Raw genomic sequence first — 72,089 nt, 5'->3', positions numbered from 1 at the left:
TGGGCTGACAAGCATCCTTCAATTAGATGGGGTTTTCTCACTGCTGTCAAAACCTGGCCAATGTCAACCTGTCGCTGAGGTGCTTCAGTTAGTGTAGCTGCTATTTCAGGTTCCCCCTTCTCTTTCATATATCTTTGCACATGCGTGAAAACATACACATTAATAAAAAATCTGGCATCCCTCCATTTAGATTGGTTTGTTCTGACTGGTGCATATGAACGTCCCCCGCTTTGGTTCAGTGATATTTTTCATTCCAACAAGGCCTGGCATGCAGCCGAAGAACTTGACAGTTTTGATCAATACTCTGGGAAATACGGCGTAAGGAACCCATCCCGTATTTTGGCTTGAGGCAACTGCTGTATGACAACGTGATGAATAATTTTGCAAGTTATCTGAGGGGGGTCATTTAGGTCTGGGCGAAGAGGGCGCATGTTTAAAATTCATGTTGGAGAATGCTCTGGGACAAGGTCAGATGTTAATAGTAACAGTGCTTTCATGTCTCTGTGTGTAGATGTGTGTGTGCACACAGTGGTATGGGGAGAAAATTCCATCTACAGCCCCTGTTCGCTGTACTTATCTTCTGCAGAGAAATGAGTAGGAGGTTTGAATAAATAAAACGGAGCTGAGGATTTCCTGGTATGCCTGTGTGTGTATGTATATGTGTATATGTGCGCTATCTTCAGCCGTGGTGGTCCACAGGGACCGGCATCATTTCCACTAAGGTTCACAGGTCACATGGGATGAGTGTGTGGATGGGGTGGGGTGGGGTGGGGGGTGAACAGAGATATAGGAAGACAGAAAAAGGTTTCCAGGTGCAACACTGTAGGAGTGTTTTATCAGGATATAGTTATATGTGCACACCGACTATTTCAAATTCTCTCTAATAATTTACGGCATTAACATTTTGATCTATCTGGATGTTTCACTTATGATTACTCATTCCTCTTAATTAGCACTTAGTCCTCGACTCAGTGACATGAAAAAGGCTTTCATGCTGATTTAATCTTAGAAAGGTCAAGTGCCTGATTGCTTATTTGAATTTTATATCTAAAATATCTCAAACCTGCAATGACACATCATCACCTTTTGAAGCTGATATTGTGAACTTGTGAGAAAGCAGTTGCCTAGTTATAGATCCAGCAGATACGACCTCTTGGGGTCCACACAGAAACATACAAAGACAAAATAACAAGACATTAACACATGAAAAGACAGTAGCGAATGAATGTCTGTGACCACCTGATAAACAAAGTCAAATATTCACGGTTTCATTTCTGTTTTTGGCCTCCGCCAACTTCTGAGGAAACGCTCCACTTTGTTCACCGGCTATAGTCGATGCTGTTTGGTCTTGAGCAGGTAGCGTACTCCCAGCCCGTTCTAAGTCCCAGCTAGAGACTGCAGTGATGTCAGCATCACCAATGAACAGAGGTACCTTTTGCATATTTTCTAAACTTAACCATGTGCATTTGTTGCCTAACCCTAAAAAGAAAGTGTTTTACCTCTGTTGTAAGTTAATTTTGAAAAAGATGGCATGCATGTTAATGAGCAGAAACTGTACATGTCCAATGAAAATTGAAACGTATTTTTGAAAAGACACAATGCATTTAACAAGTGTTAACTGACACGCTGTCCCTGAATGTCCAAAACTGACGAACAAGGGTACCTAGCACGTGTAACAACTGGTGAACCAGGTGAGAGTGGACTCAATCGTACAACTCTGGAGACAGTTCGGGTAAAATATCACAGTCTTTACTGGTCAAAAGGTAGAATCCAAAACAAATCCAATAGTGATGAGGCAGAGGCAGTCAACAGGCTAAATAAAAAAAATACAAAAACAAGAAAAGGAGACAGGGAAACAAAAGACTAGAATGCTGGACAGACAAGGAGCTAAGACGAACTGCCACTGAGAGAAAACAAGACACACGCTAAACACTCTGGTGAGGGGAAGGATAACGAGACACAGGTGAGGCTAATCAGGGCGGGAGTCGGGACAGACAACAAGACACAGGTGAAGTCATCAAAAGGGAGGGAAAACACATGGGCAAGAAGTGAAGGGATCTGAGACGAGAGGAGATGTGAGTTTTAAAGTAAAACAGGAAACATACAAACCTAAGAAACTTGAGCTGTGACAGCACATCATATTTACACGTGTAGGTCCACGGACAAAGGAGCAAGATTTGACTAAGAGGAATGAGAATGTGTTGGTACTCTTTGATGAGAGCAGCAAAATAGAACAAAGTATTAAGTAGTCAGTAAAACCAAAACAATGAGCTGAAAGATGCTCAATCTCTGTAGAGATGGAGAGAACAAGTCTAGTGATTAACTCTGTAGCTTTCTTACTACGAACTTCCTCTTTCACATACAAGTGGTCATGTGATCCATTGTTCATATAAAAATCTTATTATAATATAACTATAATGTATTTACTATAATATTTCTCGATGAACTTGTGCCAACTACACAACATTGTGTACAACGCATGTTTTTGATCAGGGAACAGCAGGAACATCACACTAAAAATCGAGTGCTAAAGTTCACTCTTCACCTCAACAAAATTTTCCAAAAAACCCTCTGTCGAGCCGAAGCCGTCGAAATCTGGTGCTTGGGCAGTGACTTGCAGCGTCAGAAACCAACGAAAAAGCCTTCCTTTAACGTCGGCATGATACGCGGCCAGTTGTCGTTATAGTTTAACAGCACCCGACGGCATCGGGGGAAACGCAGTGGGGCAAGGATGAAAGTTAAGGTGGCGTACGTCCGAGTGGGGCTGGTGCAAGGAAAAAAAAACGTCAATTTGCGGTGTTGTACTGACATAGTGCATTTATTTTGAAAGAGACTGTATGCAAACATTAAATTTCCTGTGAAAACGGAAGTGTATCTTGAAAGACAACAATGCATGTAACAGGCAGAACTTGACACGGCGTCCCAGAAAGTCCTGGTACCTTTTACGTCGTATCACGTCGTTACCAAAACGTTAATATGTGATGAGGTCAGAGTGAAAATGTGTTGAATGTATCCACTTACAAGTTTTATCCGCAACTTTCAGCTTTCCTCTGAAGATGACATTCTTTCAGTTGTCATGGAAACAGCGCAATCATCATCATGACCTTGACAATGCCAAACTCTATCCACTGAGGAAGACCATAAGATGTGACTAAAAGTCCCGTAAAAGCAAAAGTGGTGGACCATCAGTTAGGAATTATTATCTTTTTATCAAACACACTGATATTCCCTGTCACTTATTTTTAACACCCAAAGTTGGGTTTATACTGTCTATTTAAAATCAAATTAAAATATTGTAGAAACACTGCATTCTAACTACGTCTCTGAGCAGCGTAGTGAGGATTCACTGGGTTGGTTTATTTATAAGTGCCAGTGGCAACAGTTCAGATGATCGCACCTACACACACCATGCTACGGCAGCATATTCAAAACTCAGCTGTGAACAGTTTCACTACAATGGGGAGTTCTCAGTAAAGTATGTGGGCTGTGTGCTGCGGATTGCACTGATTTTATTCCTCTATATGCTGCAGAATGCAGCAGGTAACCTAATTCAAAAGACACTTGTACAGTTTAAAGATTGAAATATCACTCAGAGCTCATAATATGTTTGATAGGAGAATAAACTTTCCTAAATCACTGTGAAAGTGCACTTCTGAAGGCGGCCCCAGGTTTTTACGATTAATCTTTAACCGCAGCCAATTCTCCATGAGCTCTGGCTCTTATTACATCTCACCACCTCCACTAACTTTATGAATCACTTTCTGAAGTACCTTTTGAAGCATACACTGTATGTATATCTGCTCATATGTTGGGAATATTACTGCTTTGCTGTGAGTAATGTGCAGATCCGGAGAAAGAGAATAAAGAGAAAGCAAAGTTTGTCCTGGAGAGTTTTCAGACACCCTGCTTTTTGCTTGAATTATTGGAGTTTTTTCTTGACATCTCTCTTCGATGCTTTGTATTTCAGCTGCATCCTCCAGCGCAGCAGGGACCCCAGCCAAGGCAGGAGGAGATAAAACTGATTTTTTTTTTCAGCACCAAGCGGCAGTCAGCCGGCAGACGGAGCCAACTTGTAATGGTGTTTTAATCAGTTGTAGAAAGTTAAAGTCAGGTTGAGGTTTAAAGGAGGGGGGGTGAGTCCTCGGAGGGTTTGGGCTCGCCTGTTTGGGGATTCAGAAGTGAAGCCGTACTGTCGGACCTCATCTGTGGGTCAGCTCAATGACAAACCATGGGAGTCATAAAAACTTAAACAGCACCATTACCAAGGACAAGATTTGTTCAACACCTCTGTCCCGTTGTTCAACACTGCATGTTGAATATTTACATTATAATTCTAACACCAGCTGTTTCCTTCTGTTGAATTCTGACTAAATCCTGGAAGCTAAAACACAAATTACCCAGACGTCAGACAGCTACTGTGCCTGAAGGGAGAGAATTGCCAAATGCTTGACAATCCAAACGCTCCCTTCTGTTTGCCTGCAGTCTGCCATCATTTTAGCTGTCGTCTCCAGCTGTTAGCAGCCATTAGGAAACAATGAAGTCTCCAAGTGTTAAAAGTAAGTATCATCTTTTCCATATTCATAATTAAATGAGAATGGGTTTTGTCTTTGGCTTTGCCGGAGGGAGTACAGTGTGTTCAGAGAAAGTCAATATTTTGTCTCATTCAGTCTGGCTTTGCCCTCTTTCATTGATTTGTTCCTTCTATGATGAACAATGTGGTTTTGATAAAGTAATTGTGATATGAAGGTGCCAAAGAAGTTCCCTGTGGGCGGATCGTAAGATAATGGGCCCCTGGGCACAGAAATGCAAAGGCCCCCACCACCTCTCCTACACACAGGCTTTGTGCTTTTCCCTTTTTGTTGTTTGCAAATCTTTTGGTTATTAAACTAGTTTTTGTGGTTGTTTGCCCATTTATGTAGCTGTTTTGTGTCTCTTTGCAGTTCTTTTGCATCTCTTTGTGGTTGTTATGTGTCTCTTTGTAGTCATTTTATGTCTTTTTTGCTCGTGTTGTGTCTCTTTGTGGTTGTTTGGCCCATTTTTGTAGCTATCTTGTGTCTTTTTGCAATTCCTTTGCATCTCTTTTATGTCTCTTGGTAGTTGTTTTGAGTCTTTTTGAGGTCATTTTGTGTCTTTTTTGCTCATTTTGTCTCTTTGTTGTTTTGTCCGTTTTTGTGGTCATTTTGTGTCTTTTTTCTCATGTTGTGTCTGTTTGTGGTTGCTTTGCCCATTTTTGTAGTTTGCATTCCTGCAGCTCCTTTGCATCTCTTTTTGGTCATTTTTGTGTCTTTTTGGCTCATTTTGCATCTCTTTGTAGTTGTTTTTGTATTTTTTTTGTCATTTTTCTATGTTTTTGCTAATTATGTCTGCCTTTGTAGTTGTTTTGCTCATTTTTGTGGTTATTATATTTTTTTTGTCTCTTTGCAATTCCTTTGCATCTTTTTGTGTTCATTTGGTGTTTATTTGCAGGTCCTTTGCATCTCTTTGTAGTTGTTTTGTGTCTTTTTTAGATCATTTCGTCTCTTTTTTGCTCATGTTGTGTCTCTTTGAAGTTGTTATGCATCTCTGTGGTCATTTTGTTAATGTAAGTGACATTTTGCAGGTGAAGGCCAGGGGGCCTCCTTACACTTTGGGCTCCTGAGCCTGTGCTTGGCAGGCCCCTTAAATAATCCAACCATGTGTGAGAGGCATTAAATTTAAGGCAGCAAAACAATTAAAGCCGCCAAACTGAGCTACAGCAAGAGCAATTATGATTTAGAGTGAGACTTCAGTCCCGATCTGACTTCAAGAAACATTTGGATAACTTCCCAGTAAGGAGTTTTTACTAAAGACTATCCGGAAATGGCACGGCAGCATGTGAGCGATGTCTTGGATAAATCTTCAGCAGGCAATCTCGATTAAGCTCGTCTGGTCCATCTTTTCCTCTCCCTCACAAATCTTCTGACTACGTGTTCTAATCTAAGCACAAGGGCCAGAGAAGACACGCTGATGTGATTACAAGACTACTGGCACAGAAGTCAAGCAGTGGATGAAAACAGATTTTCCAAGGAAGGCTTCATGGTTTGGGAAATGAGTGTAATGTGATTTCATAGCGAGTAAAATGAGGGGGGATTCCAGATCCTTGAATCAACCCGAACTCTGGGCCAAACTCAGGCAGAGCTGACAGGAGCGTGTCGTCACTCTCAGAGGGAGCTGTTTTCGAGTCTCATAAAATCAGGCTCTGTAGTAGAAAATCATTCTGATCAGCTTGGGCCTGTGACAGAGACATCATTAGTTAAATCCTCTAGTAAATCCTCTGAGAAAAAAACTTCTGTGATTTATTTTGTATGAAGTCTTATATAATAGTTTGCAGAGAGAATAAATATTGAAAATCCTAAATGGATGCTCAAGCAGAATCTGGGCATTGATGTACCCGCCGGTCAAAACAATGCATCAATAGTTAAAAGTCCTGCAATAATCTGTGAAACTTCCTCTCACTGAAGATCTCTGTTTAATATTCTCTTCACCTCTCCTCTCCCCAAACACTGCAGCTTTACCAGATGTGTTGTTTCACTCATCTGATGCATTCAAAGGTCAGCTGTGCTAATAACACAGAAGAGGACAGAGCGCCGTTAATTACAGTCTGTCTCAAAGTCAAAGACCACAGTGCTGGAAGAGAGCTCGTCCTCCCTCGCACACACACGCTCATTAGAGGACATTATCTCGCAACGGCTGCTGAGTGAGCTAATGGCAGTGTAATGAACTCAGTCGCCGCTGTTAGATTTGGAAAAGAGATGCAACAGTCTGTCTTCCTCTCACCTCTCATGCACAGATTCTGCAAAGCACAGTTTCTCAATCAGGAATTAAGAGAGCTAAGCCTGTGTTTGCTGTAGAAATCCTGATGTGGCGGATAGTAAACACTCCAAGGTGAGCCGACATCCATATATTTGACTCATTTGGAAAGTTAGAGATGGAGGCAGCATGCAGGGAGGAAACATCAGCTTTTTAATGAGCCTTGCATTCCTTCAAGGATAGCCAATAACAGTATAAAAAAAAGACTTTTTACCTCGTGGAATATTTCTGCGTGCCTTTGAAGAAGGTGTCAACTTTCCAGAGATGACAGAGACAGCGTGCAGGCCTGTGATGTGTGTTTGTGGTGTAATTTGGTTCCATAATGTATGAAGATACATGTTTTAAAATGTTGAAAAGCAATAGTGGCAAACAGAGAGCAGTGTCATGATTCCTAATTTGAAAGGTGAGTTTTTTGTTGTCTTTCAGGGGCAGCGTGAACACTGACATATCATCATCTTTTACTTTGATATGGTGAACTTGTTTGTAAACGGTTGCAAAAAAAAGCTTTCATAAGTCCAGTATACTTTTTTAGCTCTGTGTTTGGTCTCTACCAAGTCCTATGGGAAATATGTGGCTCTTTTCAAGCTAGCTGCTCACTGTGTCTGCTCTTTGGTGCTGAGCAGATAGTAAAAAGTGGGTTTCTTTGAGCTTATTTGCTGAAACCACTGCCTGCTGTGGCCAAAAACTACACTGTGAGAGCAGTGAGAGTGAACCAAAACAATAAATTTGTGGGTCAGACATCTAAACAAAAAGCTGAAACCTACTATAAAGCTGTGTAAGGCCAGATTGAGCTGCAAACTCAGGTGATTTATTCTCTGTAGGCAGTGTTGGGGAGGCACTGATTACATGTAAATTACAAAATACTGAAAAAAAACCCATGTAATTAGCCCTTTGATTACAAAGGGCTCACATCTGAATATATTATTTTCCGTAAAAAGTGTATATATAGAATATAACATTCAGTCTGTTGCTCTGCATCTTGCTGTCGTGCAGGATTGCCTTCTTTTGGCAGAGCCTGTTTGCAGACATTTTTCAGCTTCATTGCCAAGTTTAAAACATTTGTTAGAAAAGTAATAAAAGGCACTCAAATGTAATAACTTTTAGAACTCTGATGAAGTGATTAAAATAGTTATTTTACTTATTACAATTTTCACAGGGTAAGTAGTAATCTGTAACCTACTACATTTCAGAAGGAAACTGTCCTACGCTGTTGTGCTGTAGATTGTTGCTATAGAAATATAGATTATAGCCACTTTAAGAAATATTTTCTTGTCTGCACTAACGCATGTGTCTGCACTAACGTGTGTGTGAGTGTGTGTGTGTGTTAAACAAGACTACCATGCAAGCAGCTCTGTGGGGCTGCACTTACACTGTGCTTTGAGCAAAATGCGTCAGCATGCTAAAATGCTCATGATACCAATGCTAATATAATGACATGTAGCAGGTTAGATTTCATTAGGTTACATCAGTGGTTCTCAAATGGTGTGCCGTGGGATTTTATGATAACCACACATTATTATTGCACTATTCAACTGGGCCTGTACAGAAAGTTATGGATGAGTTGTTAATTGACTGTATCAGTATGTTATGTGCACCCATTTCTTGATGAAGAGGCAAACTCTAGCTAAAAAATGTAATTAAATTTAATTTAATTTCAAAAAACCTTCATGAGGAACCTATTTTATGCCATTCATGCGAGGGAATTTTAAGTGTGCAACACATCAAAAACCCTGATTGGCAGCCAGTGTGAGGGCTGATGACATGTAAAAGGAGAGAGCTGTGAGTGGGAACATGGGTCGCTTTATAGTACAGAGCAAATTACAACAAAGAACCAGCAAAGACGACCTACCACCGACATCCATCCATCCATTTTTGTAGCTGCTTATCCTCTTGAGGGTCACGGGGGGGGGCTGGAGCCTATCCTAGCTGACACTGGGCGAGAGGTGGGGTACACCTTGGACAGGTCACCAGACTATCACAGGGCTGACACATAGAGACAGACAACCATTCACACTCACATTCACACCTACGGACAATTTAGAGTCACCAGTTAACCTGCATGTCTTTGGACTGTGGGAGGAAGCTGGAGTACCTGGAGAAAACCCGCACTGACACAGGGAGAACATGCTAACTCCGCAGAGAAGATCTCCCTCCTGGGGTTGAAACAAGAGCCCTCTTACCGTCAGGCGACAGTGCTAACCACTACACCACCATGCCGCCCCCCTACCACCGACAGAAAGGAGAAAAATAGGCCCTAACACAAAAACTACCTGTCTTTTTTTATTTTGATTGTCTTATGTCGTGATAAGACTGGTAACACACCTTAAAGAAGCCGTTGTGCACAGATACAAATACAGGTGTGCCTTGAGATTTTGGCCTTCGATGTGTCTTGGTCACAAAAGGTTTGAAAACCACTGGGTTAGATAACGTATCGTCGTACAATGCTTCATATGATACTCTACAAATTAGCACGCCATGGATAATGTTACGTACTTAATGTAAAGTTACGCACTTAACGTGAAGTGATAAAGGTTAGGTTTGGGCAGGTTAGGTCGTGGTTGGGTTTAGGAACACCAGTCTCCTGGGAAAAGTCCTGTGTTTTCTGACTCATCCACCACCTCAACCTGCCACCTCATGTGACCACTTCCTTCTTCATTCTTTACCCCCATCAGTGTATTGATCCTGTGATTGCAGCCTTCTGAAATACCTGGGTAACACAGGTATAACTGGCTCATGATTACATAAGATATGTATGAATTTTGGTGTGTTACTTTTCATAGGAAAACCTATGAACAGTGCATAAGAACAATCCAATGATATTTACCATATTTGTGAAGAGTTCCCTCTGTCTCCTGAAGAGGGCGCAATAAATACTGTCGTGTATGAGGAGGAAGTCTAAGGGCCACAATTCATGTTATTCTATCTCATCTAATCCTCTAAACATATTGACTGACCAGATGAGTGATTGCCAATAAACCATATGTCAGTCAAATCAGTCATTAATCATCATTATCTGTTACGTCATTGTGATCTGTGGTAACGAAATCAATAATTTGCCTGTGTTGTAACCCCCTGCTTGTATTCATTTTCAATATAAATTCTGATCTTAAAAATCTGGACTCTGTGTGTGTTTGCTTATAAATTAAGCCAGTGAGTGGGATTGAAGTTACCCAGCCAAAAGCAAATTGTTTTCAGTGTTCACAATCTTAATTTAGCCTGTTAGCATTTGCTAGTCAGCACTAAATACAAAGTAGGTAATGGCTGAGGCTGATGGGAATCTCTTTAGTTTTGCAGGTCATGGAGTAGGCTACCAATTTTTTATGTAAATTCATACAAAATATTCTCAGACATTTCACAAAAAACACAAATAACTTCATGAGAATCACCAAAGTCAGAGGGATTCACCCTGTGGACACCATGAATGTCTGTGTAAAATTTCATGGCAACCCATTTATTCGCTGTCCTGATGACTAAGACTGAACCAGAGTGGTGAACCGACCAGCAGACCATTTAATGGCGTGTCTGAATATGAGTACAGCCATTAGCATAAACCACATCTGATACATTCAGACTGATCAAAACTGATTCAGGTGACTCTGTGGGGAAATCTGCCTGTTAGACTTCATTCACACACAGCTTGTGCGTCTCTGTGAGATGCAAATAAATCACAATCAATTTAACAAGAATTAACAGCAATTAGACTCAGAGTCTCATGCATATGGATATGCTCTGGAGGGGGAGGCAGTTTATTCAAATGAGACTTTATCTTCATAGAGCAGTGTCAGTTTCCCAGGGCGGACTCTTTCACTTGTCAGAAATGAACCATCTCACCTCTTTAAAGTTGCAACCGGTGGGAGCTCCAGAGATGAACATCGTGGCAGCCCTCAACATTTCATTTTCGTCGCTCTCCTTTTTTTTTTTTGTCTGTTTATTCCCTTCAAGAAACAGATGTCATGACGAATGGCGAGGGAGTCGGCTCTTGACAACAGAATTAATTTCCTTCCTGTAAAGAGGAGGAAACGTGTCAATGGCAGGGTTTATAGAGAATACTCTATCGTGCGTGATGTAGAGTGAGCTGAAAGGATTTCACTGCTTTATGATAGGTTCTTTTCACAAACCCATCCATGTGGATAAAAACTCTCACTGGCAATGCACTTTGCATTTTTTGGCACACTTTGTTGTTTGGTGGCATCTTTTTTTGACTTAATGACAATGTGATGAAATTCACAGTGCTGTTGCTATGCAGTTAAAGAATATTTCAGCTATCTAGAACAGCCTTAAAAAAAATCCAGGAAATATTAGAGATATTAATTGTAAAAGAGACAACTTAACATCAATGTCAACGATATTAATTCCTCTACTAGCAGTAGCCTAATCAGATAAGAAAACAAAAGCTATGTTGTGTTTTCAGTAGAGGACACAGGGCTGCTGATAAGGCGGTAAAGAGGGAAAAGCTTTCTGGGGACAAGCCACTGTGGGGGCTCATGGAGGTCAGCATTAATCAATCTAATCTTAAGCAATGATAAACAATTAAATAGAATAAAATAAAATAAAATAAAATAAAACACAATAAAATAAAAAAAATTGAATTAAATTAATTTAAATTAATAAAATACATAAAATAAATAAAATACATAAAATAATTAAATTAAAATAAATTCACCATTCCTTATTAAAACAACATAATAATAAACATTGTGTTTATTCTTGCTTTAGTAATATGAAGCCTGTTTCATAATGAAAACCCCTTTCCTGAAAACGTCTTTCTGTTACTGTTGGAAAGAAACCAAAATGTGGGTGGCCAGCCCCTGTGACCTGAAAAAAAAATTTACTGACCGAAACTAACAATTAGCCAATGTTAGATTGAATTCCTTTTCTGTGCCAGAACATGCACATTAATTAGGATGCCAGAAAAGAAAGAGGAAAAAGAGGGAACTGGAAATGGCTTTAAAAACACAAATAATTTTTTTCTCAGTCAGCTCAGAAAGCTGTTTCCAGCCAGGCTGAGGAGATGAACGATAAGTAGGAGCAGGGGCGGAAATATAGACAGTGCAGGCAGTGTGGTTGCACTGGGCCACATGGGATGGGGGGTCTGTAGAGAAAGTAGGCCCATGCTTTGCATCTACAATAACATTATATGTTTACTTTACACAAACTATAAAACCACAAATAAGCTATAAAAAATATTGACTTGAATGAATACTTTCTTATTTTATTTGGTATTGTTGTCATATACAGATTTGCGCTGATGATTGTTGGGTAATATGTGTGTTGATGTTGTCCAGTGTCAAGTTGTAACTAGTTTAGATGCAAAATCTTGCACTAGGGCTCATCATAATAATGTGCACTGGTGCCCGTCCTAACTACCACTGGCTAAGAGGCTAACGGCTAAAGGCTAAGAGGTAGCTGGCGTCATGTATGTGTAAAGCACATAGATGGGTGACATGACTGCTGCCAACGCATTCTCACTCTGACCTTGTCACAAAGCAATATTTAGTCATGGACTTTCCATGTCCACATATGACGTGAAAGGTCCCCTGGGTGTGTTGGTTGTTGACGTTCTGGGACACACTGTCAAGTTCTGCCTGTTACATGCATTGTCTTCTTTCAAAATACACTTCCATTTTCACAGGAAATTTAACATTTACACACAGTCTCTTTCAAAACGAATGAATGTGGGAACAACACCACGAATTGAGTTTTTGTTTTTTCCTCCAACAACTAACACACATGGTTAGGTTTAGGAAAAAAGAACAGGGTTTGGTTTTAGAATCTTACGGGACGCAAACACCGCTCTTTCTTGGACCCATCCACCACCCCTCCCGTGCGGAGTACTAGGACTTTCGCCACCATAACTTTCATTCTTGTCCCGCCACGTTTCCCCCTGACACTGCTTAGCACCATTTAAGTATAACGGCGACCGGCCGCATATTATGTGGATGTTAAAGGATGTCTTTTTCGTCAGTGTCTGACCCCACAAGTCACTGCCCAAGCGTCGGAGTCCAACAAGTTCAGAGTGAGACTGGGTCATTTATGCTATTCGAGGGGGTTTGACAATCATGATTTACTGCTGTGTGAACTGATCGGTGTGCTCACGATCAATGGCACTGCTTGCAGTTGGTGGGACTGGTGTATGGGCAGAACTTGATACCGTGGAGATTGCTACTGAACAGACTCCAAATGACATCACCAGCACAAGATTGCAGGGGCCGTATCTGGGATTCTGGCTTCATTTTTGTACAGTAGGAGGAAGTGGAGATGTGTCGTCTGTCTTTATATACAGTTTATGGTGTAGCAGAAGAAAGAGAGCACATGCAGTGATATGAGTAAAGCGGATTTTAGTAGGGCCCCGTTCACTGGACAATTATTTAGGGGCCCGGTCATTTATGTGGGCGGGCCTGAAAGACATGGTAGTAACCATAGATGCACCAAAAATGTGTGTTGTTATTTTGCTAGTGTACCTTTTGAACTTTTACTGATAACAAATTCACTGAGGTGAAAGTAGATAAGGCAAGAATATTTATAATATTTATTATTTATAAACTGTACTGTACTGTAGCTCCTGGATTATTCTGAGCATTCTGAGGATGTTTCCATTTTTTTTTTCCTTCAGAGTCTTAAGATGGCAAATGACAAACAGCAAACATGCCCACAGATTTATTTTGAAAGGGATAAATTAGATAAATATATGGTCTATCCTTTATAAACACAGTGATGAATACCATTGCCCTACATTCGTGTGGACCTGCAGTTCAGCTTCATTTCAGCAGAGCTTGTGGTTTTATCATTAGGCCAAATGTGCCACTGTGAAACATCCACACAGACTCCCACTCACACAGTGAGTCATAACAGCAAAGTTAGTTAGTTTAAAGGCACATTATGAAGTGGTTTTTACGTGCGTGCACATGACAGCTCTTCCGGTAATAATGAGATATACCGTAGATATTACGTAAGAAATAAAAGTCCCAGATTGCACAATATTGCTTTCAGAAACATTAGTCAGATGAAAACAAGTTGCACTAGAGGCTAAAGATACAGTTTCGAAATTAAGAAAAACATAAAATGAAAGCTGCTGAATGATTAATTATGAGCTTCAAAGACACCTATTCTCCAAATCGCACTAAGCCGTACGATGTTTTACTTCAGTACCTTCTCATTTTTGTTTCATAAAGGACAGGGGGTGAACATCCAAACAGAGATTAAATAAGTAATGTGGAGATTATTTCAAGGCTGGAGTGCTGCTATGTATTCAAAGAGTCTGGTTTGCCCATAAAAAAGAAACCACTGTGATGCAGCCAAATTAAATAAAATGGGCCATTTAAAGCAAATGGTGTGCATGTTATGGTATGTTACTGATTTATATGGGGCTTCCTGAGGACACTGGGGCATTGTGCATCAAAATCTGGCCTTAAACACTAGAGATGATGCTTTAGCTTTAATAAGGGGCAAAACTCAATACATGAAACAACATGTACAGTACAGGCCAAAAGTTTGGACACACCTTCTCATTCAATGCGTTTTCTTTATTTTCATGACTATTTACATTGTAGATTCTCACTGAAGGCATCAAAACTATGAATGAACACATGTGGAGTTATGTACTTAACAAAAAAAGGTAAAATAACTGAAAACATGTTTTATATTCTAGTTTCTTCAAAATAGCCACCCTTTGCTCTGATTACTGCTTTGCACACTCTTGGCATTCTCTCCATGAGCTTCAAGAGGTAGTCACCTGAAATGGTTTTCCAACAGTCTTGAAGGAGTTCCCAGAGGTGTTTAGCACTTGTTGGCCCCTTTGCCTTCACTCTGCGGTCCAGCTCACCCCAAACCATCTGGATTGGGTTCAGGTCCGGTGACTGTGGAGGCCAGGTCATCTGCCGCAGCACTCCATCACTCTCCTTCTTGGTCAAATAGCCCTTACACAGCCTGGAGGTGTGTTTGGGGTCATTGTCCTGTTGAAAAATAAATGATCGTCCAACTAAACGCAAACCGGATGGGATGGCATGTCGCTGCAGGATGCTGTGGTAGCCATGCTGGTTCAGTGTGCCTTCAATTTTGAATAAATCCCCAACAGTGTCACCAGCAAAACACCCCCACACCATCACACCTCCTCCTCCATGCTTCACAGTGGGAACCAGGCATGTGGAATCCATCCGTTCACCTTTTCTGTGTCTCACAAAGACACAGCGGTTGGAACCAAAGATCTCAAATTTGGACTCATCAGACCAAAGCACAGATTTCCACTGGTCTAATGTCCATTCCTTGTGTTTCTTGGCCCAAACAAATCTCTTCTGCTTGTTGCCTCTCCTTAGCAGTGGTTTCCTAGCAGCTATTTGACCATGAAGGCCTGATTCGCGCAGTCTCCTCTTAACAGTTGTTCTAGAGATGGGTCTGCTGCTAGAACTCTGTGTGGCATTCATCTGGTCTCTGATCTGAGCTGCTGTTAACTTGCGATTTCTGAGGCTGGTGACTGGGATGAACTTATCCTCAGAAGCAGAGGTGACTCTTGGTCTTCCTTTCCTGGGTCGGTCCTCATGTGTGCCAGTTTCGTTGTAGCGCTTGATGGTTTTTGCGACTCCACTTGGGGACACATTTAAAGTTTTTGCAATTTTCCGGACTGACTGACCTTCATTTCTTAAAGTAATGATGGCCACTCGTTTTTCTTTAGTTAGCTGATTGGTTCTTGCCATAATATGAATTTGAACAGTTGTCCAATAGGGCTGTCGGCTGTGTATTAACCTGACTTGTGCACAACACAACTGATGGTCCCAACCCCATTGATAAAGCAAGAAATTCCACTAATTAACCCTGATAAGGCACACCTGTGAAGTGGAAACCATTTCAGGTGACTACCTCTTGAAGCTCATGGAGAGAATGCCAAGAGTGTGCAAAGCAGTAATCAGAGCAAAGGGTGGCTATTTTGAAGAAACTAGAATATAAAACATGTTTTCAGTTATTTCACCTTTTTTTGTTAAGTACATAACTCCACATGTGTTCATTCATAGTTTTGATGCCTTCAGTGAGAATCTACAATGTAAATAGTCATGAAAATAAAGAAAACGCATTGAATGAGAAGGTGTGTCCAAACTTTTGGCCTGTACTGTATGTCACGGATTTTAACCCAGGGAGAAAGCAGAGTTGCTTTTGTTGAGTCTTGAATCCAATCAAGTGTGTTCGAGCATTTTATGAATTAGAATAACTTTTAATCAATGGTCGAAGAACAGTAAAGGTAGTGATAGCACAGTATAGAAATACTCTGTTACAAGTAATACAAGTATCTTAAAGGGACAGTTCACCCCAAAATCAATATATATTTGAGTTGTGCAGTGTTGGATATTTCAACCATAGGGATGTCTGCCTTCTCTCATGTATATTGGAACTAGATGGCACTCAGCTTGTGGTGCTCAAAGCGATACAAAAACAGCAAACAAGCAAACAAAAAAACATTTTAAAAAATCTCAACAGCAATGTCTCTTTCCAAGAATCATGACTCAAGATAATCCACAGACCTTGTTGTGAGCAGTTTGATGTAGGAACTATTTTCTTTCTACTGAACTACACCCACCATAAGTATCACTGCACAGAAGGAAGCGGGCATCTACTGCTAGCTCACCTAGCACCACTGAGCTGGCTAACGCTACAGCCGAGGAGGACGCCAATAAAGTACTTGCTTTTCACGGCACTATCGCAGCTGAAAATGCAGGAATGTCTCGGTAAGAAACAACCGCTTTTTATGGCACTGTCTCAGAGGAAAAACAGCCACAGGTTGCTAAAAAAATACCAGCATCTGGTGGCTAAAAAGCCGGCGAAAACACAGCAATAACTCACTAATCTCCTTCACCTGCAGATGACAAAGACAGCTCACATAATACGTCACTTCAGAACTGTTGATGTGATGCATATAAAACGCACGTATGTAACATTTGTTGTTTGCAGAAATGTACAATGCCAACATTTTGCCAACTAGGCTGCTAGAAGAGTATACATACATTACATTGGAGAGAGGGCAAGCATCTCGGCAGCCGATATTTCCAACACTCAGTAACTCACAAAAAAATATCTCAATTGATAGCATCACAGGTAGGAGGAAAAACATGTATCCTATAGCCCCTTTTACACTGCCAGATTTTGGGCCATTTTGCCAGCAAGCTGAGAGCGTTAAGACACACAGAGCCGGATTGGCGAGATGATCCAAGGTGTCCAGTTTTCCACCTTGTAGGGTAGTCATATTGGCGGAACCCTTTTAGTTTAAACAGACCGAGGCGGCCTTCCGCAATGGGAGGGGCTGTTGAAGACTTGTGGGAGGAGCTGTTGATGACGCCGCACGTGCGAGCCACTGGCGGTGGATAAACAGGAATTAGCTGATAGCAGGAATTAGCGAGCAGCTAGTAGCAAGAGGGAAACACAAACCTGACAGACACTGTAAAGATGAGCAACTGGGGAGACAAGGAATTGCCCACCCTCCTTGTCCTCGCAAACGAAGAGGCCATTAAATGCAGATGACGGGAACTGTGAAGAACAGGCCAACTTACGAGAGAATCGCCGCCTGACCAGCCGCGGATTCCCTCCCACACTGGTCACGACAGATGCTGAGCCATATGTTTTGTTACTTGCTCACGCCCCCTATTGCCCCGAAAAAGGCGCATTCTGTATAAACAATAGTAGGCACTCCCCGATTTTGTTTTTATACTGCCAACGCTGAAAAAAGACTGATTGGGCTTTCCTGCAAATATGCACAGTTCCTATCTAAAAAGGGCTTATGTTTGAATTTGGGGTGTACTGTCACTTTAAGAAAAGTAATTAAAAAGTGTTAGCACCAAGACACACTTAAAGTAGGCTACTACAGGTAAAATGTAAAATTAAGTGTTCTGAGACCATTCTGGTGCCTGTTGTCCATGTATGAAATACTTAACTCTATTACATACAAAATGATGTATATTGTAGTGGAAAGGAAATGAAGGGGGGGGGGGGGGCGGGGGGCAGCCAGCCGATGGGCTAGAGCCGGCCCTGATCATAACTGCACGTCGAACCTTATCGACAAAAGCATTTCGAGGTTGAAATACAGATAAGACTGCCTGGCGCCACTGCCGGTGTCTCCTGCGCTGCGCCTCGCGCGCACCTCCCCTTCTCTCCTCTCTTTCACTCTGTGGCGCGCGCAGGGGGGAGCTCAGTCCGATGGAGACTCCGGAAAGTCTTCCGCGTCAAACACCCAGCAGCCGGCGTCAGTCAACATGAGCCCCGCTCATACTGAGGATACATTCACATTTACTTCACTTATCGCCTCACGCAGACGCCCGTCAGGTGGATTTAGTTGCCTTGATTGGCGTTTATCATCATGGCTCGTGAGCGGAAACACAAAAGGCGCGTGGAGTGAATCGACTCAACTACAGTGTTGTGAGTATTTTTGTTCAACAAAAGAATCATTCACAGGACAAAGTAGCTAGATTTGGTGTGTTTACAGATTATACCTCAGTTTATTGTTCAATGTTGTTATCCTGATATTAAAATTGTTGTATGTTTTTCACCTTCTTATCATAAATTCCAAAGGAAACGTTTTGGTAATGTGTTATAAGACAGTTTGACAGGAGACTAGTGTAGCTGTGTGTGTGAACAGACAGCCTGCTTATGCAGAAACACCCCATAATATGCTAAACTTAATTGAAACATTAGAAAAGACAAAGATGTCTGGAGGATAAGTGTCCAAAAATGAGCTATGACGTCCCCCAAAGCGACACAGTGTGTTTAAGACTTTGTAATGCTTGAAAGTATCATCCTCCTGGTTAAATTTTCCCCTTCAGTGAACAGCTGTAGAATATCTCAGTGTCATGTCTCAGGGGGGTGAAAGACTTCTTGGTCTACCAGAGACTGAACCACAAGCAGGACTGTGTGTTATGAGGCGAAGATAAACAGCTGTAAACATTTGTACACACGCTTCCCATCATCTCTTATCTTGTAATTGTTATTTTGTTTGTTGTAACGTAACAAACTGGAGTGTTCTCTGTCTGCGTCTGACTGTATGACAGATTTCCCCCCTGGATAATTCCTTCCATTATGCCCCTAAATGGTTCCTCTCATGCATCCCAGCAAACAAGCCATGAAGTGACTTGTGTATTCGCTTTTCAGCTCATTGCCAGGGTTTGGTTTGGGGTGAGATCTCTTGATGGGTGAGATGTTTGCACGCTCACAAGTTCTGTTTGACATTTAAGTTCATTGTCCTCCCCTTTGCTCTCCCCATTCTGGTCTATTAAAGGGGGCTGCGGCGCGGCGGCCCTGACAGGTAGGCAGATGACCTTTGGACAAACCGGCCTCTGTGGACTCTAAATCACTAAAGTTGTATTTTATTGTTAATTGGAAGGAGAAGGAGTGGGAGGTGAGCGTGCGGTGACAGTTTGTAGCACCTCTCCACCTTCCATAACTCTGCAAGCCAAAACTCACTCACTCACTGCTGCTGTGCCCAGCTCTGCACTCTGTCAGGTCTAGTGGGCAGGAAGGTTTTAGGTTGCCCCCCGAGTTTGCGGAACAAATGTCTGGCCAGGGCTGCCGAGATGTCATAGCCATGCTTCTTTTGGCAAAGGCTGATGCTCAAAGGCTTAGGTAATGCTGAAAGTATGAGAGGGGAGAGGGAAAGCGGGAGGGTTGAACCATATCAGATTGTTTAGACTGGACTGTGGGGGTCCACCACAAATGGAAGAAAAGGATTCTGTAACAGAGCGCATTAGGAATGTGGGAGGTTTGCATGATGCTAAATTGTTTTGGCAACAGCTCAGAGTTTCTATTTCAAGAGATGGTAGTTTTTTACTCGAGATGACAACTATCCTCAGTAATGCAAGATGGGTTCTGCATTATTTCTGTTGTAGAAACGATGATTCAGTGTAGGCAAACCTTTATCCGCAACTGTCACTCCCTTGTTGTTCTGCTAGAGCTGTCCTCCTGTTGGGTAATTTCCTGATGGATGATGTTTTCACCGGGATTTTTCTTAGTTTGTTTTTCTTTATCCACCCAATGATATCTTGTTTGAACATCATTCTCTACAGTTGTGCTTTCTCTTTTGCTGCAGTTGATTTAAAATGTATTCTGTCATTTTTGGTGGTTGAATTTGCATGAATCCCACAAAATAACTTTTCTAATGCATGGTAGGATTGCTCAGTTAAATGCATCGACTCACTGCACTGTGCACTGTATACAGGACATAATATGCATTGCATTATGAAACCAAGATTATTCTGAAGTGATAATTTTATAACATTTTAACTTTACTTGTTGAAAGATTTTACCTCGAAATACATTAAAAACAACAATAAAAGCTCAGAAATGTGCTTTAATCACCTGCATATGTGCTGTAGCCCTAAATGAGTCACCAGCCAGGAAAAATATTTCCCAAATGTCTTTATAATGTGGGATCAGGCAGAACTCAAAGTGAAACATAGGCACAGAAGTCATGAGTGACTCACAAGATATAATTATTGTGTTGATGACGCATAATAATTACAGCCTATTTATGAGGGTTTTAAAATTAGAGTTACTTAACAGTTGTACCACTCACACCTTTTTAAAAAGCACACTGAGTGTGTGAACAGATTTTGTCTCCCAGGAGCTCATAAGGAAATCCAACAAGCACAAGCCGCTACATGTCACGATGTACGTGTTTTGTGTGTGTGCAAACAGGATTTACAGTAGTGGGTCGTCACACACAATCAAAAGCCGTGGCAGTTGAACGGCACTGACAGGTTCTGTCTTGGAGCATTTCTCATCAGCGTAATCGGCAGCCAAATGCTCTCCTGGTTGCAACTCGAGGAGATACATGTGTCAGGTCTGAGGAGAGCAGCGAGCTGTGTTTACTAACCACAGCCCCAGCTGAACCTTTGACGCTTTCTGCCTGCTTAATCAATGGGGAGAGGAGTTACCCTGCTTAGATGTAACTGGATGGTTTTGCCATGGTCCTTGGGCAGCAATAAAGAGTAAGTACATGCTGTTTTGTTTCCATTTAAGACTGGAAGCTTGACAGAAATCAATAAGCTCAATCAGGCTTTCAGTAATCTATATTCGACTTTTGACTGTGGTCAAGAATGAAGAATGAATTTGCCTATATAATAGGGCACACTGAGGATCATTATGGTTTATCAAATCTTTGGGGTCTGTTAGTAAACTTTAATTTAATTGCAGAGGTACGGGGATATGAGCCTGTCCTCCTCTGAAATACAACCACACAGGTTTTTTATATTAGCAGTACTTACAACCCATATTTACGTTTATTGTCAGGCAGCAATCTCTGGCTGTTGTAACTATGACAGGAGCAGAGGAGGGAGTCAGTCAGCGTAGTATAAGGAGCAACAAAGTCTTCTTAGGGTGGACGGGTCAAACAAACACAAAACTGTCATCCAGCAGACTGATGTTCATGTCCCGTGTGACACCAAAAGTCAATGTTTAGTCTTATAACATTATATATGTCAAGTTATGTTACATTAGAGACAAACATGCTTATCTAAAGCTAAACCATGATCTTTTTTGCTAAACATAACAAAGGAGTTTTGTTATCTAAACCTAACTACAATGATTTGGTGCAACTAGAAACATTTCACATGTTTACAACTGTGATTGTTATATGAGGTATTCTGTTGCCCAGTGGTGGGTGTTTTAATTTAGGGTCACATTAGACCAGTGGTTCTCAACTGGTGGGTCACGGTCCAGAAGTGAGTCACTGGCCCATTCTGAATGGACCGCAAGAAAGTAATAAAACACTATTTTCAAGTACAGTAAATTTCCAGCACAGAGCTTTTATTATGGAGTGCCATTTTCTGCTGTAGAGTAAGTGACTAACTGACAGCTACTTGATGGAGACAGCAAACTAGCTCAGTGATTTGGCCAAACGCAAGTATGACGCTGAAAATATTAAACTGTGTGGACCTCGAACTAATGACTTAGGAGAAATCTTGACCCCGTGGTTGGACCAGTTGGGAACCACTGCATTAGACAATGCTTTCTCATACCGAAACACCATACTAATTTGATTTTTTACTGACTTCCAAAATGGCATATATTACCGTCTGAATTGTTGCAGTTTTAAACACATCTTTAATGTAATGAAACAGTCGTTAAGCCATAAAACTTCCTCGAAAGGTTTAAGCAACAAAATGAGGTGGTTGGGTTTACAAAAAACATCATGGTTTGGCTTTAAATAATTACCTTAGCTTCTAACATAGCACCACGTATGTAACTGACAGACGTCACATGCATCACGAGTGTAGTATGCCACACATGCTACTATACTACACTCGTTTTAAAAGAAGTCAGTGCTGATTTCAGACAAACACTGGTTGAAAGTCCTGTGCTTGTTTGACCAATTCACCATCCCTCCCGCCCACCCTATATGGACTTCCTTCGTCTTTGTACAACAATACGTGGAGTTTGACACTTTCTATGCTACGTCACATCACTTCATTCTCTGCGTAATAATCACTGCAGCCACTAGAGGGCACAGCCTTTCAAAGACCTGTTTGAGAATACAGATGAAGCAGGAAACATGAGGGGTGAGATTATCCAATATATTTTATGCAAGCACAAGTTAAGCCTAAGCTTTTGCAGAAGGCAAAATAGTAACCTAAACTGTCTGCTGTGATTCTGGCTTTGTGGCTGTGGTTGTAATTGCAGGTCAAATGACACCTGCTGTCTGAAACAGTCTGTGTTTTCCCCAATCATTACAGAAGAATTGACTACAACATGGATTAATTTCCCTGAACATCACAGAGCTGGAAGTGAGTCTCACCACAATTAGCTCCAGCTCCAATAAACATGAAAAGGTCTTGAACAGCCATAGAAGTTAATGGTTTTAATGTCGTACATGTGGAGAAGCAGCAGGAGATCACCCCACTCAGCCAGAGAAAGACTGTAATGTGCATGCTCTATGGGTCGGAAAATGCGGAAGCCTGAAGAGCATTTTTCTTTGTAATTGCCTGGTGAGTAACTTTCATTGGAATAAATGAAGGGCCAGTTCTCGTAATACATCTGTGCAGTTTACAATCGGATGTTGTGGTTGTTTAACTTACCGCTCTTGCTGTAGTTTTCCTGAGCAATGAGGGAATAATACCAACATTTAACTTCTAATAAACCGGAATTACCCTTTAAGTGACCTCAGGTCCACCTCTTGCCTTCAGACCTGCCCGTTGCTTCTCCCATCGCACTCATTAAACAGTAGGACAAGCGTTTCAAATGCTCTCTGCTTGTTATTAATGTCACATCGGTTTTAAAGCGCAGCTAAAGCAAACAATCCGGTACTATAAAAACATATGCATGCAAATATATACACTTACATGCATGCACAAATACACAGTTTAGCCTTGGAGGACCACATCTGCAGTCCAGATGTCAGTGTGGACTGTGGTGACCTGAGTGATCGAGACAGGCACCACCGTTAAACAAGAGGGTTAACATTTTTGGTGCTTTTCTTAGCACGCGTCTGTTTTGTTTAAACTGTACTATAGCTTCAACAGCCTGCTCGTTTAATAGATTAAGGAGTCAGATTCCTGTGAAGGCAAAAATCATTCTCTAGTGAAAGAAAATCAACCTCGCTCATTGTTTCTCTTAGTTGGAAGTGAAAAGAAAAGGGAGGACTAGTTCAGCATCATGAGACGGATGAAGCCCACTTCCTGAGATATTTGTGCTCTTAGGGAGCTGTTAGGTATCCTGCCAAGATTTTATCCATAATCTGATTGTGAAAATGGCCAGAGAAAGGGTACCTCCCAGCAAGGAGTAATTGTTATTTTCTGTCCTGATTTCTTTTTCATCCACATCGAGAAAGTTCTATTATTACTGCAGTTTTGGTATCCCATCCGTCTTTGTTTGACTTCCCCATCAACGGGGAAGCTGTCTTATTTCCTTTTGTGGCATTAGTTTCTCTTGTGCCTCCCATTTCCCAGCGCTGGGATTCAGCCAAGTCCCAGTCACAGAGCGTACTATACAAGGTCAGGGTTTGTTTACACAGTTCTAAACATGAAGACATGATTAAAACATGTTTCAGCAGAGGCAAGAATTTGTGTGTGTAACAAGTGCCGGGTTTCGGGACTGATTGCCTCTCTTTTTAACAGATTTTTTGGTCACAGTGGATTTTCTAACGGCATTCGTCACATTTGTGGAAGCTTTTTTTAAATGCTAAGATTTCATGTCGATGCTAAACTGAGTTGTGCATCTGCATACAGCATGCAGCATTTTGTGTCTGGAAGAGCTCTACAGGGATGCTGATTTTCATTTGCTGTTCAGCTGGTATCTTTGCAGCACAGACTGGGTTGAGGCTGATTGGCATCATTTTGTCACAAAGGGTAGATAGATGGGGATAAATGAGAGGGTGCAAGACACTCCCATGTAATGACATAACCTGCACCCAATCTAACACCCGAGACAGAATTTCAGTGCATAGATGAAGCAGAAACAGAAGAGCCCATCAAAAATCTAAAAGGTCACAGTTAATGCAATCACGTTTTAATACAGTGTCACCTTGTCTTCTGTCTGATGGAGGTAGGACTAGATGGAAGCACAGAGACGGAGGAAGACATCTGACTGTACTTTGTTAATATTTATCAGCAGCGCAAAAGGTTGAATTCCAGATTTGACACACAGCTGTGGAATCTGTACAGCTGCAGCTAATTAAAAATAATGAGCTTCTTGGTTTGTCCATGTAACGGCCACAAGCTACCGATATGATGGACCTTCATAACAGCTGAACATATTGTTATTACAAATTGGTAAAGCATATATTTCATTATAGCCTGTGTGAGAGGAAAAAAAAGAAACTAATACTTATTTACAATTCCTTAAAGTGGCCTAATCTACAGATTACATTTATGTGTGTTGAAGATGTGATAATTAAAGCCACTATGTGTACAATAAGAAAACATCCATCTTTGATGCCCCTTGTGGTCGTATTGACACACTGTTTCAGAAAACACCAGCCCTCTTCATAGACTGCGTCAGTTATCACAAGGACAAAAACAAAAACAGTTTTAGTCAGAGTGACTTTCTTAGAGGCATCTACAATCTGTGAGTCAGATCTTCCCCTCAATCTTCACTGCTCTAGCCTTCCATCCAAATATGGTCACCAAAAAGACTAAGATGGCGACAGCTGAAATGCCAAACTCAAGGCTACAAAATGGCACTCCACAAACCGATTGGTGACGTCATGGTAACTGTGTCCATTATTTTAAACAGTGTAAAGGCCTGAGTCGTGTTTTATTTTTTTCAGATGCGTTTTTTTGATACGTCATCCAAAAAAAAATCATTATGCACAGAAACCTTGCACACTGATTCCGATGTGTTCTGTTCGTTCTATTCGCCACATTTTCTTCACTGATTCATGGTCAAACGTCTCTGAAGGCTTCTGACAGATGTGAAAACGCAGAAAATCAAACCAAAAATTCCAAAAATTTTGATGACGGGCAAAGGTTTCGGACTTTTTAGACGTGCAACAATACAGAACAAAAAAAAAATGGCCTCAGTGTGCAAACCCAAACTTGTATTTTATCTAGTTAGCTTGATGACATCTGTATGATACAGAACAAGTAAGTCTTAAGATGGTACACGAGAGACTTGGTTTTCAAACAACTGAATGAAACATAAGGTGTAATTGCAAATTGGACTTTGTTGGTTGTGTTGGAAAAAACAAAACAAATTGCAGTCACTGCTTGACAGGTAATGTGAACGGGAGAGGAGTGAGGTTACAAGCCTATTAATTAGCCAGAGAAGACTCCCAGATTTATATTAATGTCTGTGAAATGTAAGAAATAGCAGCTCTTGGGCCTCATGGATGGCTTTACAAATAAAAAGTTATAGGTTATAAAAGTCAGATGGTTTTACCCATTCAGCCTGAATAGAGTCAACAGATTTCACAGTAGTCTGCATGTTCGTTCATATCATATTTTGTGCAAAGCTGATACTCTGACCCGACGATGGGAAAGAGGGATACTCAGTGTCCAAAATGGAAAAAGTTCATCCTGTGGGAGCATAGTTGTGCTCTTGAAATTTCATGGCAGTCTGCCCATTTATAAATAGGAATTTTGGCAGGAAGGGCAGGGGTTTACCAAACAGATAAGGGTTATTTGTCTAGGGACTGTTAACATCCAGGCCATCAATTCATCAAGACAGCAGTTGTTACGATGTGATGTGATGTGATTTGACCCCTAGTTTTGTCTGACCAGGATCACCATCATAACATCCACTATACTAAGTCCAGACTGAAACTAACTATTTGATGGATTGCTATGAAACTTTGTACAGACATTTATTTTGTCCAGAGGATCAGTCTTTATAACTTCGGCGATCCCCTGACCTTTTTCTCTAGTTTGACATTTGTGTTTTTTAGTGAAATATAAAACAATTGAAACAACTATTGCATGGTGCACATACACACACACACACACACACACACACACACGTCCCCCTCAGGATGAATTCTAAGACCTTTGGTGATCGACCGTCTGGCTTCGTATATCTGGTGCAAGGCTGGGTGTTATGGAGAAAAAATTAAAATATAACAATATTTTTGACCATTCATTCATTCATTCATTTTCCATAACCGCTTATCCTGTCAAGGGTCACGGGGGCTGGAGCCTATCCCAGCTGACATTAGGAGAGAGGCAGGGTTCACCCTGGACAGGTCGCCAGACTATCACAGGGCTGACACATAGAGACAGTCAACCATTCACGCTCACATTCACACCTACGGTCAATTTAGAGTCACCAGTTAACCTGCATGTCTTTGGACTGTGGGAGGAAGCCCAACTCACGCTGACATGGTGAGAACATGCAGACTCTACACAGAAGGGCTCCTCCACCCTGGGTTCAAACCAGGAACCCTCTTGCTGTGAGGCAACCGTCTAACCTGATGACCAGATACATCGATATCAATATTGCAAGGGTGACTTTGGGTGCTTTAAGTAAATATTTATACAGTGAGAGTTTTAATAATTAATCATCAGTAATGTGAATATGAAGACAAAGTGGGTACAGGTAAATGAAAGAACAGCTACAACAGTTTGGTAAGTTCAGACAATTGCATCACTTTACTGCAGTGCAGCTTTTAAAACCAGTAAAATACAACTCTTGTGATATGACAATATACAAAATCTAAGATGACATGACTCTTGTACTGCATCATGATATTGATATAATAATATACTGCCCAGCCTTTATCTTGTGTCATTATCAGATTAATCTTAAATCAAGATTTTAGATAATTGAACTTGTTTTTAGGATAAACAACTCAACACACTGCACCAAAAACAGGAGTTATATCTCATTTTGCCTTTGATACCAGACAAGTTTTGACATTTTGTGCACTTAGGACAACAAAGGCATCTAATGCAAAGATGAATGCAGGCTTTTATTTTGAGTCAGCAGGATTTTTATGATGGAGTTTCACCTCAGTCAATCCCACCTGCTGTTTTTCTTTCCGCCGCGGATCGATTTTTTTAGACCATAGAGGTCTAAAGGCTGTCTTTCCTGCTCTTTCTCACACGTTTTCTTTTTTCTCTTTCTCATCTCTGCTGCTTCACTTCTCCACGTCGTGCTTTACCCTTGACTCTCACTGTCCTCTTTATGCTCTGTCACATTTCTAAACCTCTCTCTTCTCTCTCACTTTGAATTTTTTGCTCTAACAAGTCATTAATCTTTAATGGGAACACTGGGTTGGTAGTTACGGGGAACAGAGAGGATAACAATTACCTGGATTTGTAGAAACAAAGATATGCAGAGGCATGAACAAAATGAGACTAGCATCCATTAATATGATACCTCTCTAACCACAGCTAGACGGGGCTTCACACATCATTAAAAAGCATAAAAACAACACCAACATATGGAAATATAACATTTAATAAGGATGTAGCAGGGCTCAGGATTAGTATCAGAAGCAGCATAATTCACTAATAACTTAAACTATTAACTACTGTAGATGTCAGTTGTATTTAGCAAGTGGTGTCACCTCAATAGACAGAGCCCACCTCTGTCTACTGATTTTTCATTAAATGAGGCCCACAACACCTCTAGAGAGGGATTAAAAATAAGTTCTTTGCCCAATCCCACGCAAGCTTGCAGATATTGCCGTGCATTCCTGATAAGTCTGCAATGGCTCAGAGCTGTCCCATTATGAAATCTGCAAGTGTGTGAGGGCTTTCTTGTGGACTTTGAAAGCCCCCTGTGCACACATTCAGCAAGTCCGCACTCATGCAGACTTTGCTTGAGTAACGCACAACTTATAGAAGTCTTGCAACATTAAAACAGGGACGAGGTGAAGGCTGTGAGCAAGTCGCAAGCAAACACTGTGTATTGAGTATCTTAATGGAACGCTGGGCCGCGAACATGCACCAGGCGGGACCAGAAAACATTTCGTGCTGAAAAGAAGTTATTACTAAAATAAAATCCTTAATATAGCTATTCTCTGTGCCTGTAAGGTCCAGGATGGGTGGGGTGGGAGGGACCCAAAAGGAGGGTTATGGGCAGCCTGGTCTTGCAGAAATATGTGAAATGACCATGACCACTTAATACTGCATTACGTGGTGGTGCCACATAATTTGTTAAAATTAAAATGTAAGGTGAGGTGAGACAAGACTTTCACCGAAGAGACTGCTGTTTGTGTATCATGTGAAACCAAAAGTCAACGCTGAGGTTTCTTAGCTTCACCTACTTACATACTTTGCATAACAGTGATATGGTATGACGTACTTACATCCTGTACTGAACTTAATCAAGTATTTTGTTTCCTAAGATGGAAAGATAGAGCATGAACACTAGTTAATGCTCCTACAAATGTGTTCTTGAAACCATTGAGGTGACGTTTCAAGCATTCATCAAATGGTCAAATGTCACCTTGCTGGTAACTAAAAAACAATAATAGGAGCATCAAATAGTGTGCAGACTCTATCTTGCCATCTTCTACATGCTCTTCTGTCCAGCTCCTCATATTTGTCACCTCGATATGCATGTTTTTGTAAACCTTTTTCTCCCTAAACCTAACCAAACTGTGACTGTTTCACCAACTCAGTCTCACTACCAACTTGTCAAATACTGAAACCGAGTAAGTTACAGACAAAGCGAGGCACCCTGTAACAGTGGTATGAGATGGACTAGGAAGTGGCATTTTTTGGCGTTCTGAGCAACTGTTGTAGTATGAAGAGTAGGAAAGTCTGCACAGGGCAAGTGGGAGGGAAGGTGGATTGGTCAAAAAACTCCAGACTGGGGTGTCTGGTGGCTTACTGGGTAGAGTAGGTGTCCCATATGCGAAGGCAGTGTCCTTGTTGTAGTGGCCGAGGGTTGAATTACAGTCTGCATCTCTTTGCTGCGTGTCATCCCTTCTTCACCCCTAGACTGTCCAAGGCAAAAAGCCCCCAAAAATTATCTTAAAACAAAACAAGAACTCTGGACTTTCACCTATGAGACCGCCGTTTGTGTCCCATGTTCCATTATAGTGTGTAGCATACTATGCTAGTGATGTGTCACGTGATATTACATTAAAATTAGTAACAAACTAACTTATTTTCAGTCAAACCATGATGTTTGTTCTAAACCTAACTTCATGCTTTTGTTTCCTAAATTTGAGGAAATAAATCTAAAAGTGGAGGTGTTTTTTATCTAAGTTTGTTTTAAAAAGAGAGTGTGTGTGATAAATGAGCGGAAATTGTACATTTCCTGTGAAAACAGAAGTTTATTTTGAAAAAACACCATGCATGTGACAAGCGTAAATTGACACATTGTCCATGGGTGTCCAAAACTGACACTGGAGGGTACCTAGAGTGTAATGGTTTGACATGTAGGGCCACAGACCCACTGCCAGTACTTGACGAGTTGTTGAATATGTTTCACAACATTAGCCACATGTTAAAAACTGCAACCATTCATAACTGACTTTAAATATGTTTTGTTTTTGGGTACCGGCACATAATTTTAACACATTACATGACACAACCACATTATGCTCTGCTAAGAAGATTTTAAAAAATATGATGATGATTTTTGTAAATGTCTTAAAAGGGTACCCCAGCAATATACTGTAGTATTGTGCTCGCATAAAGATGGGGACACACAAGACACAGAATTAAAAAAACAAGAAAACAACAGTCCAAATCAAAGCAGCGCAGCTTGAGATATCCTGACTCTTAGTTCTTAGTATATTTGAAGCTAGACTATATCCTAGGCTTCCCATAATGCAACCTGACAGTGTCTTCCATCAGACTCAATCCAGTGATGTCCCCTAAGATGACTGAGATTAAGTGGCCTTTTCATTTTTCTCTGAATTTGCACCTTTAATGATGTAAGTGCGAACATGTTGAGTCACATAATGTCGGCTGCTCTGTAACAGGCCCCTGCTGTGCTCTAAGACAAACACTGTAAAATTAGAGAATTCCTGTAGTTCACTGGAACTGGTGGAGGGTTTCATTCCCCGGTCCAGTGGGATTGTTAAATCTAACAAACAAAAGAAAAAGATGTGTGTTACTGGCTGCGGACGTGTCAGAGAATTTTACACTTCGATGTCTGCAATTCATTAGCACTGGACCCTAGAAATAACAAAGCCTACTTTATTCATGTGTTGGGAAAAAAAAACAAAATGCGTGCACTTGCCACACCGTGTGTCCACCTGTATCAATACCTCATGTGAAAAACCTTGATCCTGAAAATAATACTTCCAGGTTAACAAAATAAAGCTCTCTGTGGGCTTTTAGTTCACAGAGAATGATGGTGTGTTTTTAGTTTTGAATTACAGAGCAACTATTATTCTGACCTTGAAAGTCTCTTAGTAGAGCTCGTCTTTGCATGTGCTATACAGCCCTCACCGTAAAGGACTGGATCTCCGTGCAGCAGACCACACACACTCTGCAGCTGACCTCAAAACATTTTTAGAGGTGACTTGTTCTATAGAAAGGAGTGTAGTTATAAATTCACATACTGATCCCTCAGAGGGGGGCTAAAGCTCCCTCAAACACCCTAATATTAAACACGTTCATACCACCTTTCTTATGACTAAAATACTTCAAAAGGAAATATGCTGCAGCACTTATGGTGAAAAGGAAACTGAAGCCATGGCAGAAAAGCCATGTTTTAACAAGTGTTTCTGATTCACAGGAGGCCCTGCTGAAGAAGAAATGAAGACAAGTGATGACCTGCAGATTAAAAACTATGATGAATGGACACATCAGGACACGCAGCCACCTGTAGGTGATCTATTTTGAGGGAATAATTTCTCCTTTTTTTCTACATGCCTACTTCGTGTCTATGCCAGCATGCCTCTATCAGACTGCAAATATGGGAGCAACCTCCAAACGGAGCACACCTTCAGCCTCCACAGTTTGCCCATGGCAGAGAACTATGGGAAAAGAACTGTGAGGACTTTGTTCGATTTCAGCCACGCGAATGTGACTGAAAATCCGGACGTCAAGTGGATTCCTCAGTTGTCACTGACCAACCTGCGGAGCATCTCAAAAGTCAAAGTGGTCAGCTTCCTCATGGGGTTGACTCTGACGTTCATCGTCATGGCCTCCTACATCCTGACGTGGGACAGGAAAGGACTCTTGCTCACCCCCTCGCCCTATCAGCTCAGGCCTGTGGTCGTCCCGACCAGCACAGCAGCAGCAGCAGCAGCAGCAGCTGTAGTTTCCTCTGAAAATAATTTAACAGACATGAAACTTCTGGTGAAGATCATCAGCTCCAAACTGGAATACACACCCAGGAAAGTGCCTGATGAAAAAGATATCGTTGGAACGGACGCTCGTGTAAGTCTGTGAAATATTGTTCTGACTCATTTTTGCTGTACCTGAGTGGGCCAACTAAAACAAAAGGTGTTTTTTCATAGTTACAGGCTGCGATTATGCAATCATTTTGCTCAAAAATATGCTGGCAAATGATAATTTGATCCAAACTAGAAAAAGCTAATGAATGCCCACTGCAAGTGCTTTATTTTTTGTTGACAAAAGTGAATAAGAGCAGACTGGCAAATAACAAACACCTGCATTAAACACGTTTGGTGAAGCCTATAATGACAGTGTTTGCTGAGACTGACAGAGGTGTTGATTCCACCTAGAGCCGAAGTTCGTAGGGCTGTTAGGTTAATATCAGGTTACATGTCTCGCTAAGTGGTGCTCAGGACCTACTGACTGCTGTTACTATGTGATAATGTGCTGTAATTCTCTCGTGTTTTGGCGAATTCTCATCATGCTTTTGTTACCTTACATCATTTTGCTGTGTTATTGGCCGAGGCACAAGCAGCTCTGATGGTAACACTGTAAAGCACATAGAAACACAAGTGAGTCAGAAAGTTGAATACCAATTAGTGTTATGTGTCAGTGTCAGACACGTGAATATCTCACTGAGTTTTCAAATACTGTGGCTGCAAAATCATGCCATGTGGCCCTAAATTATGGATGATTTGATGCTTTTTCATGAGAACTGCTTGCGGACAGTGTAAATGACATGAATTCAAAGTAGCTGCTGTTCTCCATCAAAGTACAATCTACCGTCTTTCAGTATCTTGAAAAGGTTGTTGTAGCACCACAAGCTACAATCTTCACAAGGATGACAAATCTTACCTCTGACAGTTTCGCCAAAGAAAAATAAGATATCCATCTCCAACTCATGTTCCACCAAAGGGCTGCAGTATTCCCTGATTTCATTTTGTCCCTCTCTGCAGCTGTTCTCTGTAATTCCCCGCCATTTCCTGTCTGGCATCAAGAGCCCTTGCTGGTATGAGGAGTTCTCCGGTGAACTCGGCACTGATCCCTACAAGAGGAACCTTTTCACTCTGCGCTCAAAGAGCTTCAAGACTATGTGCGACAAACTGAGGACAAACTTTTACGAGCACCTGTACCACAGAGGCGGCAAACTGTTTCGTCTACGCTGCTTGCCGTTCTTCTACATCATCGGCCAGCCGAAGTGTGGCACGACTGACCTATTCCACAGGCTGCTGCTGCACCCGGAGGTCAAGTTCAACACGATGAAGGAGCCACACTGGTGGACCAGGAAACGCTTTGGTGAGTCATCAGGAGATGGATGGATGATGATGCTGGAGGCTAGGTATAACTGAGGATTGAATTCAGATGGTTGCAAATTCACTGATTGAGAATAGAGCTGCAACAATTACTTCAACTATTTTAATAACCAACTAGCTGCTACATTAAAGTAAATTTGGTAATTTTGGTTGGGGACTGGGCGGCATGGTGGTATGGTGGTTAGCACTGTCGCCTTACAGCAAGAGGGTTCCTGGTTCGATCCCGGGAGTTTGCACGTTCTCCCCATGTCAGCGTGGGTTTTCTCCGGGTACTCCGGCTTCCTCCCATAGTCCAAAGACATGCAGGTTAATTGATTACTTTAAATTGTCCATAGGTGTGAATGTGAGTGTGAATGGTTGTCTGTCTCTACATGTCAGTCCTGCGATAGTCTGGCGATCTGTCCAGGGTGTTCTCTGCCTCTCGCCCAATGCCAGCTGGGAAAGGCTCCAGCCCCCCCACAACCCTCAACAGGATAAGCGGTTAGAAAATGGATGGATGGATGGATTAGGGACTGGAGGCCAGACCAAACAAGGCATTTGTCGATGCCAGCTTGTGCTCTAGGATATTAAATGTGGACATATTTCACTGTTTTAAGATGATTTATGGGCCAAATGATTCAGTTAGAAAATATGGCAGATTAATGGATGATGAAAATGATCATTAGCTGCCCTACTTTAGAGTAACTGTGATGTAAAGTCTGTTTTTTTATGTGAGAAACTTTTATGAACTTGAGGCTTCATCTTGACTAGGACTCCTCTGGTAGATAGACTATGTATCTTCAAAGAAATCAATCAGATTAATTGATAGTGTTGCTTAAAGTAAACAAAAACCAGTACTGGAGTTCTCAGCGGAAGAACCCATCACCTCCTAACGCACGTCTAAGCTCAGTGAAATCAATTTACTTGCTTCTGATAACATATAAAGAATTAAACAGTTACGACTCCTGACAGTGCTGCAAAGTCTTCCACATCAGCCATCTTTTTCCATCTTCCATTTAAACTTTTCTTCCAGGCTTTGTAAATGTGAAACCACCAAATACAGTGGATCACTGGAACTCACCTTCCACTGATTATATTGTTGTGGCCATATTTCTTTATCCTCTGATTCAGGTTTTGTCAGGTTAGGACACACTTTCATTATACATTTTAGGAAAATTATTAGGGATGCACGATAATATCAGAATCTGCCAAGATGCTTTTTCTTATTTTGCACAATGCATGAATATTACATAGCCTACATGCTCACTAAAATTAGATGGAGGAAAAAAGGGATATATAAATATTGGTATTGGTTATCAGCCAAATGAGTTGTTATATATCGGCATATCAGATATCCAATATTGTGTATCTTTTTTTTTTTTTTTTGTTTTTTAAACTGTACACAGTTTACACTTCAAACATTAAATTCTGATTTAGAATTAGGGGTGCTGCAATATACCATTATTGATGATAATCATGATATTTTAAAACATGAAATATTGATATTGTGTTAATAATACACACATAACATCATGTAAATATATTATTGCCTCTTAAATCATTTTATGTTATCTCTGTTTTTAGATTTGTCTCCCTTTCCAAACACCTACAGTTGTATTTTAAGTGCAGTTTATTTACCAAAATAGAGACAAAACACACAATAAACAAGGTTTAGTTTAGTTTAGTTTAATTTATTTTGGTCACTTTCCAACTAATAAAACTCAAATATACTGGTAATACATAAACATCAAGTTAATGCTTTTTTAGCATAAGAAGAAACACAAACAAAAAGTAAAGAAAAACAAAACAGAACTGAAAAGGTGTAGGCTGAAGCCTCAGCTTGTTACTTCTACCTTTTAACATTCATTATTTATGTCTGCACCCTTAAGATTGTACAGAGTAATAAGGAACTGACTCACACAAGATACATTTGACTTAAGGCATTTTTAATTTAATTTAATTTAATTTTTTTTATTTCATTTTATTTTTTATTTTATATAATATTATTTTATTTTATTTTATTTTTGTATTTATTCTATTTCATCTTATTTTATTATTTTTTTTATTTTTTCAAATTTTCTAAAGATACCATGACCATTTTTTTATTTTGAATTATTTTGGCCACAATAACAGAGTAGTGAAAATCTGACATCCTGCTCACCATGTTTAAAAATTTATGATCAAAATAAAATCAGGAGAACACATATTTCATAACAATAGGTTCTTATTCAACCGCATCTGCATTTCCAAATGCAGAGATAAACTGCCAGCCTGCAGGCAAGAAAACTAACCTACCACCACTGACTATAAGTGAAGACCCTGTGCAGCTGCTTCACAATAAAATGCTGCACTAATTGTCGTCCCTGGAGAGCTTTTACTGTGAGGCGCTTGCAGACAGCGCTGTAAAGCATATGTAAATTGCTTTTTTTTAAAAAAGTATATTGTGTAACTATTCTCTCTCTTTGTTGTTTGTCTGTCTCTATTTGGATATTCTGTATGTTTGTTGTTTTTGCATGTAAGTACTTTACATGAGCAAAAGACTTCTGATTATCCTCCAGTCACTGAGGCTCTTAAATCAACCTGATTCAAAGCTTATACAATCCATTAAATGAGTTTTATGGAGAAGAAATCTATTAAAGTGTACATTATGAGTGATTATTTTGGTGTTCCTCGGGGTGCAGGTTATATCCGTTTCAAAGATGGCTTCCACGAAAGTTTTCCTGTGGAAGATTACTTGGATCTGTTTGACTTGGCAGCTCACAACATCCAAGAAGGATTCAGTGGAAATTCATCTGGAGACCACCGCGCACTCATAACAGGTGAACACATGTGAAAGTGTTTGTGTGTGAGAGTATGGCTTTGGTATTGTTACCATCTATTGTGCATCAGATAGAATAATCTGTCGCCTTCATAGTTTTCGTTTGACGTTTTCCGAGGACCTTTTGAACAGAATTGGATTCAGAGCACGATTCAAATTACAGGTCTCTTTTGTCTCCCTTTTCCTTTATTGTCTGGCTTTGCTGCTCTTTCTGAGTGGATTTCCCACAAGTGGCTGTGACCTCAGGAGCACTGCAGCGGTGCTCACATATTCTAGATATTCTGCGGTCTGGGGGAAACAGCAGAGTGTCTTTAGAAGTATACACAGAATCTCAAACACCTCTGGGTGCTGTCACAACCACCTCTATTCACTCTCCATGCATCTGTGATTATAAATAAATGAGGCCGACTCAAACTTTGGGCTTGGCCCTGAGAGACAGCAGAGAATAAACAATGAGTTACAAAAATTACATTTTCAGAGTGAGGTAGCATTGATCTTTTGAAGGGCAATCCTTAATATTAACATGGTTTTGCAGGTTTTCTGTGATGAATATGTGCTGCTCTCCTCCTCTTTTGGATATTTCTTTCCATTGTTGCTGATAATAAATGACACTGTTCATTTGTTAAACGAAAACGTTGCAGCTGCACTGTCACAAATTCCTTCACACATAGATTTGGAGGACATACTGTTCCCAGATAAGGAAAGCGTTTGCAACATCTCTCGCATATTTCTGCAAAGTTCAGCTCAACTTTTGCCCCATTATGCCTGAGTGTCTGCACTCGTACCCGCTGCATTTTAAATGAACTGTTGTTACCCAAGGTGATGCTCAGACTGTCAATGCCTTGACAGGTGAAGCCAGTGCATCCACTATGTGGGACAACCAAGCCTGGAGCTATCTTCACGGATACGGGGAGGAGACAGAGCCTCCGTTCCTGGCTCAGGACTTCATCCACACAGTCCAGCCCGGTGCCAAAATCATCATCATGCTCAGAGATCCAGTGGAGAGGTACTGTTCGGTTTGGATTCCTTCTAAAAAGGTTTTACGGCTGAGCATATTTATTTTAAATCATAACTCTGATTAATCATCCAGCAAAATGTCCTCTAAAAGATCCAGCTGGCTGACAACGTTTCTTTCTGTTCCCAGACTTTATTCTGACTACCTGTACTTCAAGATGGCCAATAAGTCAGCTGAGGACTTCCATCAGAAGGTCGTAGACTCCGTGCAGCTGTTTCAGTCCTGCCTGTCTGAGAGGTCACTTCGCTCCTGCGCCTACGACACCGGCCTCTCCAACGCCATGCCGGTTAGCTGACATGATTGTCTCACTTTTAACTGTCTTACTAATTACAGCTTGCTCGTATTTGAGACTTTCCACCTGATTCTGTGCAGCAGAGAAAACACAGCCAACTAGCCGCCCAGAGTCACTTCAAACCCTTCAGCATATATCCTATCAGGCAGCGCTCCCCGAGGAGTAAGCTGAGTTATGAGCTCTGTCGGCTGTCACCCGTAATCACAACATGTCGGTGACAGTGCTGTTATCCAGGGAGATTTACTACAGTAAAAGCAGCAATCAGCTCGACCGGAAAGCATTTGGAACAAAAACAGAATCCCAAATCTAACAAAAACACTCAGGAAAACACCATTAGGCTCTTTTTGTTTGTTTACACAGCAAATCTGTTTGTGCCACTCTGCCTGTGACTCACAGCACTGCTATGTTAGGTTCAGCAGGTGGTGCTGCACTGTGGTGCCCTCTAGAGGACTCTGAGGGTCTGTGCATCTGGATTAAATGGGAAAACGTCTCAGTTAATTCTACCATTTGACAAACAGGATGACTTTATTAGTGACTCAGACGTTGACGGCACAATCAATGCAATTACTGCTGCAAGTGTGGATCACAATTAGAAGTATTTTCACCTAAACATCCATGCACATTTAATGATGCTTTTCATACAAAGTCATGAGCCAACACTTTCAGTCTCTACATGTATCAGTTGTTGTGTTGTGGCTGCTTTGACAGCTCATACATCAAAGTATTGATTGCAGAGCTCGTTTACAGCTCAACAGTTTCTGCTGACATTTAACCTGATATGTTCCATCCTGGTAACAGTGTTTGTTCCTCTGATTAAGCTACTTTAAAGTGGAAAAACAGAAAAGAATAGTTGAAGAATTCTTGCTTTATTCTATATTTTTATTATTGTTGGCAAACACCATGGAAGAGAACAACACCAACAGCGCACTTTCAATTTCCCTGCCCTGTCTGTGGCACTCAGCTCAAAGAAAATTCTTTCCACTGCAGATATAAATCTTTGACGATATACTGTGCAGGATTTTCTTTAAAAACAATGTATACTGGCGCCCGGTGACTTAGTGGGTAGAGCAGGCGTTCCATATATGAAGGCAATGTTCTCATCGCAGCAGCCACAGGCTCAACTCTAGCCTGCAGCCCCCTGTCACATGCCATCTCCCCCCTCACACCCAAACTGTCCTATCTAATAAAAGCAAAAAAAAAAAAAAAAAAAAATCTTTAAAAAATAAGAACTAATCCCTCTCAATTCATCACTTATGACCCACTAGAAGTTTGTGAATTGAATTGAATCTGAGGAAGAAGTCCCAAAATATGAACACATGCACAAACAGGATCTATATACATGTAACCCTCTTTTCTTGGTTGTTGGTGTTCCCCAGTTCTTCCAGGCTGTGGCTAATAAGCGGGCTGCAACATTTCCTTCTTCCTCTTCGTTTAATTTGTACCACACGGCACAACAGTGCTAACACATCCCAACGTAGGGGTACAGCAACTTTTCTTGACTGTTAAGCACGAGGCACTTGCTCTGTCTTGTGTATCACTAACACCTGTCCCCACAAAACAAGGGCTGGTAGGAACCAATTAGCTCATAATCAAGGGAACACGGTGACTCCACATAGCCCTTTGAAAACCTCAGCACATTGGCTTGGTTTCTTTCAGGAAATTACCAAAAAAAAAAATTGCAAGAAATTAGTAAAAAAAAAAAAGAGAGAGAAAATTAAAAACAAGAAAATTTGTTTAAAAAAAAAAAAGTAAGAAAGAAATTTGGAAAGAGTGCTTAAAAAATAATTCCAATTCTGTACCATAAATTATAAATGTAATAATAATAATTAGAAATATAGGTTACTACACTAGCTTTTTTTGTTTTCCCCCTCATTTTTAAAAAATAATTTCCTTTTTTTATTTATTTATTTTTTTGCAATTTGAGTGACTTTTTTTTTTTTTTTTTTTTTTTTACCAAATTTGCCCTTTTCCCATGTTTGTGATAGAAACTGCACCTATTTGCTCAGGGTTCAAATGTTTGAATATTTGTGAAAGGTGTCTGAAAGCAGCACAAGAAAAGTGACGTCTCTCCAGGTTTCAAAGGGTTAAACACTGTACATGAAAATACAAATGAAACACAACATACAAAGTGCTATAAATGACAATGAAATAAGAATTTACCAGTAACTCAATAATGCTGAATCTATTACTACTTAAATATAAATAATATAAACAATTAATAAATAACAGTAACTGAAGTTATAAAAATAGCCTAAGAATTTAATGCGTGCAGTAATTATTGGTTACACAGGCATTAAATGGAGTGATGTTAGAGTGAGGGGCTGCCCATGGACAGGCACCCAGGGCAGTTTGGGGTTCAGTGTCTTGCTCACGGCATCTTGGCAGTGCCGCCCTGGGGTTGGCTTTTACTTTCATGCTCGCTAGCATTGTATGTATGAACAGTAACCAACAATCCTGCATATTATACCTTAAAAAGTTTATCAGAAATATATACTTTAATTTTTTTTTTCTTAAAGGATATATAATTTACTAAATAAGATGGCCACCGTACATTTTAGCAAACTTTAACAGGAGCAAAAACTGCACTGTTGGTAACTTTGCAAGTATTTACAGCAGCAGAACAATGTATGAGTCAACTCAGAATAAACTACCCATGTGCCAGTGTTCATCATAATGAAGGAACGCATCACCCATTAATTAATGTGTTTTTAATAGTTGTTTGACAGTGATGGAGCTTCATGGCACAGAGGTACAAGCTACAGAGACAATACTACAAATCAGTTTATTGTGCTTCTGTCTTTTTGATGGAATCGTCGACAATTTAAAAAATCACCAGCTTTATTCTTTGAAGTCAATTTCCATGTATTTGCATTATTTTGTCTACCACCTGTAAGTTTGTTGTTAACTCATTCTCACTACAGGACACTTCTTGTTCAACAGTTGACGAAAAGGAACTTATGTTGTCGATGTATTTTGATTTTAACCCTACAGGTGAGGCTTAATTTGGGTATGTACATCGTCTTCCTGCTGGACTGGCTGACAGTTTTCCACAGGGAGCAGATTCTCGTTCTCCGTCTGGAGGACTACGCAGCCAACCTTAAAGTGACCATCAAGAAAGTATTTGATTTCCTGAGTGTAGGTGCGTATCCAAAAAGTGCCTTCATCTTACTTTCTTTTTATTTATGATGCTGTGTCTGCCTCTAGCCTTCACTTCTGTGTTGCTAAGGACTCTGACATCCTCCCTGCAGGTCCTCTGTCGGAGCAGGTGGAGGCAGCACTGACCAAACGGCCCATGTCTAACACCCGGCGGACAGCAGACAGAAACCTGGGTCCTATGCTTCCAGCCACCAGAGACCTCCTCAGGGAATTTCACCAGCCCTTCAATCATAAACTGGCCAGTGTGCTGGACTACAAGGCGTTCCTGTGGAGTAACACTTGAAGGGACACGAGCATGTGGACGGATGTGAATAAACAACCAGAGCAAGAAGCTAAAGCAGGGATCATGCCTGTTGACAGAAACTAATGTACAATGTGGGTGTTGTTTGTGATATTTATTTGCTCTTGAAATAATGTGAGTGACTCATTGAGTCCAGATGATAATAAAATGAGCTGAATTTGTGTTTTAATTTGATGCTTTTACAATGTTGATAATGTAAAACTAATTTAAACTTGTAACATTAGATTTCAGGGGATCTGAGAGAGTCAGCAGTCCTCACATTAAAGAGAAACATATCATCATAGTGATTTTACAGCACTGGTTTGTGCACAAAGTGGGTTATCAAGGAACATTTTGAAAGCCAAGATATTTTAATACCAGCAGCTGAAGCCTCAAATACCTCACTGACCCAATACTGTAGACATGTTCTGGAAATAACCACAAGAGGGAGCTAAAAGACAAATCCTGACTCCAGTAGCAGCCAAACACTCCACAGACCTGCTGTGATATCTCACAGCGTCACATGTAGGATACAATGCAGATCAATACAGCCAGAGTTGTTTAAGGCTCCCTGTACAGAATTATAAATTAAAGGTTCAGTGTGCAGGATTTAGGGGCATCTATTAGCAGAAATGATCGATGGAATTCACAGCTGTTTTTATTAAAAAGAATCATGATTTGTTACCTTACAATGAGCTCGTTTTGTTTACATACAGAACGTGTCCTGTCCCACGGAGTCTACCATGTTGTTTCTACAGTAGCTCAGAGCAGACATTTCAAACACTGACTCTAAATAGCACCATTCATGTTTTCGCATCGGCCACCAGGGGTGTCAAACTCATTTTAGTTCACGCGCCACATACAGTCTGATTTGATCGCAGGTAGGCTGGACCAGTAAAACCATTGCATAATATCCTTTAAATAACAAACACCTCAAAATGTTCTCCCTTTTTTTGTTTAAATAAGTACATCTTAAAAATGCTAATCCATTTACAAAACAGATGACAAACAGCCTGTGATATCTTCAGAAGAATAAATGCACTTTCAACAATATTTTTCAATTGTTCCACATTCAGTCAGTCGACTACTCACTGTCATGTGCATTTCCACTGCTACTCAGTGTTTAACTTGCACCTTAAACCTGGCACCTCCTAGCCTCCACAAGTGCATCACTATTAGGTGTGCAAGGTCATCCGGCCGGCCACATTGGACCCTTTAGTAGGACGGTTCTAGCCCTGAGCAGTATGTTTGACACCCCTGTCCTATATGCTTTGCACACATGAGAAGTTTTAGTTCAACCTCACCGCTAGATGCCATTAAATACACACTGGACCTTTAACAGCCAAAATGCGTACCATCAGGTATATCTTTAGGCTGCTCCATCATCCCAACAATAAAACATAAAAATGTTGTAAACCAAATAAAGTATAACCAAACCAAAAGGATGGAATCGAGGGAAGAGAGGGTTAACAGAAAGGTAGGCAATCAGACCTGATGACCTGACTTCACTGTTCAGACTGAATCAAATTCTGCGGGGTGAACATAATTATTTCTGTGTATAATCAACCCCACATATTTACATATAATAAAACCCCATTGACGAAATATAGAAAATAATCCAATGCAAAAAAAACATCCAACCCAGTAATTTACCTGCATATCCACGTAGGTACACACAAACACCATTATCTTATATCTGATGAAATGTCATAACTGTGCTTAATAAAGTCTCTGGGAGTCTTATTTTGTGTGTGGGAACCTGTTTTTTGAACTGAAACATTTTTTAAGCAAGTAAATTTCAAGCAAAACAAACTTCATCCCCAACCCATAAACTAATTTCTACACATCTCATGATTTTATCACCTCATGTATGATACGATAATGTCATGTGTCAGACTTATTAAGAGCTGTTATGAGGTCATGAAATGCTGCTGCCATGGAAACTTGTTAAATAATTGTTGGTAATTGTTAAATATAGTTGTCAACTCGGCCTCTGGGTCATGACAAAATGGGGACACAAATGCTGGCAAACTGAAATGATTATTGCAATAAAGGAAATTAATTAACAAGTAAATTTGCATGTAAAGTCCCAGTGTGACTAAGGTGGGACAAAAGGAGGTCACAGGTGCAGGAGGGCAGGAGAAGACGCTGTGACCAGGCTTCCTGGGCAGCTGAGGAGCAGTACTGTGATTAAAGTGGAGGAAATAAAAGTATTGTAGCTTCATCTTCTTGCCTGTGATCCGGGCACTCTTTTTCTGTCATTGTGCATCATATAATGAACTGCTTGCTTGTTGTCAGGACTAATTCACTGTCACTGTTTTGTGTGATACTTTACAGTGAACACCTCTCTTCACTCCTGTCACCATTCAGTCCTTATCTGCGCCTCCCTTCATGCGTTGACTACCTATTACATATAATGCCAATCACATTACAGGTGACATTTCCCCCCCCGTCATTGTCAACATGCTCTTTCTGGGGAAAATCAAAGATAAGAGATTGAGGAGGGCTCAGCGCCACAGAATCACTTTGTCCGGCTCTTTGATTATGTGCATTTACAATGTGATTGGTCTCCTGGATGACGACAGAGTTCAGGGAGCTGCAGGGAGCTGAAGAGAGAGGAAAGCAGTCAGGCTCGGCTGATTGCCCTCTTCATGTGATATTGATGGTAATCCTCTCCAGGATTTTCAAAAGGAGGAAGAAACCGATAAGGTTTCTTTTGACATTCCTTCGTTTTGTCAAGGATGCGAGACTTCCTACTGTGCACACGTGGGGTGTGTGAGAGTGTGGATGTACTTCAGGAGCTGGAGTGATTGAGAGTGGAGATTGAGAGTCAACTGAGCGCCTATCATTTCTCTTCACACCCAGTTTCCCAGTTTCAAGTCATCACACCTGAGATCTGACAGATTAAAAAAAAGCATCATTATTATCTACTGTCCACTGAGCGGCTTCACTGCAGCAGTATGGTGGTCAGTGCCTTGCTCAACGGCACATTAAGTCCATCACTAAGAGTAATGTTTGTCTCTCATCACTTCAAAATTTCTTGATGCTCCTTGACAGTTGAGATTCAACAAATTTAGTATCCAAAATAAACACTGCATCGACACAACCCAGTAGAAAATTATGGAAACTTTACATTTGTTGTGGCAGTTCAACTTGGGACCCAAATACAAACACAGGAAACAGGGAGTGGTTAGAGGCAGTTTATCGTAGTTTGAAGATTTGGGGCTGAAGGCTTGAATGAAATGATGGCTGAGGAGGGCAGAGAATGTCTAAGTAGAGCTGGCAGAGGCAGTGGAGACAGAGTAGTCCAAATTCAGAGGCAGAAGACGAGAACAAGGCTGGACGTGGCGGGTTATGGTTGAAGCAGGGTAAGAAAAGAAGGAAAAAAAAACATGACGGAGATGGGTTTTTCTTTTTCAAGGGCGTATACAGAAAATGACACTGTTTCTAATTAAATGAGAGTTCTTCTTTGAACACAGGCATATTTTCAAGGTGGCCCATTCTCCACCCAACACATTGTTGGAGGACCCACTCTCTCTATGGGCCCCCACCTCACAGGTCCCAGTGCAACAATATATTTACGCCCCTGATCAGTGTGCCATAAATACAGTTGTATCCACCGATAAATTGTGTATTTCAATTTCTTCTTTTGACAGTTTCCCAGCCAGTCCGTGTATTTACTGGCTGCTCTGCCCCATGGGACCTGTTATTCCGTTGCAAACCAGTTTTTCCCAAAATGAGAAAAGAGTGAGTCCATGTGCTGAATAATTCTGATGCTGATTCACACATCTAATGGTTTGCCTAAAATATCTTCCTGCTTGGTTTTGTTTGGCTCCTTCGTACGGCTCATCTGTGACGACCTGAGTTAAATTAGGCATGTTGGGGAGGAAAAAGGCAATTGAAGCTTTAGAACATCCTCAGCTTATTGATAAGTGAATCAATGGGGAACACAATGAATAAAAATCATTCACCTGGACCTGGCACCACCAGCTCAAAGCCACTAAAAGAGACAGATGTGTAATGGAATACTGATTTCTGTGTGGAGCTCTAAGCTTCAAACACTTTTTAATTTCTATTTTTTTAATCTGTTACTTTAACTAATTGTCACTTAATTGTGTGAACAACTGTTTTTCAGTCAACTGCTCATTTTAGTTTGGACACTCTATTATTGTTATTATAATTAGCATATAAAGGAACAGTTTTTACATTTTGTGGAAACGTCCTTAAACGTTTTTTGGTTGGAGTTAATGAGTTAATTGAGAAGACTCACACCACTCTCATGTTTGTCCATCAAATAAAATGGAACAAGCAGCAGCTGGTTAGTTTAGGCACACAGAAAGCATTTTAGCAGCTGAAGGCAGCTTTTTGTAAATGTTTTTAGTAAGAATTAAGCTTTTTGCTCCTGTTGCTCCTGGAGAAAAGTGCCCCATGTCATCTCTACATTTTTGCCATTGGCATTTTGCAGGCCTTCTTTGGTGGTCACAACAACAAGTGGTGGTGCTCAGTCACTCAGCAGGACCAATGGACTCCCTGTAGTCAGTATTCATTTTTGTTGTGCTCGGCTGACGACTGACAGCAGGTTTTGAAACTGCCCACAAGTCATCTTAAAATATGCCTGGAAACAGCCATCATGGAGGCAAAGCTCCTGGACCAACTGGTGGTATTCCTGTGATCCACTCTCTTTTTTAGGTTCTCAGTTTACCTGTTCCCAAAAAACTATTTGCTGACAGCCCCTCAGCCTCAGCCAGAGCTACAGCAGGTACCCTCTGCCTCAACATTTTAGGAACTATACTAATTACTGTGAAATAACTAAAATACAGATAATAACAAATGGAAGAATGATTACACAGGATGGTAAGGGTAAGGACATGATGGGTTGGTTGCCAATAAAAAGACGTAGCAAGTGGCATTCAATTTGAAAAAGAAAAGGCAGTGCGATGCCTCGCAATTTGTGTTCAAATTTGTTTGTTAGGATAAGGCCCCTTGGGATATGCCATTTGTTTTCGAGGGGTCCCAACATTTATCACAATCATAGAAAAAAAAAAACAGAGGAATTTATTGCCAGGATAATGAATGTGGCAGTAGGGGACAATCCAGGGGATGGAAGCTGAGGGGAATGGGTTGACAGCAGGGAAGCAAACTAGAGTGGAGGGGTTTGGCTGGTTGGGAGCGTGGCAGATGTACAAACAGGCAGGCAGGTAGGCAGTGATCCTGCTATGACACAGGAAAAACACATGGTAAAAAAGTTGAATTCACAATTCAACAATGACCTGAAGCATGACTATACCACAGTGGTAGACTCAACAGTCTGCGGAGGACTGGAGAGGAGTGCTGCAGCGCTGATTACTGGATGGTTCTCAGGTGAGCAGCAGAGAGCAGGTGAGTTGAATGAATGCAATCAGGAACCCAGGGGAGTGAGGGAGGTGCCACGTTCACGACACAGTACACGATTGAAATAATTCCATTTAAATATAAGCTGAAGCATGTAAATGTGTCTTCTTACATTTAGAGATGGCCATTTGAGTGCACCATGCATTGTACAATGATTATGAGTGAGAAAAGGACATCCAAGGACAAATCTGCAGAGTCTATTAGATATGGTGTTAAGTGGAACAAGATCTGATTTAAATGCTTTCTAATAGACAACATCACAATAGTACTGCAACCTGCAAACCACTGTCTTTCTGATCAGGGCCTCAGGGAGCAGGTGGTAACAGCTGGCAACCAACTGAGTTTACAGGAAGTCAGTGCATGTCCCGGCAAAGAACTAGTTCCAGCACACAACCACCATGAAACCACAACTTTTTACACACAAACAAGATATTACATGTTGATTGTTGAGGTTTGGAGGTGCTGATAGATGGATGTTATTACCTGTGGACAGACCCAGACTAGCTGTGTCCATGTATTTAGCCTTAATGTTAGGCTAAACTGATCAGGTGCTGACTGCCAACACATTCTAACTGCACTGCCTTGTCACAAATCAGCTTTTGCTTATGGACTTTCCACATCCACATACTATGTGCAAGGTACCCTGGGTGCGTCGGGTGTTGACTTTCTGGGACACTATGTCAAGTTCTGCCTGTTACATGCATTGTCTTCTTTCAAAATACACTTCCGTTTTCACAGGAAATTTAACGTCTACATACGCACGACATCATTTTTCCTGTCAACAACATACACACATGGTTGGGTTTAGGCAACAAAAGCACGTGGTTAGCACAGGGTTTGGCTTTAGAATCTTACAGGACGCGAACACCACTCTCTCGTCTGAAGGTCTGTGTTTGTTGGACGCATCCACCACCCCTCCTGCCCGCCCCAGTCGGGTCCATGTCATTGGTCCGACAGCCCATTGGTCCGACATCCCATTAGTCCGACGGTCCGTGGTGCTGAACGGCTCCCGGCAGGCGTATTTCTGCCTTGATGGTGCGCCGCAACCGGCTCTGGGTCAGCTGGGAAAGGCTTGAGGCGAAGCAGGCTCACGGTTTATGTGTTTGTCACTTTCTTTTTCATTTTAACCCACACCATGATCTTTTCCTGACCCTAACCAAGTGGTTTTTGTGCCTAAACCTAACCAGACCTTAACCACAGGGCATCATGATGATTTCGGAACAACGGGACTTCGGAACAATGGGTTTAATATGGTCGGAACAATGTGATGTCGGACCAATGGGCTGTCGGACCAATGGGCAGTTCCCCCCCAGTCGGACTTTTGTCCCTCTGCATTTCCAACCGGCACTGCTGGGTGCTGTTAAACTAAAACCGCAACCAGTCATGTATCATGCCGACATTAAAGGATGCCTTTTTTTTTGTTGGTTTCTGACACTGCAAGTCACTGCCCAAGCGCCAGATTTCGATGACTTTGGAGTGAGACTGAGCTCTCCTGTCATCTAACTCTTGAACACAGAGTCAGTTCAGAGTATTTCCCAAAATGTCAATGGATTCTGTCTGTGCTGATTGTTTTGATAATCATCTTGTACTTCCTTTTGAAGTGGATGCAATGACAAAGTGTCAGTGGCTGACATATAAAATGACATTAGATCTTGTCTCCTGACACATATCAGGTTCAACTCACAGAGAACTGACGCAGTTTTGTGCTCTGCTCTGCTCTCACGGTGAAAGTAAAAGCAAAGTTTTATAGAATTTGGCTGGCCTTTAGATTTGAACAGAGCGAACTGTAACAGAAATAACAAGGGAAAAGAACTTCGTGAAAAGCTTTATAATTGGCTGAAAGCCGGTGTTATCTGGGTTGTTGTCAGGGGTAAGTTATATCTGCAGGTCTACATCAGTGCTGAGTAAAAATCTCACCCATTTATCAACAGATTTGTCTGAACAAATCACACTGTTGTCCATTTGACTTTTGCTCCTTAATTGCTCCTTAATAGTTACTTTGTCTGTGTTCCTCAATGAAAGATGTAAGTTACAAAGTTTAAAAAGTCAGTGCTGTTTATGAAATAGCGATGATGTGAACGTGATGAAGGAGACTCTGCTGACACCGTCTTGCTTGTATACAGAAAAGGTTTATTACAAGAAGTGCAGCATCAAATCAAGCACCTAGGATTGCCTGAGAGAGGGTTCGAAGCCAATATGAACTGCTCTGAATAACAGCTCCAACTACCCTGCTTATATAGGTTGGTTATTTTTGTGAAATGTGAGACAAAATGAAACAGATGACAGAGAGACACCCTAGTTGGACTTCACCAAACCTTGACCTGGGCCATAAATACCTGCTTGACCCTGGGCCCCTAACTGGTCATCTGACCCAGAGCGTCACAATACAACGTCAGATACCACATCAGTTATAGTGTCTGGTGGCTGGCATGGTACTAAAACTGTTAAAATTACGTTGTGGCTGACGATGATGTTAAAATCGAGCATCGTGCTGTTCTGAGAACAGCAAATTGCAGACATCTGGCTCACTGAATCAGGCGGTACTCAGCCCAATTAATCCAATTTTATGACGGTTCATCTCTTCTCTCATCAGACGGAGAATCAGACCAGATTCTGAATCATTCTCATAATTGTAACATTTTGAGATTTGCATGGTAATTTCTTTTAATAGGTCCATGATTATGACTTACTGTTACATTTTTGGCAGAAGGTTACCATTTAAGGAACGCCAATTTTCATGCTCATATTAGTCAGAGATGTGTCATATGGAATAAAGACTGAATATCCTGTTGATGTCAAAATGGATCACCGTATGAACAAAGAACGCAGAATACCTACAGGGAGCGTTTGTGCCAGCTGTTGGAGATGAACAACACACTTAGGTTCACTGAGGAGTGTTTTGCTGGTGCTGGTTTGGGTGAGGAGTGTGTGTCAGTGTGTGCTTATGCATGACAACAGGGTGCCACGTTTACACTGCCAACTAAAAGCTATAAGTATCAAACATTCACACACAGAAAGAAATTTATATTAAATCGTATTGTTATTATTTTTATTTGTTCATTTATTTTTTATAAAACATCACATTTCTTTTAATTCTCTAAAAGTAATCACATTCATTACTAATCACAAGAACGAGACAGCTGGAGTAGGAGGACACGAGCAACAGTAGGGAAATGGGGAATGGCTAACAACAAGGGTGGCGCAAATTAGACTAAGGCTTAGTCCACACGAGCACGGGTATTTTTAAAACCGAACTTTTTTGGCCTCCAGTTTTTAAAAAATCTGCGTCCATACGAGCAGTGTAATAAACATGACACCGCAAATTCCACTGTCAAGCAATGTAATACACATGCCAGAGCAGTAGGTGGCTATATAACTCCTAACTCTAAAGCCATTGTAGCCAATCAGAAGCGTACTATTATGCAGCAGGAGCAGTCTCCGTAATAGCACACTCTTGCGCCTCTGTTGCTGGATGTGGTTGAGTAGCGTTAGTTGTATGATACAGCCACAAAGTGCTGATATGCTGATAAATAGCAGCAGTATTTTGTTTAGCTCCATCCTCAAATCGTCTCTCGCACACACTGGATCGGGTAATAACACAGCTGTTTTCTGTTTACGTCGCACACTGTGACGTCATACAATGGAGACGAGACAAAATACTAATAAGCTGCGGTTATCCTGTCCACACATGACTGCTGACACCAGACTTTTCCAAAAAAGTTCACCCTGGACTCCGGTTACAAATAACTCCAGTTACAGGGGCCCAAAACTGCAGTTACGTGTGGATGAAAGGCCAAACTGTGAGCAAAGAGTCACAGTTTTATAAATACCTGCGTTGGTGTGGACAGCCCCTAATACAGAACGGGTGTGAATGGATGACTCTGGGAACAGGGAGGGACTAACGAGACAGGTGTGACATAAAACAGGCGGGAAAACACACAAGGACAGGAAGTAAAACCAGACACGGCACACGAGGAGAGCATCTATAAAATAAAACAAGGAACACAAACAGAAAACTTGAAAACAAAGTCCATAGGATAACAGAATATAAGCAAAAAAACAGGATCATGACAGACAGTCATCATCAAACACTTGGTCAGTGGCGCCTCCAGTGTCAGTTTAGGACTCTCAGTGGCACCGTGTGTGTGTGTGGCATTGTGTCTTTTCTTAAAGAAACTTCCATTTTCACAGGAAAAAGAGTTTCAGCTGATTAAATGTATATAGTCTTTTTTCAAAATAAACTGATGCAGGATACAGGTAAAATAGTTGGTCTGTGTGTGTACTTCTTCAGGTTTAGGCAACAAAAGCATGAGGTTAGGTTTAAAAAAAACATCATGGTTTGACTTAGCATATCATTTTGCTAACATTATGTAACATCACGTCATGTATGTCACATGCGTTATGTTACAAGCGTAGTATGCCACACACATAAGCACACTGCATTGTTATTATAGCACCTCGAGTGACTTTTGGTTTCATACAGGAAACAAACAGCACTCTCCTGGATGAAAGTCCATGAGGATGAAAGCTCCACCCTGTATGGACAGTTGCTCAGAGCATCAAGACATGCCACCACCGGGTGTGTCTCATTACTTCACTTAAGTGTACCTCGGTACAACTCTATGTGACACCAAGGGCCACTGACCAAGCATTGATATTCATCGAGTTAGGAGTGAGACTGGGGGGCGTATTCACAAACAGCCTGAGAACACTCTCAGAGCGCTCTTAACTTAGCCTAAAAAAGTAAGTAAGGAGTCATGGCTTAGGAGTGATTTAGGAGAGTTCTTAGAGGAACTCTAAACAAGGAAGGGACAGAAACTTTTACCTTAGTGAGGAGGTGTGGTTGACCCTGTTGCTAGGTATGATGCTTTCGTTTAACAGGTGTAATTGGTTGTCCTTGTGTGAGTCTGCGAGGTGAGGACACCCAGTGGAAATAAATTGACCTAGTGACTGTGAAAGTGTTGTCATTGTTAGTGTGCTCACTCTGCTGATAGAAGGTTGAGACAGTCTCAAGTCATCTCTGATGCACTGTTGCATTTTTCCTGTTTTCCAGATATCTTTGTATGGTGATCATTTTATTTCTGGCGTTATAGCATTAGGTGAGAAATGTGTGTGTATCCCTAATGATATCAGCCACAAACAGTATCCCTGCACAATCTAATCTGCTGCATTTAATGTCCTCACTGTCATCCAGAGTTAAGAGAATATTTTTCCCACCTCTTTGTGTTTTCACCATTTTCTATTTTCACCTTAGGAACCAAGGTGCTTTGTGAATAAGTTTTATCTTTGCCAAGATCTAGTCTTAACTTTAAGGAGAAATTCTAAGAAAACGTCACAATTCAGTGAATTTTCTGAGAATTTTGAAACCAGGAGCAACTCTTTCACTCTTCCATTTCAGACATTGTGCTGTTCTATTGATTTCTGGGCAACAACGTTGAACCAAAATATAAACACCTCAGGTGGATTAGAGGAACCAGACATGAACTGACGATGTTCTCAGGCAGCATTTTTCAGTCCACTGATACTGTAGTAATGATTAAGGCTCAATTCAGTCAATATGAATGTCATTTAACTCGACAAACAGCGGCCTGCTTGTCGTTACAAATTAATGCAGGCCAGCCAGACACTGTTAAAGCTAACACAACTTTGTTTGAAATCTCAGTGGAGACCCCAGAGTTTCCAAAGATGACAGATTTGAATATGAATTCTGCAGAGTAATGAAGTATAAATAGGGGTGTAACGGTACACAAGTCACGGTTTGTTTTTTTTCAGTACAGTAATGAAAAAAATAGACAACTATTAAATATCTTTTACTTATTGGTAACCTTATTAAAACATACCACCACAGCAGTTAACTCTTTTTACACAATTTTTGAATGAAATAAATATATATAAAATCCTGCTTTTTCACATTGTTTGAATGAAAATAGAAATATAAAAGTGAAAAATAAAATCCTGCTGTTTTTTTAACACATTTTTTGAATGAAAAATATAAATATAAATTTCTGCTTAAACACTTTTACTCAATTAAAATAAAAAGTATAGTGCAGCTGGTCAGCTTTAAAGCCTGCTCAGATTCAGTTTTACTAGGAACTTACTAAGTTTTCCCACTTTGTTAAAGTGCAGTAAACAAAACATGCTTATATCTTAAGTGCAGCTTAAACAATTTTACTCAACTCCAATGGCGTTGTTTATTTCTTTAGCGCGATGGTCAGGGAAACGCTCTTTCTTTTTAAACGACGACGATATCGTAGTTTGCACCAGATTGCTTTTTCTAGTCGTGCCGGTTAACGTTCAAACTCGGGTGGTGTCGCTTTAGATGCGTTAGCATGTTCGACGTGTTTCCAAGTACATACCCGACCGCTGTTCTGCAGTGTCGGCACACTGCTTTTGTCTTGTCCACTTGTTTATTTCCATCTTCGTATTTTACCCTGAAACCAAAGTGTTCCCAAATGGAGGACTTAAGGTTTGCGGGTGGGTCTTCAGGTTCGTCAGGCTCACTTACCATGTTGTCAAAATGCGAGAATGCGCTGCACAAAGTGAAAGCGGAGATTTACGGGACTCGGTCCGTCACTCGATTATGTCCGTCGGGGAACTAGATATTTTAAATGATTCGGCTCGTAAAAACGGAATTAAAATAAAACAAAATAAAATAAAATAATATCCTGCGCCCAATAATTCGATACAGGGTCGTGCTGAACCGAAAGTCGCGTACCGAACGGTTCGACACAAATACATGTACCGTTACGGCCCTAAGTATAAATGATGCACAACACAGAGAGAATATTTCTTTGACGCATTGTGCCTCCAAAAATCAGCGTAAACATCGTATAGCTAAAATGATACAGAATATATCTGAGATGACAAACAAACAAAATGGAATTTCTGCATGTTAAAGGACAAAACATTACACCAAATGCAAATATTACATCCAAAGGATTTTAATTTAAATGCAGGGAAACAGTACATTAATCAGATGTAAAAATCACTATGTCATGGTGTCCCAGGAGTTGCTCTATATATGGAACAGCTCCAGGATTATCAGCACAGTCTGTCTCTGTGGCGACTGGCTCACAAATTAATAACTCAGCTTATAGAAGCATTATGTAAATGATATTTTTTTCAGGGGGATTTTCATCTTTGATTTACACAGCGCAGAAGACAAACATCTAACCCCCCGTTGAACCGGCCATGTGTTACAGAGCAGGCCTGTGTCCCGACCGTGTGCATTGGCTGTGTTTCCGCATGGCCACCCATTAGCGGCAGCAACAACAGTCAGCTACATCTAAAGGCGGCGTGTCTCGTTTCACGCTCACGGAGACAAACAGAGTAAAAGAATGATAGAGATAAATCTCTGTGTACTGCTGGGCCCGAGCAAAGGCAATCAGTCATGGTTGAACTGTGCTATGACTTCAATTTCAGTGAGAGGAAACTCATCCTGCTATCTCATTTGATTGCACAATAGAGAGGCCCACTGTTGGGACTCTGTTTATTTCATCCCGGTAAAATGGAGAAAGGCAACATTTTTGCGATTGTTGTACCAAGGAAATACACACATGCTGCTCTTTGAGAATGACAATGACACTCAGACAGGACTTTATTTGTTATATTTTATTATAACAATAAAAAACAAGCACAAAAAGCAAAACTACGGTAACACAAACAGATCAAATTAATGCAGAGGCAGGAACAAGGAGCCAAAAGGGATAAAGTTTTCTATTTTATACATATTTTTTTTAATCTGTGTTTCACCATGCTGTGTTGATGGCATTAATAAAATGCCTCAGTCAACATAAAAATTTGATTGAATGTGTACAAGAGCACAGAAGTTTGGTTCAGTTAACCTTTTAAAATCAGATTTTCACTGTAAAGTTTCTCCTGAGTAGTTTTAAAGTCAGGAAGAAAAACTTTTCATCACTGTACGACAGCATCGCATTTATATTCTGTATCTTTTTGCTCCGATATTTTATGAAACTGCATTATGTTTACACTGAATGACCCAAGATACCATGCTTTTAGGATGTTACTACTGTACAACATTAAACTATTCTAAATTTTGTCCTCAAAATCATCACTTTTTGCTTGAATTCAACCTAAAACTTCCTGGTATATTTGGAAACTTTGGAACTGAGATGAGAATTTAGAGGCAGGTGGTGTTTGTGCTCATGATCCAGTCACAGATGCCGATGAGTCTGTGATCATGAGTCTCCTACAGCCTGTGGAGCAAGATCATGGCCCAGTCCTTGATGAATCTGTTAACTTGTGTTTTTCCTCCAAATAAATGTGGCTAAAACCAGATAAATGTTTATTGATTTTTGGAGGAGGCGTCTTCCCGCTGGTCCTGTTCTGAGTTTGAAGGGTGAGCCAGTGGCAGCAGTGCAGTAATATCCCAGCAAACATAGAACGACAGGGAGACGTTCAGATCAGGTTTGTATAACTTTGTTTGCATGTTCTCCCTGTGTCAGCGTGGGTTTTCTCTCGGTACTCCAGCTTCCTCCCACAGTCCAAAGACATGCAGGTTAACTGGTGACTCTAAATTGTCCGTAGGTGTGAATGTGAGTGTGAATGGTTGTCTGTCTCTATGTGTCAGCCCTGTGATAGTCTGGGGACCTGTCCAGGGTGTACCCTGCCTCTCGCCCAATGTCAGCTTGGATAGGCTCCAGCCCCCCTGCGACCCCCATGAGGATAAGCGATTACGGAGAATGAATGAACATTTTTGTACATCTGGTGGGCGTGTAAGTCACGTCTGACTCTGGCTGCTTTTGGACAACTGTGGACGTACAAGACAGGTTCAGTAACTGCATGTCTGACTTTAACGTCTGTGGAAATACTCAACAGGTTCAATATCTGAACATCTGACGAGTAGGGACCCTCTTGGCAGTTTATGCAAGTATTTGGGCACTGTCCTAGACAAAAAGTTTTAATTTGATGCAAACACAGATGCTATATGTAAAAAGGCAAATCAATGGTTATTCTTTTTAAAGATGTTTAACATAGACACAACAACGAAACGAAATTCTTTAATTCATCTTTTACTGAGTCTGTTCTGTAGTAAGAGCCATCTCAAAGGCTGTTATTTTGGATTTTCAACATCTTTTACATGTTGAGTTCCAGATGTTTCAATCAGGGAGAAGGTTTAGTCTCCCCAAAGGTAACACTTATACAGATTAAACTTATTTAAAACTATTGTTTTTTGAAATCAAATTATAACCCTGGATGTCATTGTATCTTCTTTTCCCATGATTTACGGTGTCATCGTAGGAGATATGGATCTTATGCTGTGTTGTGTATATTGTATTGTGTGTATTTGTGTTGGACTACTGTCTGTAAAGTAAATGACCTCTCTTTAGATTTGGCACAAACGCTTACTTGGACTCAGCTGGTTAGATTTTGGTGGTCAAAGGTCAAAGTCATGACCTTGCGTCCGTCTCATTCTTGTGAACACAATATCTCAAGAAAGCCTCCTTTGAGTGTCCTCAAATTTGGTACAAACATCTCCTTGAACTCAAGAATGAAATTTTGTGGTCAAAGTTCAAAGGTCAAGGTCACTGTTTTTGGCCATAAATGTGGAATACATACGGGGGGGGGTGTGTGTGAAGCATCCATGTTTGTTAATGCAAAAAAAACCCAACACTTTGATGCTGTTTAACATTCCTATTTACCAAAAGTTGTTTTCTGCTCTGTGTGATTCAGTGTTAATTGTTTCACATTGGCCTCTCACTTCTTTTTTCACAAGTTTTCTCTCCTAATAAAGCACTGTCAGTTAAGGCGATTGGCTACAGCTGAGCTGAGAAATTTAACCTTTTGGTGAGTCATTGTTTCTCCATGGCAGTGTTACTAAGAATTACACACATGCTACACTACATGCCTGCCTATGCATAGTGATGATAATGTGATGTTCACAAGAACACAGAAAGCCTGAGTCTGGAAGATTTAATTAAAGGTGGACGCTGTATGTGTTAACGGGTTCTGATAATATGCATCTCAACGACAGATAGATGACACGTGTTGTCGTCAGAGGGCTAATTAGTGACTGAAAATAGTCCCTTATAAGGACATAAGATCATATTAGCACACCTGAAGAAGAGTAAGGTAACCAGGTAACAAAACATCAAGACCTCTGCATGACGCACATGCATGAAGTTTAATCTTTTTCACTTTAACTCCAAAAATAGACGTTCAAATGATCAACTTTCTTTACACACACACACACACACACACACACACACTTTTCTAAAAGTTACATGGCCCTGAAACCATGGCAACGTAATGTTTAATTTTTTGGTGTTGTGCAGGCTTGAACTTTTCTTGTCTGCCATATATGTGTGCATGTGTGTATGTGTGTGTGTCTGCAATCTGCATCTGTCATCCGCGTTGATTTACCTCTGACTCATTCTCCTGATTCGTTCCAAGTAGTAATTAATTTTAATTTTAAAATGCAATGATAGTCGATTTTGTGATGTGGGAATGTGACAAATTGTGACTCAGATTTGTATGAAATATTAATCTATTTTGTTGTTTTTATTATGTCACTTTTGCATTTACATTTTGGCATTTGCTAACAACACAGTTATCAAATCGGAATTTATCACTTTTTATGTTCAGGATAATCACTGAAGAATATTAAAATGTCCCTGGAGATCCTGTGCACGTAAACAGCTTCTAATATTCTGAGCCTTACTTTTAAAAAATCTTACACATAAATATGTGCGGTACGTATCTTTTTTTGCCTTGTGGTTAACAAGCACATCAGATCAGCTGTGATCTTAATGCATATCTTCATTTCTCTCTCCTTATAGGGAGCGATGCTGCCGGTGAACCAGTGGAAATGAGTCTGGACCGTTCGTAGGTCACATCAGGTGATGATGTTTCCCATCTGTCAGGTTTAATGTCATGCCAGTACTGTTAGCCCCCTTCCTCTTTAGTCGTCTCTCCACACGTCTACACAAACACACACACATATTCACACATGCCTGCAAATGGATGTCCGCTGCTGTGTGTGAGGATGTTTCCTGTTGTAATTGAGTGAAGGCTCACTGATGTGTGCTTACATTAGAGAGTATGTACAGCTGAAGTGACACACACACACACACACACACACACACATGTCACTAAACTCACTTCCTTGTTTTGGTTGTAAAGATGCCGACATGTGCCACACGAACATCTCACATTTACCAACAAAAAACTATTGCCTAAAACCGTGCAAAGCAATTCCTTGATATTCTGCACCAAAGTGGGAGTAAACATTTTTGGAACACAGACACGATTCTATCACAAAACACACCTGGAGAACATCTGACAAGTGCTGACAACCAACCTGCTCTCACTCCGAAGTCGTTGAAATCCAACGCTTGGGCAGTGACTTGCGGCGTCAGACACTGATGAAAAACCTGTCCTTTAACGCTGGCATGATACGTGGGTGGTTGCTGTTGTAGTTTAATGGCACTCAGCAGCATCAGGGGGAAACACAGTGGGACATGAACGGAAGTTAAGATGCCGAAAGTCCAAGTAGGGTGAGATGGTGAATGGGTCTAACAAAGATTGAGTCTCACTCAGGGAGAGTGGTGTTCTTGTTTCCTAGATCCAACCATGTGCATTAGTTGTTGAAGGCAAAAAAACATAAATTTGCGGGGTTTTTACGACAAAAGTGCCTTTATTTTGAAAGAGACTGTATGTAAACTGTAAATTTGTGTATTTTGGAAGAAGACAATGCACGTAACAGGCAGAACTTGACACTGCATTCCAGAACGTCGTCAACCAACGCACCCAGGGTACCTTTCACGTCGTATGTGGATGTGGAAAGTCTATGACCAAACGTCGATATGTGACGAGGTCAGAGTGAGTATGTGTTGTGATAACAGACAAGACAAATCACCATGGCAGAGGTTGTTAGACCCAGATCTATTGCACATGCTGATAGAATAAATGTGACTTGGATTAAATATGCGTGGTTAGTGGTATTAGTGTAATACAAATCACACACTCATAACAGTGTGGTTTTATTCACACTGGAACAAGTTGTCTTTGAATTTTAATGACTTGTATAAAAAAATTACAACTATTTTTTAGAACTTTCATCATTTCATTCAATGCCATTGCAAAAAATGACAAAAAACACCACAACATGCATTGAAATGTTTCAGGAAAGCAGCAGTGAAATTTGGAATTTTAGTCTACAACAATCAACAAAAAAAGTCAACAAAATCCTAGACTCACAAGTCAGTCTTTAGACGCTTTGCTTAACTAAAGACTGATGACTTTCTCCCTGATTTTGTGTTTAGATGGGCGGATACAATTTCAGAGTTTAAAAAAACTCCCTACGTTGCAGAACCAATAGTACATGTGCAGGGCGGTCCTTCGGTGGCTCGCTGAACTCTTGTGCTTGTAAACATAGTCCCACTAGAAACGTGTAGCGGTACAAAATGGCTCAGCCATGCTCGCAGAGAACGCTGTCAAAGTTAGTGGATGTTTGTCACGTTTGTGGCGACACATTCTCGCCAACTAAAAGAAACAAGCATAGTCTTTGACACGGCCATGACTCAGCCGTCCGGCCGGACTATAGAGGGAATCGCCTTGTTGTTTACAAATACTTCTGGGTAGAAAACCAGCAGAGCTTTTAGCTCTGTCTATCTGTCTTTCTATCTATCTATCTATCTATCTATATATACTATATATATATAAAATCACATTTTTCACATCACTGTATCACCGTTTAGACTAATCCGATGTTTGTAAAGTCTATAAACACAATGATTGAACAAACATTACTATTTCTTTCCGTTAGCAGTGTCTGTAATAGGTAATAACTCATTAAACGGTCCGTGAAAAAAATATCTTTTCCAGCGGATATCTTAGTTACAACATGATTGAGCTAGCAAAGCAGTTTTGTGTTGCTATGTGTGGTATTTATTCAGTTTTGGGAAATCACGATGTCTAGAAAGCATCAGTGGCTGCAGCTGACAGGGACAGCTAACACTAGCAGCAAAGCTAACAACAGGACGTCATCTGTTAAAAGCCTCCCGTTGTCAGATATGACATGAAACTACTCTAGTTAGCTCCATCATGTTGTAACTAAGACATCCGCTGGAAAAAATATTTTCTTCACGGATGAGCACATGTTTGATAAAACGGAGTTAAATCTCTCAGCATCCATTTTCAAGCTCTCTGTGTGTTTGTTTCCTTGCGGACGAGAAAAGGGGGAGCGCACATTTCCAAGAAGGCGTGTCCTTTTCAAAAATGCAAGAGGCGTTGCTTTGTTGCTGGCCGTTTTCGCCAGTGTGTTAAACACACTTTAGAAAGGAGTGTCCCCAGACTATCAGAAGGCGGAGATCTCTGATTGTCTGGTGGCGAGACTAACAAAATCCTGGGGGGACTGAATACTGTAGTCAGTATTCTCCAGCCATAGACTTCCAATATGTTCAATTTGCATACCACGCTAACCATATTACTTTAGCATGTTAGCATGCTAACATTTGCTAATTACCACAAACAAAATTATAGCTTTCCAGTTATTGGGAACCCAAGTGTAGGACAAATTGAAATTTTTGCCCTGGTGATAGGGGTCCATGTCACTCATCCGACAGCCCATTGGTCTGACATCTCATTAGTCCGACGGTCCGCGGTGCTGAACGGCTCCCAGCGGGCGTATTTCTGCCTTGATGGTGCGCCACGACCGGCTCTGGGTCAGCTGGGAAAGGCTTGAGGTGAAGCAGGCTCACGGTTTATGTGTTTGTCGCTTTCTTTTTCATTTTAACCCACACCATGATCTTTTCCTGACCCTAACCAAGTGGTTTTTGTGCCTAAACCTAACCAGACCTTAACCACAGGGCATCATGATGATTTCGGAACGGACTTCGGAACAATGGGTTTAATATGGTCGGAACAATGGGATGTCAGACCAATAGGCTGTCGGACCAATGGGCAGTTCCCGGTGATAGCGCTAGATAAAAAGTCAGTGTATCACCAAAGCGATCAGGAAGCCATTTAATGTCTTTACCAAATTTTGTAGCAATCCATCCAACAGATATCGAAACATTTCCCTGAAAAGTTTGCAGATATATTTCACTAAAAGCCAAAAATGTCAGTCTCAGTGTATCACCATAGTCAGTAAGATTCATCGTGACGATCTTTCCAAATTTTTATGCTGACCCATTCAGTATATTTTGAGTTATTCCAGTCCTGGCCAAAGGAGGTTGTTCTCATGCACTGTTCGTATGTATACCTACAAAAAGTAACGTACCACAATTTGTGTATAACTCACGTAATCAGGAAGGCTGCAATCACGTGACGAATACGCTGATGGGAGTAAAGACGGAAGTGGTATAAATTCCAAAAGTCTGTGTAAGTAGGTAGTTTGGGGTGGTGGATGGGTCAGGCAACACAGGATTTGTTGTGATATTTGATCTTTGAGTTATTTTAAGGTCCACCATAACCATGTTTCTTTTCCTAAACCTAACCTATGTAACTTGATGTTAATTACGTAACGCCAGCTGTTGTACGAGGACACAATGATGTGATGCACCAAAACATCTTAGAAAACAATAGTAGAACTAAAGCCTTGCAAACACAGTTTTCTTAGCACTGCGTGATGTTTTCAAACTTCAGTCTCTCCATTATCTGTGCCCACTTTCCTGGAGCCTCTGCCAGCTCCAACTGGGCAAGAGGCAGAGTACACTCCGAACAGGTTGGCAGTCTCACGCGGCTGACACATAAGCAAAGCAATCACACCTTCAGTTCAGCCTGAGCTGCATGTGTTTGGACTGTGGGAGGAAACTGGAGCACTCAGAGGGAAACCTGTGCAGACAGTGGGGAGCATGAGGTGGATCTCTGGCTGATATCAAACAACTTGTTGCACTCAGTTTCCATCTTCTGTCTGACATTGCGTCCAATCTAACTGATTTCCATGAGGGAAGGGGATTCAATTTCTCCAACAGTTACTAGAGATCAATGTGTCTGTCTGTATCTATTGTTATTTTAAGTTGACACTGATGTGTAGCCATGCCAACATTTTGCTGTGTTCCACAACAAGTCTCACCTCAGCCGCTGAAGATCAACCTGTGCCTTGTATCATTTCTTGACAACAATGTGTAAAGACAGAAGATATATTTTTTCAAAATGGTGTCCTTTTAACATTAGAAGACAGTGTATACAGCAACATTTCCATTCACACTTCTTTTTGTGTGCACTTTTTAATTACAAAAAAGGCATCTGCACTCCCAGCTCTCCCTTAGTTATTATCAAGTGTTTCCACTTGACAGTAATTCTCCTTTTCACAAGACATGAGCCCGCTTGTTCATTTGACCTCCGAGAGCAGCTTATTCATGTGTAACCACCGCTCTCCAGAAAGTGGCTCCATTGTCAACAGATCTTTTCACCGCTGAGGTCTCTCCTAGTGAAATGACTTGATGGATTTTTCCCTAAGCCGTGGGCTCTTAGCTGGGCTGAAACAATAATTGCGTGGATCAGTTTTGTTCTTTGCTCCCTTTGATAGATTCCCAATCCCCTCCCCATTGGGTTTTTCTCCGTCCTTTATAATAGCCCTTCCTCACATTTCTCTTTTAGATTTCTTCTGTGGTTGAGGGTATTGACAGAGAGGAGCGGGGCTGAAAAGAGACATATGGTCACTGAGCTACATCCTGTTGGACATCACACTCTCCTCACCACTCTGCACGCAGCATTAGCAGACACTCTTTTTCTTCTGAGGAATGAAACTACGACTGCTATCTGTTAAACTATAACTTAACCCTGACTGTTGTCCTCCCTTCTACTCTACCTTTAACCTTCTCTGAGCTCTAACACACCTTAACAAAAAAGACATGTCCTCCCTGTGCCAGTTTAGACGTTCCCCTCTTTGGTCTCAATTATTGTCTGATGGGATTTTTAATGGTACCTCGTGTCAGAGTGGGGCTTTTTTGGCACATTATCACACACAGCCTTCACTGCAACTGACAGCAGAGTAATGAAAAAAGTGGAATCACCTGTCAGGTCCGTTTCATACCATCAGCTTAGAGCCTGAGGTTTATCAAAAGGGTTTATCGCAAAATGATACGAGGCAAAGGTACAGCGATGTTTATTTGATGTTGGGGAAATAAGTAAAGTGGCTGTGAATGGATAGGAAAGTGAAAACAGTTTTCGTGGGGTAATTATGTTGTTGTGCCACTGTTGCACTGAGTACTCCAATTATTGCCTGTGACAAACAAAGCCATGTACTTTAAAATGCTTTATGAATATTAGGCAAAAGAAATGGATTTCATTTAAAGGATAACTTCGGTATTTTTCAACCTGGGCCCTATTTCCCCATGTGTATGTGTGCGTATGATTCATAGGTACAACTCGTTTTAAAATTGGTCCAGTATTGAGGGAGGCGGATGCAGCCAGCAGGTAGATTTCGCGAGGTAGATATGGGGGCAAATGCGTCCCGTATAAGTTTGCGCATTAAAAGTGCTTTTTTTCGCCACTGACTGGTTCAGATCGCCAGTGCTATCTCTGTAAATAGCATACTAAGCGTTTCCCTGACCCTTCACCTCCTCCCGGGTGTGTGTGACGTCATCTCGCGAGAGGTTTGCTCTTTAAGGTCATTCTTCACCTGTATGCTAACAATAATAATAATAATCTTTATTTCTAAAGAGCTTTTCAACACAGAGTTACAAAGTGCTTTACATTTTAATAATTAAAACAGACAAGTTATGAAAACAACAAATTTTAAAAGAACTGACAAAAACACTCCTTCACTTTACATTTTGTACAGTGGAAATAAGAGTAACACCAAGGGACAGGTGCAGTAGCTCAGTCCATAGGGACTTGGGTTGGAGTTGCTGGCTCGAGTCCCCATCTGGACCAAATATGGAGCATGGACTGGTAGCCAGAGTGGTGCCAGTTCGCCTCCTGGGCACTGTGATGCCCTTGAGCAAGGCACCGAACCCCCAACTGCTCAGGGCACCTGTCCATGTACAGCCCCTACACTCTGACATCTCTCCATTCAATGCATGTGTAGGTCCTGTTTGTGCATGTGTGTGTATTTCAGGCCTGTGTGTATATGACAACAGATTGAAAAAATAATTGACTTTGCCCTCAAGGATTAATAAAGTACATCTTTTTCTTTCTTCTTCTCCTAAAACACTAATATATCTTACAACACATGATACATTTCACAAAAATGGGTATGTGTCTGTCATTTGTATTAGATCAATAATTGGGTTGAAAATCACACATAAAGGGCCAATATTATATAATAAAAATAATGACCAATCTATAATTTAATTTTTTGTACGTTCCTTTTGGTTTCAATGAACTGTGACAAAAATAAAAAGTAGGAAATGTATTCTTGTTTTTCTTATTTCTGACAGGGACACAAAAATCACGATGGTTGAAGAATCAGTCTTAAATTGAAGCACTGCTGGGACAAGTAAATGGATTTTAGCACGCTGGGAGTCTGCGTGCAGTGCTCCATCAATGAAGTAGGTGGCGGCTGTCTGAATATGTGCCTTGTATACTGGGCAGCACTGGTAAACACGGGCAGCATGCTAACTGGAGACGTGAAAAAAAATCAGAAAAGACCAGACAGCATTTGTGGCACTTAGCTCGGTATCAGTTTCTTTGAATCTGATCTAAAGCACTTGATACAAGGAGATCACATGCAGCTGCCTCAGCCTGCTTCATAACGTGTACAAAGTTTTCTGAAGAACTTATCTCAGAACAAATGGATTTTACTTCCCATCTTATCTTAATAAATTCTAATGTATTTATTCATGCCTCTGTATGTATGGCATGCTACAGCAGAATATTTATCTCTCTGCCACCCACACATGCCCTGCAAACACTGACTGAGATAAATGAAACACTGAAGCTTTTTCTGTATGATATTTCACCAGAGTCATACCATGTGTATAATAAAATACAATTCTATTATTTATGTATTATCAGTTTGTGTTGTAATTCCTTTGAGCTAATCTGCAATGTCAGAAGAGAAAACACTTTAATAAATTAATACATTTCTTAAAAATGTCCTGCCGTTGTATCACGTTGCTTTAATTATTTGATACACATCAGAAGTTTCACTTCACAACCATCTGTTGCTGATCCAAATCCTGCATTCACACAAACTTTCTGCAGTTATTTTGTCCTCTGATCATCAAACAGATGGTTGGAAATGACTCACCCTGAAGACCGAAGCCACTCACTTCATCCCCTCGTTAGCTGTCAGCAGCACAGCGTTTCAAATTCAAAACATTGAAGTGATTCACGTAGCATTCACATCAAAATGAAATGCTCGTGGTTACACCTCACTGTGTCTGCTGTCTTGTCTTGAATTTTGAGGAGGAATAAAATAACAAATATGGAGCATTTTCTACCCTCTGATCTATTTTTAAGCACAAAGCGGTACAGAATTCCCTCCTCTGGAGTTTTGTTGTTGTTTGATGCAGAGCAGCATTACTCAGCTCTGGGTGTAACCTAAGACATGAAGCTACGCTCGTAGGAGACGCAGCAGTGTTTCTGCATCAACTAAAAGATATAACAGATCTGTGTATTTATTGTTGGGGAAGTTTCTCTGCTTAGACTAATCTTCTATTTATTACATATGTGTCTGTCTTTATTTTTTCTTCTGTCTGTCCTCATCTCTTGCATCAAAGTCAGAAATATAATGACAAAACAGTGACTACATTAGAAGAAGACTTACACCTCAAGCACATATTCACAACCTGAGATAGTGTCAGTAGATCATGCAAACCATTTCCATCGATCTATTTTCTGTGAATGCTCATCCTCTTAAGGATTGTGAGGGGCCCGGAGCCAGTTCCAGCTGACATTGGGTGAAAGGTGGGGCACATCCTGGAGCCAGACTATCACAGGGCTTACACACAGGCTACATTCAGACTAAAGGCAAATCAGATTTGTTTCTCAAACCAGATCTTTAAGACAGACTGTCAGCACTGTTATTTACAAGTGGTCAGATCAGATTTGTGTGTCCACACATCACCAACCTGTCGAAATGCGTTGCTGTGGTAACAATGGAGGAGTCAGTAACTACGTAGCTACGCTGGTTATGTGACTGTCCAACATGAAAGTATTAGAAATGGAGGACTATGGTCAGAGCAAGAAATTAGGGTGCAGCAGCTTCACATGGACTCCCAGAGCTCTCACACATCCAAAAATGGCCTTCGGAAAATTCCTCCCCTTGTTTGACTGGGTGGTGGTGGAGTGCTTCACCACAGAGACGGTAACAAATGCTGCCAGAGAAGACTCAAGGCAAAGTGCTGGCCAGTGGTGGCGGCAGGACCCTGCTCTGTCAATCAGAAAAGGAACTTGCAGCCGGTTAGTGTGTAAATTGGAGACAAAGTACTTCTACCAGAGTACGATGGAACTGAAGTCACTCTAGATGACAAAGACTATTTCCTGTTCCGTGATGGAGGCATCCTCGGTAAATATATCCACTGAGTTTCATAGTTTTGTTGCTATAGATCGTGTCAGTCCCCGTCATCATCCCCAGAGGTCTGTTTGCCTTTTCTTTTTCTATGTTATTGCATCTGTCAATAATTCTGATCACAGTTTGTTACAATACTAAAGGTGAACTTTTAAAAAGAAAAAAGAACGAAAAGAAATGGCGGTCCATCATTTTGACCTCCAAACAATCATGCTGTGAAGAGGCAGTGCAGGACTCCTCTGTTGCGCCGGACAAACTCAGCAACAGATGCCCCGCTAGTAGCAACATGGATTCTGCTGAGCACTTCTGTCAACCTGGATCTAACTTCATGACTATGTGCGCCGTGGGAGTGACAGAGGCAAATTACACTTTGAAATTTGAGCAGCCAGAGTATCCAGACTGAGACACATCTGTAGAAATCTCATTTCAAACCACCTCCAAATGTGGTTTGGATGCAATTTGCAAAAACCACATCTCACATCTTTTTGTTCTCCAGACGTTCTAAAATCAATTTGTAGACAATGTGGATTTGCCAGAACAGATTCTCTAAACAAGGCCATAGAGAGAGACAACCATTCATGCTCACATTCACACCTACAGGCAATTTAGCGCCACCAGTAAACCCAATCTTTATGTCTTTGGACTGTGGGAGGAAGCCAAAAAAAAAAACCCCAGAGAACCATTCATATCACACCACACCATCAAATTTCATTTCACCCCATGTATTCCAACCCATCTGCTGATTATTCTGGCGTTATGGCTGGAAAGGTGGACCTTATAGACCTTATAGGTGGTCTCATCTATTCGCGTAAAGGTCTGATTGGATTAAGTTCTTAATTGCCTTTATTGCTTTGAATCTTGAACTATGTGGTGCTCAGGCTGTGCAGAGTGCTGCCAGGCAATTATTAATGCAGAAGAGAAACCCATCCCACTTTGATTGGTACTTGAATGGAGCATGAGAAAACTCAGATCATTAACATACTATTAAATGCCAGTGTCTACCATAAGGGTCTGTGCTTATCTCTAGGTTCCGGCCACTGACGACAAATCTGTAGAATCCAGGAAAAGTCATGATCAGGTTTCACTGCAATAAGCTGTAATATTATTGGTGTATAAATTAGATTACATTTTTGCTGTTATCTCTCCCTTTCTTTCTCTCTCTATCCACAGAATACAGGAATCACCAGGGCCTCCTCTATCCATTGTAGAGCAGGTGAAGATATGACTCCCACGCTCTGTCTCAACTTCCCTGGTTCTGTTGCGCCCTCCTCCCTTCAGCCGACACCAGACCGCCATCAGATTCCACCGTTCAACTGTCTGCAACCCTAGTTTCTCCCATCATTCCCCCCAACTTCCTTCCCTCCTTGTCCCTACATCGCCTCATCCCAAATCCCTTGAACTAGCTGTGTCTCTAGGGATGGCAATATCAGAAATATCTCCATAACTGTTTGATGAACTGCTGTTAAATTTAGACATTCACGCTCCCCTGAGGATAACGCCTACTATCTGAAGTGAGTTCATTTCGTTGACGTTTTTGTTTTCTAGTGAAATATCTCAAAAACCATCATGTGGATTGCCAAGAAGTCTGTCGCAGATATCCGTATTCCCCAGAGGATGAATCCTGATGACTTTGGTGATCCACTGATCCCCCCTTCGGTGTCATCAGCAGGTTGACATTTGTGCTGCAAGGTGAAATGTCTTAACAACTGCTGGATGGATTACAATGTAATTTGAGGCAGCGAATTTTTGCTATAGACATGGGCATGTGGAGTAGACTTTGCCATTATATTATTATAATCTTCATGACTCCAGTTGAACTTCATTATCTCCTCTTTGAAAAACCAAAAGACTAAAATCAAAGCTGTTTGTCTGAAGTCCTTAAGGGTCCTTGAGATTTTCACTTCAAAGGAATGTCACTCTTTAAACACTGCTGCAAATGCATTTAAGACTAAATCATTCTACAACCCACTGCAAAAACAAATACAGCATTCCTGGACAGAAATAGATGGTCTCTTTTTATTGGTCCCATAAGCAGGGCAGGCTGTTTGCTTCAGGGTCACGGGGAATACCGTGACATCTGGGTCCAACATTCCCATGATTCACTTGACATTATATGCCCCTAGTCAGTCCGATAGCTCCACTGGCAGAGTTACGGACAAGACCGTCAGAGGCTGAGGGCGAAGAAAGCGAGAGACTGAGAGTAAAGAGACAGTAAGACAAAACGGAAAGACACATCTGCAGTATTCATTATCACTTCATGTTTTGGTCGCTGTGATCAAGTGGTTTGTGATGTCTGAGAGCTGACTGATGTGTAACACCTGCCTGTGTTAGTATGATTAATGAGCAAACCCGAGGGAGCGTGCAGTGAAACACATTGTTTGCGCCACTGTAGGCATAAAGAAATTAAAAAGATCAATCAGTTAAGTTTTCTTAGTCTTGGATGATTCATGCAGTTCAGTGTTGCTGCCACTGATTAAAAGAAGTGGCTGTGCATGGGCGAGTCAAGTTACTCTGCCGATTTTCCTTACTACGCAATCAGTTAAAAAAAGAAAAACATACATCAAATTAATCTATCTCTTGTCTTGTCTTCACTTCCTATAATCTTGTGACTCAATAAAGCTGCACATATTTTTCCAAATTCATCTCATCTGTGTTGAATGTCAGTACTTACTATCTAATATTCTAGCCAGGATATTCTGTGTCTATCAAGTCTGGTCCAAGGTTTTGTATCTGAGCTTTACCCAGCAACTTCCTTCATACAATATTTGGACATATTGTATGTATCTTTCTATTTGGTCAAAAATCTGTATTTGACATACGGATATGTAAAAGCTTGCATGATAAAGCCATATGTAGTGACTGCATGGCAGCTTAGCATATAATTTAAAGGGACAGTTCACCCCAAAATCAAAAATACATATTTTCCCTCTTACCTATAGTGCTATTAATCAGTCTAGACGGTTTTTATTTGAGTTGCAGAGTGTTGGAGATATCAGCCATATAGATATCTGGCTTATCTTGAATATAATAGAACTAGATTGTGTACCAAAAAAATATATTTGAAACATTCAACAGCAATATCTCTTTCCAGAAATCATGACCTGGTTACTCAAAATAATCCACAGACCTTGTTGTGAGCAGTTTCATGTAGGAACTATTTACTTCATACTAAACTACACCTGCCCACTGTATCACTGCGCAGAAGGAAGCATGCATCTACTGCTGGCTCAAGTGGCACCACTGAACTACCTAATGCTATATAGCTCAGCTCAGGATGCCTTTAATGTTTACATCTTGTGCTTTCCCGAGTCTCTCGTCCATGAGTAGATGCACTCTTCCTTCTGCGTTGTGATTCAGTTGGCATGGAAAAATAGTTCCCACATGAAACTGCTCACAACAAGGTCTGATGATTATCTTGAGTAACCTGGAAAGAGACATTGCTGTTGAGTTTCTTAAATGTATTTTTTGCCACTTTGTGCTCTACAAGCAGAATTCAATCTAGTTCCATATACTCAGTGTTTGGCTCGTTACTCTAAAATTGTACTATTACTCATCACTTGTATTATTACTCTCTGCCAACAGTTATTCATACACTACTTGTTCTATTACTCTTCCGTCACACCCCATGAAATTGATAGTTACATATCTCCCCAAAATTCAGATGTGTGCCTCTGTGTGAATATCATGGTAATCGCTGGTAAGTGTTGCTATGGCTAGTGTGCCCAGGGGTCTTCTGTTGCCTGTGACCTGTATTTTCCCAAGGCTCTGCCTGAAAGACGTAGTCACTCATGGAGCAACATGTCATCCACCACATATTCAACTACAAGTTTCATCACTTCTTTGTAGCTGCAGCTGCCCACAAATAAGATCCAGTTTTGGTTGTCAAGCCAGTGTAGGGCTACAGCCAACGTCTGTGGCTGAGGAGGGCTCACCTTTGGTGGGGTGTATCTCCTGGAGCTTCACGCTGTTGTGTTGTCGGTCATAGTCGATATTTCAGACCACAGGATGAGTCTGCTGATGTGATTGGTTTTCAGTCAGTAGTGGGGTGATAACAAAAGGAAAGTTGCAATGAGTTGTAATATACTGTATTACTGAAATTTTATTAGTAATTAGTTACACTACTCATTACTGGGGAAGTAATATTATTTCGTCATAGTTCTGCATTCAAAGCTCATGAAACACAACAAATTAGCACCTCAGATCTCTACTGACGTTTATCCTTCATACAGTTTGCAGTGAGGTTTTATCGGGACAACTTTTACTTTATGAGACTGGGAGAACTACCCCTGCTCTGGCATCAGGGCTGTGTGAAGTCAGCCAGTGCACTCGTCTTCCCTGCCTTCCTCCTCTGCTTTTTTGTACTTCCCACGCACTGTAGCTTAATCACAAGGCTCCGTGTGCAGCGTTTTGTGTACGGCAGGTTTGTGTCTGCCTCTCACCCACTCACTGAGTCTCCCAAGGAGATTAGATATACACACACCTCCAGACTGGGGATCCTTCCAAACTTTCTGAATACTGTCCACTATTTGCCCTTGATTGGCGTGCTCTGCTGAATACAGTGATATGATAAATGTAGCTTTTGCCCCCCTGGTGAATAATAAAAAAGCAGCGGAGGCAGCTTTGATGGGTGACAAGTCGTGATTGTCTCATTTGTTTGATGGAGACAGAATAGATATTGTCGCAAGCACTTGTTATTAAAGTGGGTAAATGGAAAGAAGGAGGTTAACCAGAGAGTTTGTGAAGGATAGATGATAGTTCAAACAAAAGAACTGCCATCTCAGATTATTTTAGAGTATAATGGCTGCCGACACAAAAATCACAAAAATAGCAAGTGAGGTCGTCAGCACTGACAAGTCGGTGTGTAATACTTTTAGTGACGCACAGCAGCAGAAGGAAAGGAATGTGTTTCAGCCCCAGGATTTCCTCAGCGTTAATGGGACAGTTGTGGGTGTGAGCCCTTGAAAGACAGCAGCCAGGAACCCGGTGCCGCCCCTGGGCATAGGAAGTACAGGCGAATGCGAAGGGTGCCGTCATCCACAGGGGGCGCCACAAATGGGGGAAGAAAAAATCAAAATGTTTATCTTTTACTATTTTTTTTTACTAATATTATTACTCCTATTATTTTTGAATATTACATAAGGCCACAACAACATAACTACATAGCAAAGCCTACTAAATAATAGACAGGTGTTTTTCTGGGCCCCACCCACTGGTGTTTGTTACACTTTACCTGCTCTCTGTGGGAGATGGGTGAGTTATCCAACATCATGTGAACCCTGAAACACTCTGTATGTTATCAGTTAGGGTGTAAATCAGTTGGTCACTTTTTATAATGTATTTTCTACAAAGGTTATGTACTAGTTGAGTTTACTTATGGACATACATGTGTTTTCCACAGTGTGTAAATCAATTGGTCACTTATCTGTTGTTGCAAAAACATGACATGATATGTGTCCTCACCTGACACAAAAATCAGACACAGCTTTGAGAAAATTAAATAGATTTTCTGTATTTTAAAGGCTGATGTATTGATGTATGTGATTAATTTAGATTAATTAATCACAGAGCATGTATTAGATTTTTTTTAATTGCTTAACAGCCCTAGTAAAAACAAAACATGCTGATTTGCCCGTGTTGTCAAAATGAATCAAATTTCTATCATCTATCCTCACAAGAAAAACAGTAAATTGAATCAGTATTTTCTTACAAGGGTGGATGATAGATGAGGAGGCTGCAGATTCCCAGGATCTATAAGTACTGCCACAGCTGCACAAACTTGGTGAGGTTGTGCCTACTTTTCTTTTTCTTGGCTCCCTGTCTTCGTTTCCCACTCCCTATAGCAGCTCTACAATTAAAACAAGCCTTTAACTCACAGCCCGATGCCTGTATAAAACGTCTTTGTTCTGCTGCCACATCAACAGCAGCAGTGGTGGGTGGAACACATCTTAAATGATTTTTCAAATTAATTATTCCTTCTCCCTGACTTAATCAGCGTGGGAGAATAAAGGTGTTAAGATTTGGCAGGCTTGTCTTTTGGAAAAGCATTGTTCAAGCAGAAATTAACTGCCTATGCATCATTTCAAGTCATATAGCCACGAGTAGAGACATTATAATACATGCGTAAGAAGACACTTGTTTTAAAATGTCAAAATGCACAGCATTTATTGCAATATCATCACAAACGTATTTAGCAAAAATCAGACACAGCTTTGACAAAAATAAATAGATTTTTCTGCCTTTTAAAGGCTTCATACTGTCACAGTAAAGTAAAAACACAACATCCTGATTCGCCAGTGTTGTCAAAATGAATCATTTTTACAACCCAGACGTTACACAGCCGCTCAAACGGCACGAGCTGGAATGTTAATTACACGTCACTGAATAGCTGCTACCACATTCGAATAATATTTCACCCTGTTTTGCCCGATGCGACGATACAATGTGGTGGTATTACAAAATAAATATTACTTAAAAACTCTCTTACAATGTGACCAAACTGCATAACAGGCTCCGTTATCGTTCTTGACCACAGCACACAATACCAATTAAATGACAATGTGAAGGTTTCCTCTGTTGTGTTTTCATTAATTCAGAGAGCTCATAGTCTAAAAGGCACTTTAAAACTCAGGCCTCACAGCTACAACATGCAGTCATTAATGCTGTATACACTGACATGCATACAACATGACTGTACTGTTAAAATCATCTATATTATATCATCCCTCCAGCACATCAACTACTTTACCCAGCCATCATTGAGGTCAGAAGTTATGCATGAATTTTAGAAATTCAGCCATTCAGTTCAGAAGGGACGTAAAATTTGTTACACTTAAATCAGTTTTTTTTTTTTTTTTACACAATATAATATACAATACTGACTTGAGGTA

At 40.9% G+C, this 72,089-nt stretch overlaps 2 protein-coding genes and 1 pseudogene across 3 annotated transcripts in view; 2 read left to right on the top strand and 1 right to left on the bottom strand.

The window, feature by feature from the left end:
• Nucleotides 1-17,878: 17,878 nt before the first annotated feature.
• LOC117247834 (carbohydrate sulfotransferase 15-like) lies at nucleotides 17,879-40,578 on the top strand. 2 transcript variants are annotated; one of them, XM_033612411.2, is made up of 8 exons: nucleotides 17,879-18,222; nucleotides 30,931-31,577; nucleotides 32,492-32,831; nucleotides 35,509-35,646; nucleotides 36,495-36,651; nucleotides 36,790-36,946; nucleotides 39,944-40,091; nucleotides 40,201-40,578. In XM_033612411.2, exons 2-8 carry the CDS (start codon nucleotides 31,089-31,091, stop codon nucleotides 40,389-40,391), a joined length of 1,620 nt encoding a protein of 539 aa, XP_033468302.1. In that variant the 5' UTR covers nucleotides 17,879-18,222; nucleotides 30,931-31,088; the 3' UTR covers nucleotides 40,392-40,578. The 2 variants fall into 2 exon arrangements, with proteins under 2 accessions (XP_033468302.1, XP_078016672.1); XM_078160546.1 differs by lacking the exon at nucleotides 17,879-18,222 and adding an exon at nucleotides 20,557-20,786.
• Nucleotides 40,579-64,846: 24,268 nt separating this feature from the next.
• On the top strand, nucleotides 64,847-66,410 carry LOC117248115 (10 kDa heat shock protein, mitochondrial pseudogene; annotated as a pseudogene).
• Nucleotides 66,411-71,387: 4,977 nt separating this feature from the next.
• The window catches only part of LOC117248116 (G-protein coupled receptor 26-like), a 5,936-nt gene continuing 5,234 nt past the window's right edge, over nucleotides 71,388-72,089 (bottom strand). Inside the window, exon 3 of the mRNA XM_033612865.2 lies at nucleotides 71,388-72,089. This exon is cut by the window's right edge and continues 2,223 nt beyond it. The gene's annotated coding sequence lies outside the window, so the exon portion shown is untranslated.

Source organism: Epinephelus lanceolatus, chromosome 17 (assembly GCF_041903045.1).
Source record: "Epinephelus lanceolatus isolate andai-2023 chromosome 17, ASM4190304v1, whole genome shotgun sequence".
Classification (NCBI taxonomy): Eukaryota; Metazoa; Chordata; class Actinopteri; order Perciformes; family Serranidae; genus Epinephelus; species Epinephelus lanceolatus.
The sequence above is the reverse complement of the archived record's forward strand: the minus strand, read 5'-3'. Positions and strand labels throughout refer to the sequence as shown.

What these genes read in the sequence shown, in the direction of transcription:
- LOC117247834 (XM_033612411.2), top strand. Translation starts at nt 31,089, where the DNA reads ATGCCTCTATCAGACTGCAAATATGGGAGCAACCTCCAAACGGAGCAC. An exon ending in GTGGACCAGGAAACGCTTTG is followed by an intron (nt 32,832 to 35,508) that starts GTGAGTCATCAG and finishes CTCGGGGTGCAG; the next exon opens with GTTATATCCGTTTCAAAGAT. An exon ending in GCCTCTCCAACGCCATGCCG is followed by an intron (nt 36,947 to 39,943) that starts GTTAGCTGACAT and finishes TTAACCCTACAG; the next exon opens with GTGAGGCTTAATTTGGGTAT.